This window comes from Mobula birostris, chromosome 3, assembly GCF_030028105.1.
Source record: "Mobula birostris isolate sMobBir1 chromosome 3, sMobBir1.hap1, whole genome shotgun sequence".
Taxonomy (NCBI): domain Eukaryota; kingdom Metazoa; phylum Chordata; class Chondrichthyes; order Myliobatiformes; family Myliobatidae; genus Mobula; species Mobula birostris.
In genome coordinates this window covers 67,336,282-67,408,370 of record NC_092372.1, presented here as the reverse complement: position 1 = coordinate 67,408,370, position 72,089 = coordinate 67,336,282, and the positions used below count along the sequence as shown (strand labels likewise).

Genomic DNA, 72,089 nt, shown 5'->3' with positions numbered 1-72,089 from the left:
GTTCCTGGATGTTAACATCTCAGAGGACTGAACCCATTCTAGTTTAATACACAGTATAATGGTTTGATTTGTATAAACAGTATGCAAAACAAGCGTTTCACCGTATCCAGGTAAATGTGGCCTAGGCAAAATTCTCTTTATAACTATAGTGGTTGAGATTTATGTTAAGTAATTGCTAGTTTCATACATAATTGACTTTAAATAATATCATATATAAAAGGATCATAGATCAAATGATGCTCTTATATGGATTCCAACCTGAAAACATCAGCAGATTCTTTCGCACTACAGAAACTGCTTGATCTACTGAATTCCTTCAGCAGAGTATTTGTTGCTCCAGATTATAGCATCTGCAGTCTCTTATGTCTCCAGGAATTGATGTTTCTTTGCCCAAAGGTTAAACTCAGGTTTTGGACCACAGGAGACCCAAAGGGCAAATGAATAGGGATTAAGTTTACAGAGGTATTCTGATCACCTTCACTAAAGTGAGATTGCCATGCCTTCCTGCTCTGTTCTGCATTTGATCTCACTTCAGTAGCATTTCTTTCTGAACTTATATATTTACAAAATTGAAACTGTACTGATTTGAAATTTATATGCACTATTTGTCACAGAGTAAATGGATTATGTACAAGGGAACTACATACTGAGAAATATATGAGCAAAGGTTTTGGAAGTTTTAATGAGTTTTACAATAACCTGAATATTTTAAAGTATTTTACTGAAACTTTAGCTTCTTAAAGCATTTTTAAAATAAAGGAGGGTTCATTTTTCATGCATTGAAAATAAAACAGATCAAGCTTATTCAAACAAGAGAAAATCTGTAGATGTTGGAAATTCAAGCAACACACACAAAATGCTGGAGGAACTTAGCAGGCCAGACAGTATCTATGGAAAAAAGTATAGTCAATATTTTGGAGCTGAGACCCTTCAGTCAGGACTGGTGAAGGGTTTTGGCCCGAAACATCGACTGTACTCTGTTCTATAGATGCTGCCAGGCTCGCTAAATTTCTCCAACATTTTGTGTGTGTTACATCAAGCATATTTCTAGTCTTCATCTACACTCATTCACTGTAATAGAAAACTAAAAAACTGAAAAATTATCAGTCAATAATTCTGACATATAACTCCAAGTATGATAAGTAACATTTTGATTGCACCAATACTAATAAAACTGTAAACTTTCCCTCACTAAAATAATTCTATTTTGAATACACTCTGGCTTTTTTATCTGTTGTGATACTGCGGTAAAACTACAATGTTGAAATTCTACAGTCTAAACTTTATTGTCACTGTGTCCCATTGTACACAGCGGTACTTTATGCTACAGATAAGGATATTGTCAATTATCCGAAGTTGCTGTCTTGAAGTTAATTTCTTCACCCGAGTGTCCCATCATCCTCTGCAAAAATGGATCATCCTCCATGTTGAAAATGTCCCCGTCAGTTAACGAACGGCTTAATTGTAAAGCAACAAGCTCATTCAAATCCAGGATGTAAGTGGATACAATATTTTATGTAAATACATCTTATCCTTTTGCTCTTTTGGGTTCCTATATTAACTTTGTGGAGCATGATTCAGGTAAGAAATTGAGAGATCAGGGACCTTGCTATCTCTATGATTGCTATCAAGACCACTCCATTTTGCAAATGTGCGTCTGTAAAATGGCCAAAGAATGTGCTATGAGCATAGGAATTTCTCAAGAGTGACGGAAATGCACTCTCAGAAGGATATTGAATTGATAAATGTATTATTCTGTCACTACAATTATCCCCCTAAAAGAAAGCAAACAACATTGTAAGAAAACTAAACTTCTCAGTCTTTACTGGAGCTTCAATATCCTTATCAGAGGATCATTTCAACTATTCTCGAATAGAGTTGCAGACAACTAGAGGTCTTTTAGACTTGGGCTGATAGAGCTATTATAAGATTACTGGATTGTCCATGGCAGATTTTGTAGAATTGGCAAGTAAGTCCATTTGAAAAGTGATATTGCAGCTTTAATCTGATTTGTTCATACTGGGCAGGGAATGATTTAACTCATTGCTTTACTTTAGCACATGACCCTGATATAACCTGAAAGAGAAGCACTAAGTAGCCATCCCATTTCTGCCACTGCAAATACCAAGATATGTTCTTACTATTGTTTCTAACATTGCTTGACATCTAAATTCACTTTGAATTATTGGTAAATTGATTTTGTTTTTGTTAGAAACTTGCTAAGGAAAAGCATGGGTTCTTTGCATTTATCTAAAAGACAACTTGGATAATTTGACCTGGTTTAATATCCCTGAAATGTTTTTCAGAGCATACTGTCTGCAAATATTTCCTTTGCAAAGCTCCTGTTGATATTTGTATCTTATTACTTTTCTCATATAAGATTGACTGATAGATTCTAACAAAAAATCAGATTCCAGTATATTTTATTGAACAGAATTGAATATTGCAGGTACTAGTTCAATCGTTTTCATCACAGTGGAAACAATAAAGATCCAGCGCTCTTCAACTTAGACATGTATCAAAGAGCACCATGTATTGTGAAGTGAGGAAATAGGTAATTAAAGGAAAATTGTAAGATATTACCTTCAAGCCTGTATGAGTTGATAAGTCTATTTTCTTTTTGCTTCATATGTTTTTAGCTAAGAGATATTTACCAAAAGAAAATTACTGTGGGTGTAGTGGATTTCTGCATCCAAAAGCAATACTGTAACAATCTGTTTGTTTTATTTTGTCAGTTTAATAATAAAATGCCTGGAGTGTTGCCACAAGATATAAAAATGACTACAATTGCTATACATGTGTGGTAACACAGCCCAAACAGCTTTTTAAGTGAAGGACGATAAAGTATATGTTATTTGTTTGTTTTTACTTTGATTAAAATAAAAAATGATCATAAACTCTCAAAATTATCCTCTCGAAGATCAGGATTTTTAAAAATATTTTGGCACCACCGTTGATGCACCTTTATTAAACACAAGTCCTAATGTTGACAAAACAAGTTTAGAATTCATTTTATCAAACTATCTTTTGAAGAAGAAGCAGCAATATTTCCTTGGGCTTTCATACATACCTGCAGACATCCTACTAATAATCACCTTTGCTGCATGGTCAGATATAACCCTTACTTTGCCAGACTACAAGAGATTTAATATTGATTTTTGATATTCTGCCTAAATTACAAGATTCGCTCTCCCCTTTTATCCAGAAAATGGTAAACGATATTATGAACCGAAATAAGAGAAATAATCAGATTTCTGGGAAGATTTTACTGCTTTGGAGGCTAGCAGTGAACGATGCGTGCTTTTATGGAGATGGACGATGAAAAGCAAAATAATATCTCCCAACTCTGATTGTTCAAATGTATTCTACAATACAGAAAGCTGCAAGCAGGCTGGAGCAGGCATAGGGCAGGAAGGTTAAGTAGAGAAGAAGGCACAATACTTCAGATTGGCAGCAGACTGCAGCAAGAATAATCTAATCAAAACTAAATTCAATTATCTATTCCCAGGGCAGGCTCCTGAGGCTGCTGCACTGAATACTAGGATAGCTCCTCCTAGACATTTTTCCTAGTCAAAGTTGCTTGATGAATGCAGATGAAATTTGAAATATGAAAATCCAAAATAATTTATGAAAGATGTCAGAATTTTGGACTGCTGGTAGTGTAATTTCCTCAGAGACAAGGCAGACAGGCTCATTGCTTCCAGTTTTAAAGCAGGCCCTGGTCTTCCAATAGATGGATCAAACCTTCTAAAATGCTGTTTCAGACAAATTACAGCTCATTACAAACAGCCTTGCACCATGCCATTATGTCACAGGAAATCTTTTTTCATTTGCACAAATTTGCCTGGAATTCTTTTATTTATTTGAGTATCCATTATCAGATCCTAAATTGAATTACTCACAATTATTTTCTAGAAGGCGGATGTTTGTGTACATTCAATAAGTGGGCACAGTGCAACTGGACTGGTCTTTTTAAACAGTGGTACTCACATTAAACACATACATTTTTATTAATTCCTAAGAGATATATAGTGGATAAAATATAACTCTTTAGATAACAAACAAAATATGTTTTTATAAGGAATATTTCAGTTCTAAGAGAGGATAAAATCCAATGATAAGCTAAAATGACATTACATACAAAATATAACTAACATATGTATACTTTGCTTTATATTATATATTAGTCACAATATACAAATCTTTCCCAATAAGAGTGCTGTATATATTCATATTTAGATTCATACGAGAAAATGTCATTAAATTAATTGTTTATATTCAGGGTATATCGTAATACTGAACACGTACAATGAACATTGACTATAATTTAACTTAACACTAATGAGAAGAATGCTATTCCGAACTACATGGCCTCTCTAAGTGGGGGTTCAAATGTACAAATAGGATGTTTTTGTATCTTCTCAGCAACCCACTACTGCAGGAAACTGTGTAATAGCACTTAAATAAATAGAAGCACTGGGTAAGGGATTATTGCTTGTATTATGCTATTGTAGACGTAGTTGCCCCATGGTCTGACATAACTGCATGAATGTGGGACAAGACAAATGCAATGTATGGCTGTGGGATAGTATTGAAACATGACCCCATATCTGAGGGTTGAAAGTTATGGATCTATTGATTGCTCCTGGAGTTTTGAAGTGTGGCTGCCAAGGTCTGCCTGCTGGTAGCTGGCTGGTGTGTCTGTCTGCCTGTTGGGTATCAAAGTGCATGAATGGAACCACAGGCAGCTTTTCTTCAGACATCCATGAAGTTGTGCTTTCTTTTATAATAACTGACCACAGAAAAAGAAAAGTGGCCCCATCAGGATAGAAAAAAGGAGTCATAGAAAAGATTTGACTGACAAAGCTATACGAACTTATCGAGAAATTGTGCCAGTGCTGGTATTTTAAATTCACTCCAATGGTTAATGCATTTTAGACGTCGCCTTCCCCAAAATAGGTTTTTTTTTAACTTTGCACTAGAGAATGAAATATAGCAATTCACAAAGAAAACTACATTGATAAGTATAAAGCATTTTTTAGTGTTATTGTGTCTGCTTTGTCTGGTCAAGTAACAGAACAATTGTAAAAGGAGCAGCATTTTATGCTGAAGCTTCATTTTCTCCTTGTGTGCAATTGAAACAAATGCAGAAAACTCCATCGAAAAATGGACATGCAATTTCCACCAAAAGCTCGCAGAACAACTTTCAACTTATAAGTGCAAATCTGAGCGTTGAATTAAAATAAATGTTCTGATAACCTATTTCCAAAATGCATATAAATATACGAATAATTGACTTTGTTATCACACTTATGCTCTGAGGTTTACAGTCTCCATAGGTAGATTGATTATTAAGTTCTATATTACAAAGCTCTGCTAATGCATACCCAATAAATTAATTTAAAAGAGAATAGATACCAATTTCAAAAAATGGATTAACAGGGTAAGGGAGTGACGATGGACTAAGTGGAGAAATACACTAAGGCAGCAAGGAAGCTACTGAATAGTCTGTTCCAGTGCTGTAGGATTTTTAGACTGATAAAAAGTCAGGTCAAGGAAAATTTGTAACCCTTATTCTAATTCCTTTCTGTAGACCCAGTTGTTACAGATACAATAGAATTGGAAATGTACATTTTGAAAGCAGAAAAAGCTCTTTGTCCAAACAAGTTATTTCTTAACATTGATCCCAAATTTGGTTTCTTGTGACCTTGTTATGACAAAATTTTTTTCAAGGCACAATTCCTATTAAATAATTGGAAATTCAGATTTCAAGGATATTCTTCTCACAAAGTAGGAGATTTTGCAAGATAATTAACTAATTCAATACTGGCAGGCTTGACTTGCGGTGCTCATGATGTTAGATTCTGTGCGATCTGTTGAAGGTACAGCTTAGAACAGGTGCTGGCTCTCTGCTCAAGTGACTCGGTTCGTTTCTAACTTTTTGTGTGGGGTTTTCACTTTCTCCCTCCGACTGTACGGTTTTCCCTGGATGCTCAGTTTTCCTCTCAAATACCAAAGACGGGAGGATTTGTCAGATAACTAGCCATTTTAAATTCCCCCTAGCATGTAGGTGATTGGCAGAATCTGGCGGGAGTTAATGACAATCTGGGGAGAATAAATGGAAATAATAAAGGCTTTCTATAAATGGTACATGGCAGTCAGCATGGTCTAAGTGGTCTGATTCTGTGCGGGATGACTCTCTCTAATTAGACTTAAAGACCCTTCTTGGCATCAAACCTTGTGCTTACTTCTTTAAACTTCTCAGCTGAGTTTTCATTTAAAATACATGTTCATGCCCATTACTGTATTTGTCCTGTGATTTAGAATATTATTTGTTCACTTAATAATAATATTCTAACAAAGAGAGAGACGTGATGAGTCTTGATCAATAAACAAATGTTGCACTACCAGTGACAACACATGGCACCATCTCTGCTGCAGGGTCTGGGATTTGTATGACAGCAGATGGTCTCCTTATTGTAACTGCAAACCGGATTCAGACGGCTGTAAATTACGTCACTGCACATTAAAAAAGCACACCAAAGCCTAACTTCAAATCATTGGTGTTTCCATAAGTTTGAGGAAATTTAATGTTATACATGTTTTTCATAGTTTTTCAAATAAGTCAATTAATTATTCAATTGAAAATGAAGAGGGAGTGTGAATGTGTCTCCCACTTCCACAAATTCTGTAGTAGAGTACCCCATGTTTGGGAAACATACAGGCGTCAGCACTCGTGAAGTGCATTGGGACAGCCTCATCCTGGGAGAATGATTTTTTTTAAATTTCATGATTAAACTTTATTCATAATGTAAAAGATAGTGGATTCCAGTTATTTGGGACGCATCCAGTACATTTTGGCCCAATTAAGCAACTGCTTTTATTAGCTGAAGTTTGTTAAAAAGGTATAAAAAGGACAAATTACCATGTAACTAAGTAACAAATTATGTATTTAAATGAAATACAGAATAAATTAGAAAACTGCACTTTAATACTACTGTACTATGAAACTGTATTAGCTCCTAATAGGTATTGACGGAGGATTTCTTCCAGTGTACACTGCTGTGCTCTTTCGTTTTGGGGATTTTTCTGTTGTCCCTTACATAGTGCCTATTCTTCCCGCAGTTTATCTTGCTGATGTATCAAGCATGCAGTTGTAGATTTTGGCACTCTGGTCATCTCTACCAATCGACAATGAGTGCTGTTAGGCTGATGGCTTTTAATTTGGTACAGTAGGGTAATTTTTTTCGGCTAATGTCAAATCTTTTTCACATCTTGGCAAGGGTCTAAATTTTTTTTAAGTCAAGTAAAAAAACAAAATCGGCCCAAATGGATAACATAACACAAGCACATGCAAGTGACACTATTTAAAATCTGCTCGTTCTAAGCACAGTGTGGTGTCTACCGACCACACAAGATGCTAGTTAGATACTGTTTGGCAACATTGTCCCGTCCCAATTAAGCAACATATTGTCCCAAATAAACAGAAGGAATCCCAGGTGTTCTCTTGATAAATTTTTGTTCTTTAAGATTTGTCCTAAATAACCAGCTGCCACAATTAACTGATGGCCCATTTGACCAGAATCCACTGTATATACAAAGGAAGAAACAGTGCAAAAAACGTTTACACTCATGGTCACTAATATCAGCTGTGAAAATTTACAATAAAGAAAGAACAAACAAACATGGCACAATGCTGCTCAGGTAATGCTTCAGGGTTATATGCCCTTTTCATTGTTCAAGGGACTTCACTGCCCAACTCTGTCCCTGTATGTGCAGCAGGGGAAGGTCCCTATACTGTTGTCCTTCTGCCTAGAGACTTACCATTAGCTGCACCAAGTTTCAGTGCATCAGCATGTACTCTCGCAGCCTGGACTCTGTCACCTGGCAGCATTCCCAGACAGACATCTTGCTGTGGTGAAAGGCCAACGAATTTCAGACACAGCAAGGGGCATCTCCCACTGAGATGACGATCTCCCCTCAGCTCCTGATTGCTGTCTCGGTGTGTGCCCACAGATTTGGGAAACCCTTGCATCCATCTCTACACCCTCTGTGCAAATATCATGTCTCCTTCACTTCAGCCGTTCCAAGGGCAGGATTCATTGTGGAAGATATGTTGTCTACATAGGATGGATCTGACTCTGAGGGCCCCTTTCACCACCAGCCTTATTGGTGAGGCATTCAGCCAGATGGTTTGGACTGTTTGCTCAGGGAACCAACCCGCCAAATCCAAAGTGTCCTTATCCCACAGTATCCGCAGTACATTCCATGTAAACCACTGCCTGACGAACTGATGTTTACTTGGAAGTACTCTTCCACAAAGGGCAGGCCGTATGACAACACCCAATTGACTGGGACACCGCATGGTAACAGGTCCAGACCTACCTTCTGCAAGTAAAGGGACAAGTGGAACCATAGCACGTAATAACATTCGGTGCCCTCACACTGCCTGATACAGTCACACACAAAGATGGACATAGAGACATAGAATATAGAAAATATAGAAAACCTACAGCATAATACAGGCCCTTCAGCCCACAAAGCTGTGCTGAACATGTCCTTACCTGAGAAATTACCTAGGATTACCCATAGCCCTCTATTTTTCTGAACTCCATGTACCTGTCCAGGAGTCTCTTAAAAGACCCTATGATAACCACTTCCACTACCATTGCCGGCAACCCATTCTACGTACTCACCACTCTCTGCGTAAAAAACTTACCCCTGACATCTCCTCTGTACCTACTTCCAAGCACCTTAAAACTGTGCTGTCTTGTGCTAGCCATTTCAGCCCTGGGAAAAAGCCTCTGACTATCCACACGATCAATGCCTCTCATCATCTTATACACCTCTATAAGGTCACCTCTCATCCTCTGTCGCTCCAAGGAAAAAAGGCCAAGTTCACTCAACCTGTTCTCATAAGGCATGCTCCCCAATCCAGGCAATCCTTGTAAATCTCCTCTGCACCCTTTCAATGGTTTCCACATCCTTCCTGTAGTGAGATGACCAGAACTGAGCACAGTACTCCAAGTGGGGTCTGACCAGGGTCCTATATAGCTGCAACGTTACCTCCCAGCTCCTAAACCCAATCCCACGATGCACCGTATGCTTTCCTAACCACAGAGTCTACCTGCACAGCAGCTTTGAGTGTCCTATGGACTCAGACCCCAAGATCCCTCTGATCTTCCACACTGCCGAGAGTCTTATCATTTATACTATATTCTGCCATCATATTTGACCTACCAAAATGAACAACCTCACACTTATCTGGGTTGAACTCCATCTGCCACCTCTCAGCCCAGTTTTGCATCCTATCAATGTCCCGCTGTAACCTCTAACAGCCCTCCACACTATCCACAACACCCCCAACCTTTGTGTCATCAGCAAATTTACTAACCTATCCCTCCACTTCCTCATCCAGGTCGTTTATAAAAATCACAAAGACTAGGGGTCCCAGAACAGATCCCTGAGGCACACCACTGGTCACCAAGCTCCATGCAGAATATGACCCGTCTACAACCGCACTTTGCCTTCTGTGGGAAAGCCAGTTCTGGATCTACAAAGCAATGTCCCCTTGGATCCCATGCCTCATTACTTTCTCAATAAGTCTTGCAAAGGGTACCTTGTCAAATGCCTTGCTGAAATCCATATACCCTACATCAATGTGCTTAGTCACATCCTCAAAAAATTCAGTCAGGCTTGTAAGGCATGACCTGCCTTTAACGAAGCCATGCTGACTATTCCTTATCATATTATGCCTCTCCAAATGTTCATAAATCCTGCCTCTCAGGAACTTCTCCATCAACTTACCAACCACTGAAGTAAGACTCACTGGTCTATAATTTCCTGGAATGATATGCATTTTCAGATACATAAAAGCTCCTAATTCACTTCCAAACACTAAAATTTATAAATCTGAGGTAAGTTAGGCATATGTGGCAAGTTGGAGCATCTTTAATATGAGGGATAGAAGGATACCGACGGTAATGTCCTGATAATGTGACTAATGGAAGACTGTCTGAAGTTTGTTTATGTTTGGGAAAAGCAAGAAGTTTTCATTCTTTTTTTATTTTTGTGGAAAGCACAGGCATACACAGATAAACTCTTTAGGACATGATAGCAGAGTATTCTGCCAGTGGAGGTATGATCCAGTGATTTGAATGGATAATCTAAAGATATGACACCAAAACCCACCATGGCAGCAGGGAAGTGAAATTCAATTCATTAGATAACTGTAATAAAAGGTAATATCAGTAATGGCAACCATGAAGTAGCTAAGTTGCTGCAAAAGTGGATTGAGTTTGCTCATTTTTCTTAAGAAGGGAGTCTGCTGTTCTTGAGTAACACACACAAGATGCTGGAGGAACTCAGCAAGTTAGGCAGTATCAATGAAAAGAAATGAGCAGTTGACATTTTGGGCCGAGACCCTCTTCTTGAGTATGCTTTTCTTGCCTGACTAGGCCTACAAGGGACTATGAGTTACATAAATAGGTTAAATATTAACCAGTATCTGAAATGGACCAACTATCACACAGTTCAAGGGCATTTTGGAATCAGTAATAAACAGTGGTCTCATCAGCGATGCCCCCATGTTGTGAAAAGCTAATAAGATAAACCTTATTAATTTTGCTAATTCTCTGGTTATGGAGATCAACAGATCTTTTTATGACTTGGGATTAATCAAACAATAAGGAAACTGTCCCAAAAGACAGCCTTTTACAGTTCTTTCAGACTGACAAAACAAACAGAAACAGTTCTGCAACCTTCTCCCTACAATCACTACAAAGCAAACTTATGAAATCCATACGTTGCATTAATGGCTGAGAGGGCTCAGCAGGTCAGGCAGCATCCACGAAAGGAAATGGACAGTCAGTGTGCCTCCGTGCATTTGCAATCACAGTTCTTTTATTTTTTATTCAGTAATTTGCTCTTAAATCAAAATATCACACGTTTGATTCCACTGTGTAAATCTCTTAGCCTTTTTTTCTGGATTTGCTGGACCACCATATAAGGAAAAAAATTCAATTTCATGGCTAACTTCCAATTGTCCAATTGTTACAAAATAATTCCGAATAAAATATTGAAGTCTAGACACCTGATCTCCTCTCTTGGCTTAAGGGAGTTGTACATAAATTAAAGGTCCTTGTAGGATACAAGAAAATATTTGAAAATCCTAATAAAGAGTGCTCAATTTTTCCAATTATTGCAGTTGTTAAAAATTAATTACCGTATTTATTGGTTGAAGCTTTCAGTAAGGAAGACAGGGATTTGTGCTTGAACGATTGCTTACTTTGTTTACATCTAGATGATGGGCTCAACGGCTCTGGACTTTTGAAGAGGCATGACCCTAAGTGCACTCTATAATCCTATTTATAAATCTTTTAACCACTCAGTGGTATTTGCTGTCATAAGGTAACCAACTTTGACAGAAATAAGAAGAAAAGTCAATATGCATTTTGTTCAAGAAAGATACAATCTGATTTTCCTTAGTTTTGTGAATAACCTGTTTCAAGGGTTCCTGTTATACTCTATTAAACTAATATATAGCTACTAATTAAATATTGTAGCTAGTAGCTTTTTGATGAAGCTTTTTATGCCTTCAAATACTTAGTTTAATAACATCAATATGTAATATGCCAGATAAGCCTTGCTGAAATGTAATTCAGTCTCTATTTAAGAGTTTATCAGGATTGTTTTACATTCTAAACTCAGCAGAGAGTTTCATAATCTTGGACAGCTTCTAATCTTTTTCTCCTTTAAGATATGGTTTTGAAAAGAAGTCATGTTACCTTTGAAATGTTCAGTCAAGTGTGACATGCAGCTGAAGTCAGCCTTAATAAAAATTGAAGTGTAGTGTTTTAGTATAAAATGCAAATAACATGGAAAGTTTGTTTTAAAAATATCTCAAACAGTTAGTTGGATTCCACATTTGAAATTAGTGAAAGGAGTGAAATTGTCTACTAGTTCCGACATGTTTTGAGAAATGTATATATTTGGAATACTTGGGCCCAGAATTTTTAAAATCCCATGTGATCCTGGAGAAGGAGAGAGGAGAGAATGGATGTTGAATCTTTGATAGCTTGTCCATATTTGAATTTTTAGTACATGCTCACCTGACCATGTGATTTGGTGCAATTGAAATATACTGCAGCAGGAAAAAGCAGAATGTTGAAGATTTGATTTGCAAAAAAAATTATTACCAAAACTTCATATAAATTAATAGATCGGATATATTATTTGAACCTGTCAATAATTTAGTAGAAAAAAGAGAAAAGTGGAGTATTGTTAAATGTAGAGAGAGTGGGAGATGTTGGTGTTGAGAGGATGTTGGGTATCTTTGTATGCAGCATTCAGGAAGGCAAATGTTATGTGGGTCTTTTGTTATCAGAGGATCTGAGTGCAAGGGTAGGGATATCTTACTCCAAGTATATTTGTTTTTGGTACGATCACACATACAGAACTGTGTACAGTTTGTCCTCCTCCCCTTAATAAAATATACCAGCCAAAGAGGGAGCGGTGCAGTGAAGATTCACCAGACTAATTCCTGGGATGGCAGTTTTATCAAATGATGAGAAACCATTGATGTTTTAAAAAAATTTTGAAGAATGAGATATGACCTGTTTGAAATAAACCAAATTATTAGAGGGTAGATACATTGACTTTGTTTCTTCTGGCTGAGGAGTTTAGAACTAGAGGTCCTAAAATAAGGTGTAGGCCATTTTGTATCGAAGTAAAGAGAAATTTCTTCACTCAGTCAATCTTTGGACTTCTCTGCCCTGGATTTAGAAGGAAATATGGATATGGGGAGATGGAGAGAAAATTGTACTGAGGTAGAAGATTAACCATGATCTGGTTAAGTAGTTCAAAAGGCCAGGAGCATAGTGTAGCTCCTATTTTTGATATTATTTTGCTTAAAAGTGATTCTCTGACAGTAAAAGTGATTCTTTGAGTATGAGAAAATGGAGTACCAAATTTCAGAGTCATCTAATCTTGGAAATTTACAGTAGAAGAAGAGCCTGTGTTGAAGTCAGCTCCAAACAATTCCCAGCTCTCAGAACTTGGTCCATAACTTCAAAATTAATGGCTCTTTGTGAATGCATTGAGGGTTTCAGTCTCCACCACTCTTTCAAGCAGTTTGGTTTGAATTCCTCCCAGCCCCTGGGTTACTATGCTCTCTGCCAAAAAAATCTAGGCCCTGCCAATTCACTTCATCTAGAAACATGTTCAAGTTGCTGTTTTTTTTCCTAGAAACAGGAAGAGTGGGTCTAGTTCAGTCTCACCTAACCCTCCATCACTTTAAAATTGCTGTCTGTGATCTACGACAACTGCATTCATGAGGCTAGGTAGAGAGGACCTATCATGTTCCACTGCATCCCACAGTTTGGTGGCAGAGATCAGACAAATGGAGTTCCATATTATGTTAAAGCTATCAGAATAAAGATATCTTTTCTCTCCCTGTCAGTTACTTTATACAATTAATGTATAAAATCTTGGTTTTCCAGATTAATAAGACTTACCATATTGCTTTAACATGGAGCAATTTTCATGTAAACACAGATAGATACATCTACAGGGTCTAATTCATTTTTTAATATAATCTGCAATGGAGCTGTCAGGAAAATGACGGGTCAATTACTATTCCCCTGTGCTGTAAATAACTATGGATTTACATAAAATGTTTCAAAGAAAAACACATAGTCTCTAGTTTTACCAAGATAAAAGTCCAGCATCAACTGTTGCCTAGTAATAAAATCAACATTATGCAGTATGTAGACCTCATGAAATATATAATTAAATGGAAAAAGTAGTAGAAAATAATCAATAAATTCTTAGCAGTGTTGTACTTAGGTAGCAATAGGAGATGAAGGCATATGTGTTGAGCTCCCAAGTGCTGAAAGCACATAATATCATTGCAATATGTTTTAACATATTATTAATCCAAACAGCAGTACTCTGTTTTAACATAAAATGTGAACAAGCTCCATAATACTCCACCTGATTTTCTCTCCCTAATGGTTTTCTTCATATTCTACTGTAATAAGGTTGCATAATTTTTGATTCAGTGGGATTTATACTGGTGTAAGAAAGTAAAAGCTAATTAAATCATGAGCCAAAAGAGAAGTAAGTGTTTTAATTATCTCATGTTTTGCTGCACGCTTTGCATGGGGGCTATGGTAGAGTAGTGGTTAGTGCAAAGCTATTACATCAGAGTTCAGAGTTCAATTCCGCTGGCAAGATGTTTGCCTGTCCTTCCTGTGAACACTCCCACATTCCAAAGACACACCGGTTAGTAAGTTATTCAGTCATTGTAAATTGTCCTGTGATTAGGCTAAGATAAAACAGGTGAGTTCCTGGGCAGCACGGCTCAAAGGGCTAGAAGGGCCTGTTTCACATTGTCTCAAAATAAAGAATATAAATAAATTAAGACCTGTGTCATAAACAGAAGGCTAAAACAGGTGAATTACTTCTACAGGTAAGTATGTTATTTTTCAGTCTTTTCATAGGTATTAATCAGAAATTCATTCTTTTTATAGTTTTCCTTTATCGTGATCATTTAAAAATCTATTCATCTACTTCAAAGGGGTCTAGTTATACTGAAGTTACATATTTATTCCATTAGAATCTTCACCACGGTTATATTATACATTATAGTACCATAAACCAATCCAGCACAAAATTAGCTTTTACTCAAATAAACCTTTTGATATTGCAAGACTGATCTAAATCTAAGACTGAACTTAAGTTAGACCAGTAAAACAACACCTTTCTGCAACTAGTTATAAGTAGTGACTTGTTGCAACAATGGCAGAGGTGGTTAAATTTTGGAATCATTATAATCATTACGGTTAATCAAAAGAGACACCATTCTTTTAAAAACTAAAGTAGACTTAGTCCTACTGTTCAATTATTCGTGGAATATTTCAATTGACTCCACCACGTATCAAGCTCATTGTCAAAAAATGTCCAACAAATATAAAATATTTTTAAAAGATATGCTTTGTGCATGTCAAATATAATTTATGAGCTTTATGCATTTCTGAGAATTTATTCAACACTATTTGATAGAAACAAAAATCTTCATCAAAAGTGTCTTGACAGGTAATCATGCAAAATTGCAGGGTATCTTTCAAGCCAATAATTGATGGTTAAGGTCTAGCTGTTCATTTTGCTAAGAAAATCCTTCAGTTTTTGTTTGATTACCTTAGTCAACATTTGTCTTGAATCACCTTTAATTGCATTCTTAAACAGACATTTTCCCAACTTAAATGAATTACTTAGCCAGTTTTTCTTTGTTTCCCTCTCTATTTTACTTCTCAGTAATTGTTCCATTGATACTTAGAGATACTTCAGAACTTAAAACTCCTCCAAGGTTTGTTTTAATTTGCTTTTTTTGAGTCACATCAGTTTTATGAATTTTAATCCTAAACGTAACATGTTCTCAATCAAATATTTTAATGGAAAGATACTTAACTTGAACATTAATAGAGATCATCAACCTTTCTACATCCAGCAGAACACTGGTCACAAACAACTACTAAATTAATGTTGAGTGATAAGAATTTATTCTAGATGTTGATAATTAAAATTGGAATATTTGCACTGATATAAATCCATTGCTATTTCAGTAGTCAACTATAGATCTTTTACATTCTTCCTTTCTCCACAATACACAGATGCATACACTTTTCAAAGTTCTTGAGTAAAACAAGAAGCATTTCAAGAAGCATACGAGTAAGCATACCTAAATAATAAATCTCAGATATTGAGTCAGTAGGCTCTTGACTGAGGTGCTATAAATTAATGTGGGTTGAATGTCCTAACACATAGCAAATCACTTATCCAGAAATATTTTAGTTATGCATTGTTCAAGGAATCCCATGGTTTGGAATGGATCTCAACGTCACTGTCTAAGGCATTGAGAACGATAGAGGTTAAGACTTATTGCAGAATTTCTGAGGTTCATTGTGCATTTTACGATTTTTCTTCCATTAATACAGTTATATGCATATGGAAATAACATAAATTTTAAAAATAATTTACCTCTGACAAACTAAGCCATGTCCTGATTACATGGGCAATGCTGAAACTGTAATTGCAGTGATTCTGGTTTCATACTGGATGAGTCACATCAATTATAGTACAGAAGAGGTCAAACTAAGTACCATTGATCTGTCAAAGAAGTCATATGTAATGATGCAATTGCTTATTTTTAAATATTTGTACATTAACTACAACTGAGACTGAAAGGGTTTGCTGATTTCACCGTATGGTGAAAAACACTGCGAATGGGGTTTAGTTGCCATCAGAGCTCCAGGTACCATTACTAGGGACAAATTCAAATGCATGATCCCCGTATACATAGAGCTTCTATTTTCTTTCATTCTTTCATTCCAGTCTTGCCACGGCCGTGACAAGCGCCTTGGCCCCATGCTGGGTTCTCAGGCAGCTGGAGGGCAGATCGTGCACTTGGGTAGCTGAGGGAGGAACAGTATGTCTTAGCTTCCCCTTTCACCCCAGTTACTTCCTCCCCACCACTATTCCTGTAACAGACGGCTGGTGGCTCAATGCATAAAGATCATTAACTAACAACTGAGCACCTTCCCTTTCTGTTTAAACCCTATGTAGTTGAGTAAGAGGCTTTGACTCAGCCCAGCCCAAGTAGTATGCAACCATTATAAGGGGCTGTATTGGGCTTTATCCGGCAAGGGCTCAGGTTTGCCCTGGGCTTCATCAATCATTAGAACAGATCAGATCCCCTTCATACAATCACGCCTCATTAATCGCATCAAGGAGTGTTAAAAAAAAAGGCTCTGTAGCTCAGGATGCCTCTACACTTCTCAATGCTTCATTGCTTGACGTTTCAGGCAATAAAAAGGTCCATAAAAAACAAATGGCAATGAATAAATTAAAATAAATTAAAATACAATGTCAAGATTTAACAATTTTATAATTTCAGTGGTAAATAACAAGTAATAAAGCATGCTTTTCATTATTGGCTTATTTCTACCCTCTGGCATATTCATTTTGATAATTTTCTTGAAGGTTGGAGTAAGTTATAAAGTAAGTACTCATCAATACTGAGACGCAGGTAATTTTAAATACTGCCATAATGTTCGCTATAAACCAGATTAGTGTCTCGTGTTTTTTTTTCCCCCAACTATAATCCAACGTTGTTTTTTAAAAGGTAATTACAATGTGTTGTCGGAAATCAAATAAATCGGCAGTTCTTGTTCCAATGACACAGTGAAACCACGGGTGAGGGAAGAGAGCGAGCTGATCGGAAGAGCAAGAAGCATACAGGTGGCCTACCTTTCAATGCTCTTTGTTCCTGTTGCAATCAGTCACAGCGACCCACGGACCCAACTTTAAATTGCATTGTGGGTGTGATGATACATGTACATTAATTTCAATCACCTTGAACACTCCCTTTAAGAAAACCCAGTTTTCTCCACTAAGCTGATACTTAGCTTTATTCCAACATGAATAAACTCGCGAATTTTGATGATCTAAAAACAGTTTATTTCCAGCAATAGGAATGATTTGCATATCTGTCAAAGAAGCCTGTGTTCGAACTTTTTGGTAAAATATTGCGCAAATTTAAAGGGTAAAGATAGGGAACTGGGTCTCCATTTAAACGTTTTTAATAACGATTGTTTTCTGTGCAACAAGCTCCCACCAAATCCTGGAGGAATTAAAGATCTGATTAACATTATATTTTCCACCAGACCGAATAGAGCAATAAAGCAAAATGCGCGGAAATGGGACTTCACCCATCAATTAGATATCTATTAGCAGCCTATGCAGTCTTCGCCACAGGAAATGTCACTTCACAGGAACATCCACTGCTTTCACTTTCTCGTCAAATTAAACAATTTTTCATGGTTCGAAATGTAGCCCAAATAAATCTTTTGTTTTTAGCTCGGCACCTGTTTACACCACCCTCCCAAAAACACACCAACAATGCCCTATGACCAGGTTCCCCAATGCACCTGCGCAACAGCTTTGCCTCTAATATACCGTGCAATATACCATGCACATTTTTATTAATAATATGTAAAAGCTAATTACTTTACCGTTTTCAAATGCAGCTTGTTTGCTCCGATATTGAGTATTCCCTAATACAGCTCAGTTTTCATCGTTTATTGTTTACGTATATCTAATTGCAAGCATATAATTCACAACAACTTTGAGGATTGGGGCCGGAATAGAACTGCGAAGGAAGTGCTGAAGCCTTCTAATACATAAGCAGAATTTTCATTATTTTGCTGGCTAACATATTAATTAAATTACAACATTGAATGATCGTTAAATATGAACAACTCATCTGATACCCATCACTTGCAGACTACGCTTACCTAAGGCGTGGGTTGTTTGAAAAGCGAAATACTTTGGTCTAGTTATCTCAGTCAAGCTTCAAAGGAGAAAAGAAGCTAAGCTCAAATGGTTGCTAAAGTCCTTCAACCCTTTGATGAGCAAACGTTACTTTTTCAACTTTAATTTTGACAATAACGTCTTCAGGCAAATGAGGCACCAAAGATACTCACCTTTTGTTTGGCGCTTTCATTGAATGTCTTCCCCCCCCCCCCTCCATATAGCTAAAAACTAGTAGTTTTCGCACAAAAAAAACAACAACAGACGGAGATCATTTATCATCAATGATGGTTTGGCAGTATGACAACTGTGTCTCTGCTTTACAGTGACAAAGACGGAATCTGCTATAAACTAAGTAAAAATGAAGGAACTTGCGAAGCAGAAAAGTTTGTGGATAAAGAAAGTACTGTTGCTCTATTCAAGGCTGTGAATTGAAATGGATATTTACAAATCAAACCAGCTGAACACTCCGGTCAATGCATAAAAGCTGCAAAGCAGCGTAGATGGACATGCACTGTGGCTAATATTATAATTTTCATAATGCTCTTTTATGTTGTGTTAGACTCCTCCGGTGAGGAGCCCGCAGAGCTGGTCAAAGAGTCTTTGAGAGTGAGCAGAGCCGGGCAGCTCGGAGCTGCGAACCCCCCGCCGGAATGAGTGGCACTGCGTGGCTCAGCCAGGGCCGCTCTTCCTCCGCCTGCAGCACCTCAGCGGCGGCAGCGGCCTCCTACTTAAAATGCGCATTTCCAATAGAAAATCACTGCCGCACCATGCACCACAACCCTGTCCCCTCTTCCCTATTCTGCCTTTCCTCTGCATTTTGGAAAACTCTTCGCCCTTTTTTCTCGTTGTTATCTATTCTCCTGCATTTTTCTCCTCTTAACGATCACTTTTTTTTGGCTGTTGTGCCCTACTCCTGCTTCAAGTATGACTCTAATCTGGTTACTCAAACCTAATTAGTCTAATTTGCATTCACTCGTATTTCAGATCATTGTATTTCAAAACGTATTATCATTTAAAATCGAAAATTATTTAAAATTGTTTCACTCGCTTTCGTATTTTAATTCTTTCGCGGGTCAGTTTTCATTTTATAATTCTTGGGTTAATTTCTCGTATCTCTTCGCATCTTTCCCATGCCGTTTTGTTGACTGTTTTAAACACTTTCCTCCTGTAACAACTTCCGTATTCTATTTTCCGTCTCCGTGCGTCTTTTCGTGTTTTCTTTTCAGAACATTCTATATTACGCCCCGTTTATCCACTGGGCACGTTCCACCTCACTTCTAGTTTCTCCTTACAGGCAACACACTAGAATCACATCAAATCAATACTTTTCATAATCAGTTAACGTGTCTCGAGATCCTTCCCACAGGAAACAAAGTACAATTCTCAGAAAGTAAAGATCCTCACATGTTTTATGATTCGATTTTTTTGTTTGTTGATAAGAGTTTCACTTTTCACACTTGTTCGATTAAGCATTTCTCTTCTCAACTGCGTGTTAAACGTACAATAATGCAAACCTGAAGCTCGAGTTACATTCATTGATACTGTGTTGCTATAGGTTGCCATTATCTGTGGCACCGTGGAAATCGTTTCAAACTCTGTAAAAGATAACCCTTTTATTCTAATTCATCACGTCCGGACAGTCTTTTGTTCTTCATCTTCTTGGAGATTTAAACACATATAAGATGGGACTGATTTGTTTTAAACGAAGCTCCCTAGAATGTGCAAACATTTCACATAATACTTCTAAGTTTCTAAAACGTTCGATTAGACCCAGTAAAACAAGAGAAAGATAGATGGATAGGTAGATAGCTAGAGAGAGAGAGAGAGAGAGAGAGAGAGCAAGAAAATGACTTCAACTCAGATAATTCAAATCTCTTCCTGAGGCCTGCACTGGGCACAAAGATATCCTACAAAAGAGTGTGTATATATGATTCAAGTATATCCATAATCAATGAAAGTGAAACCAAACTAAACTCTTGTTTTATTTGCCTGAAAGGGACTCCATTTATCATCTCACAAGACAGCTTCAATGATCTTTATCTGCTTTGCCCAGATTCTGACCCAAATTCAGCATTTTTATGGAAAATTGCAGTCAGTTTGATTGATGAAATCTAAAGGCGCCGAGAACGGCACCAAAGATCCCCAGCAGTGAAACTCCAACTGAGTGCATCAATGTTCGCATTGTTCCTGAAAAAAAAAAGTGGAAAACGGATAAAAAGTTAGCGATTATTGTTAAAATGCATAATTTTAAAAGGAGATAACAAACTTAATATTTGTGCTCACGTGTACACACAGGTGCATAAAACCAACGCATACTCCAAATACAATTCCACAGAAAAGCAATTGCACTATTTAACTGTTATATAAAATGCACTTCATTTTTTAGTATTATAATTCTTTAAGGGAAACGTGAATTAATGGCAAAATACATAGATTTAGTTTTGTGTAAGTACTGCTTCTCAAAAGGTACATATAAAAGCTAACGCGACATCAAAAGGGTAACCATAACAATTAAGTTTAATGTTTATTTATCAAGTATAGACTGTTTCATAAATCATGATTGGCCAAGAGGTGTGCATTATTACACCATATATCAGATGCTATTGAGAGTGATTCATTTATTGATGCTGGATGCTCCGGGCTCTGTGAACTCCGAGTTGGGCCTTACTGATCTGTCTACTTGGTTAAACCAACCCAGTATCCACCAATCATACACAGGAAAATTCGTCTCATTGATATTCTGAATAATATATTTAAACTACGGAATATAACACTTGCCGACTGGGCTACTATTCAAACGCTGAATCAGCACGTTTATAAAGTACTGTAATTTTTTTTGTTTTTGTTTTCAATGAGTGAGCTTCCTAAAAGAACTTCTTGCATACTTTAGAAAATGTTATGCCAAAGTTAATTAGAATACTTCTATTTAGCTTTAGTCAATTGTGAAACAAAACGCACCATGCAAATTTAAACTGAGAATCTGGAACAAAACAGTATTCAGACTGTAAATCAAGCAAATGCTCCATTCCTCAAGCGGATGATCCATAGATCAGCGGGAATGTAAACGTGCACGAAATAGTTTGATATATTGCTGCAGAATATTGACACCTGCCTAATTATTCTAATCCTCCTTTTATTAATAATGGAAACGTGGCTCCCAGACATGATGGTAAAGTGATGTAAAGAGGTTGATGAATGTAATCCTACTGAGGATGGGGTTAGAGAGGGGCGTGTGGAGATTGCCTCTTGTCGCAGTACCAAAGGGGTTTCTATAAATCTTCTTTTAAGTTTTAACCAGTTCGGCCTTAGACTCCTTCGGGCGGGGAGGGTTGGTGCCGAGTGGAAAAAAAGTGTGCTGGTGTGCCAATGTTCAGGAACAGCTGCTACTAAATACAGACAAGCTCTTGTCAATTAAGGCTTTGACAAGCAGGTCCACACAGCCCTGGGGCGTTTAGCAGCCAGCACTGTGCAGCCCCTACAATTAGTATCAATTTTTACAGGGACCTTGGGGGCACAAATGCACTGCCAAGTAAGAAACAAAACAACAGGCAACGCCAAAGCTAGATGCAGCCGGAAATTTGGGTGATGTTGTGCAGATGATTACGAGACCATTTGCGAATGCCTTCTCTCCGGAGCTCATATGCACAGCCTTTTTCTGTACATGTCCTCCCTCATTTTATCTGCCAGGCTACAAGGCTAGAACACGCACCAAGTCCCAAAGGAGAAGAATGAAGACATTATTTATCATCTATGAGCAAAAGTTCGTCCCTTCCAGTGTCCTTTTGTGACCAGTGTCACCTCCAGCAGCTGGTGGCTTGAAACGCTCCCATGGTCCTGGCCTTTGGCCCGAGAGGATTGGACAAGGGACGTTGCTCCAAGGAGCACAAATGGGCTGCCTCAGGTCAGAGAGGCCAAGCTTCCAGCAGGACTACAAATACACCAGAAACCGAACGAAACAAAACCCAGAGGAACAAGGAGGCCTGGGGATCATTAGCGAAGGTGTTTGTTTAACTAATTAGGAAACTGGTATTCGGGGGAAAGTGACTTGTTAGACACGATACCGCTGAGGCAAGGCGAGATTCAGAATGCAGGAGGACAGGCAACATCACAACTCTGACTAGGTGACCCCGTGAAGTTCAAGAACAGAACAAACAGCACATGCCAAAGGGAACAGCAGTCAACTGGAAAGCAACAAAGCACATGACATTGAAAAAAATGATTCAGTATTAAATATGGGAAAGTTTAGGGAGAGGGGCAAGGGGTCAAGAAAAGTCAACAAGAGAGCAGGTTTAATGAATGAAGGAATTTAATATCAAAAATACATAAATCTTCAAGTAAGGGCAGAGACATAATGAACACAAAAAAGGACGAGTGTTCAAGTCAACACTGATTTAATAATGGTACGAAAACGGATTGCTCCGTCTTGTTAACATGTGATGTAAAAACTTAACAAGGGATAAAAGCTCTGAGTAGTTTGAAGAATGACAACACACAAAGACCTATCCGTGAATTATGTTTTATACTTGTTAGAAAATAAATACGAACAGCTACTCCTGATAGAATACAGCGCTTGCAAGGCATTCTTTCGTAAGAATATAAATTATTTAGAGATACGCAACAAATGATACAAAATCACCAAATGCCAAGAAAAAAAACTGAGCAGCTTAGCAAGTTGTTTAATTGATGACAAAGAGCATACCTGATCGACTCACACACATTAACAGTAACACTTTGCCAGACACTTGTGTGCATATCGCAGAACACACCTGTCCTTTTGTAATATATCTCTGTGCATATCCCTTCGTGTGTTTTAGAAGGAGGTTGCTAGTTTTGACGGTTTTGTTAAGAGATTTGGATTTACCATCGACTGTACGTGAATCGAGTTCAAGTTCCGCGAACAGGTCCAAATATATCTGATTTAGTCAGTTGTAACATGGCATTATTGCACTATCTGTCTGCATACACCTGCTGATGCCGACTGAGGGTCAAGATTGGCTACGACCTCCATGTTTGAATAAACGAATCTTTATTTCTCAGTGTATCGGAACACTATCTCAGATTTAGCACTGGGTATTCCGGTTTCCCGTGTAATTCTGGGTGCAATGTCTGTTAAATACAGAAAATTACAGATTAGATCATTTGGGTGGCATGTTGCACAGTGTGCTGAGGTCAGTGGCAGTCAGTCCATCCATTAGGAGACAATAATTGCCTCAGGTCTGACAGAATGTCGTACACTTCTGCAGGCACCATCAATCTCTATCCAGTTATCCTATTGTGTATAGCTCGCTAATCCGGGTCATCAATTCAACATTTTACTTATATTTTGTCCAGATCACCAATAACAATGCAAGTATTTGTCCACGCCGCGTCAATTCTTCCCTTTATTTTTATCTGAGCATCAACCCTGGTCCTCGATTCTTTTCCTGCGCTGTATATATTTATGTCAGTTTTATTTACTCTCAATTGCTTTTGCCTTACATAATCCTTTTCATTTTAGTTTCGAGCGCGTTTCATGCGCTTTCTCCCGTTTCAGCTCGCTCATATTTATTGCGCCCCTTTCCCTCGTTCTCCTTGCTGTTTCCACTGTTTTTAATTGGATTGGGGCTCATAACTTTTCATACCACCGATTCCACACAGTCGCATCTCACTCTATGCTTTGCTCCGTCCCACTCCCAGTCTCCACTTTTCCAACCACCCTGTCTCCTTCGTTCCCGGGTTTCATATTTCTTCATAGAAACACAATTATTAGAAAAATCCTTTCCTTTCTGACAATTTAATAGGACAAACTAATCATCTGCATGACATTCCCCATTCATCTACTCAGGAGCAGAAAACAAAGAATGTTTTTTCCTTAAGCTTCCACTTCCCAGTCTATTTTAGGACCAATTTTAGGGTCAACAACTGTATACAATACCGCCCTTATGTGCCTGACTGATCGTGTTTATGAAACTAATATTTCCTATGTATTAATAGGAGTTTGTGCTCTTCTAGAACGTGATCTAACTGCGACCAAACTGCGACCAAACAAAGATGCACTGTTCACTCATCCAACAATTTGTCAGATACACTTATGTAATGTATAGCTTATTTACAACAAATGTAGTTTTACAGTAAAGTTCCGTGTCTGCGACATGCTCAAACTGTTTATAGTGTGATGATGGACTGTTAGTCAAACAGCTCAATTTAGCGGTGGTTTGAAGCAATTCTTGAAGCATTTTTCCGAAGGGAATCGCCACAACAAAATTATTCCAACGGGACTTCACCTCAAGGAACTCTCCAATAACGTCAATCCTGGCAACAGTCGATTACGGGATAATTTTTTAATATATATGCAATAAATGTTCAATTTGTTACAATGAATGACAGAAAATAATACCGGCAAATTTTAATATACATCCATTACTGACAAATGATCTACACGCATGGTATATTTAAGTTTGATTAATTTATTTGGAGATTATTTTTGATAAAGCAATAAGTATTACGATGAGCCTGACATTTGCTCTTCACTGGGGGTATACAGATGAATATATCTCATTAAAGTAAGATGATGAAGTTGTTTAAATGTTATTAATAATTAATAGATTGCAATTAATTTTCCACATTGTTGTGCTAAAAAAGACTAATCAATGTTTTATTGGAACGGACCAAACCCCAGCATAACGCATAGAAATTGACAATGAACGTTTCCATTCACAACGCATTCTGTTTTAAGGTACTTCAACATATAATGCAAACACTTTTCATTATATTTATCAAAGATTCCGGCCTTTTCCGATGCACTCGAGCAATACACAGATGTTCAAATAACAGTCTAGAGGATGAATGAGGGGTGGGATGGCGAGAACAGTAAAGGAACCGGAGAGGTTACCTCCAGATCTGGATAATACTGCATTCCTCTGAGATATAGGTACAGTACCTCCAGATCTGGATAGTACTGCATTCCTCTGAGATATAGGTACTGTACCTCCAGATCTGGATAGTACCGCGTTCCTCTGAAATATAGGTACAGTACCTCCAGATCTGGATAATACTGCATTCCTCTGAAATATAGGTTACTCCCATGAGGTAAAAATCAATTGGTATATGAACAGGGGATGCCTGGAAAAAGAGAGACCACGACTGCTGAATATTCTCTGCGTCAGATATTATACGTATTCTATCATTCTTGTAGCACACATAACACGGAAGGTTTATTTCTGTTACACAGAAGTCGGCAGTTGTTTCTCAAATACACAAGATATTCTCCAGATGCTGAAAATCCCGAGCAAATGGTATATAATTTAACAAAGGGAATGGAGATTTTGTATTTGGAGATATAAAGCGTTCAATCTCTATACAGGTATTTGCTTCTTAATAGACAACAGGTCGATTCCAGCCTTCGCGCTGCTGTTATACTTTTTAATTGCCGGCGAGTTGACATTAAAAGTGAAAATTAACATTTTCTCCTCTTGCGGTCTTGCGAAATGCAGCTAACACACGCAGAGACCTTTGATCAAAGGACTGAAATATTCCTTCTTTTTCTCCAAGTGGTGATGGACCACAATGTACTTGGAGTTTCTGTCACTTATCCACGGACTGGGTTCCCACCTTCAGCCTCTCCTTTTTACACGTTTAAAGTACAAGGGAGTGGAGGAATACGGGGGGAAAGAGTGGAATAGTGATGTCGAGGCCGATACTGATTCACAACAATCTTATTAAGTGGCGAAGGAGGCTCGAAAAGCCAATGAGTCGACTCCAGTAACTCTTTTTTTAATGTTCTCTCTTCCTGTGTATTGTCAATTTTCACCAAAGCCGTGTCGTTCCAAACGAAATTACAATTTATTAATAGAAGGGCATCATCGTAGCACAGTTTGGCCTTGCGCCTTTTTTTCTTGCCCCTCTACTGTTTACTAAAATGCAATATAATTCTGCTTGTTCCGTTTATTTTAACGTCGTGTCCTCTTTTACTGTTTCTGGCGTCTTGCAATAGATGGCTGACGCATGGATTTATATTTAAGACTCGTTCCGACAAATAATCATTGACTTAAAGCGTTAACCTCTCTCTCTCTCTCTCTCTCTCGCTCTCTCTCTCTCCCTCCCTCCCTCCCTCTTTCCCTCTCTCCCCGCAGATACTGCCTGGCCTGCTGAACGTTTCCAGTATTTTCTGCTTTTGTTTTAGAATTCCAGCAGCTGCTGTATTTGATTTGCCTTTCCGCCCCACGGCGTCTGCAGTTGGTTGATTGTAGATCACTTAATCGCATTGTTAACGCAGCAGACTGAGGCAGAAAAACTTTAGGACCAATTTTCTATAAGATTTCAACTTTTATGAAATGGTTCCACTTTGAACTGTTTCCCGTTATCACAGAAATCCAATGAATGACGCTTTGAAGTTAGTTTATCCTTCAGACAAAACCAACTATTTAAAATGAAATGAAACGTGTGTGTGTAGAACTTGAATTTTATATCTTCTTTCCCTTACTGATTTATAATTTTTTTGCAGTTAATATTGAATTTTAGATAACTAAATTCAGTGAACAATTCTGGACACTTATGTGCTCCAGGATTTTAGGATCAGCACACGCTTTGCAGCCAAAACATTGTTATTATTTCGGTTTGTAGATAGTTTTAATTCCGTAATTTAGTCCAAGAGGTCAATCTAAAGGAAATTGAGGAACGGCAGGCCCGGAGTGCAAACGCGTTATATCTTCATCCAAACTGTGAAACTCCTCCCTGCACTAATACTAACCCAAGGGAATCCAGTCACATTACCGAACACACGCAGAGACCATACAAAATGACTTTGTCCACAATGGACAGATCTCACCGCCATCCACTTGGCGTTCTCTTTATCCCCTCATGAACACCGTGGTGCATCATCCTTTTTGCAACAGCAACGAAGATTAAATTCTAATGAAATTTAATGGCCATCGTGCGGCTAGACTAGACAACGTATACATGTCTAGAACTTAAATGCCAAAATAAAGTCGCAGGGAAAGCCCGTGGCAAATGAAAATAAATAAGAAAGCGAAAGAAATCCAAGAAGGGTAGTAATCCGGAAATATTTTAATGTTCAGCACCGGGACGTCGTAATTCTGCAGTTGCTGTAATGCTACGCACGAACAACTACTACAAGTGGAAATATCTTCCTGAATTTCTTAGTTCAGTAAAATATTTTCTGGGACGTTAATTGATTATGTTTAAAAAGGAGGAAAATATATCAATCCGCTGCGATCCCATTAAACTGTATAATTCGATTAACATTAAGAAGACATGTTTGTATTAAACTTTGTCTATCTTGACACTTCCAATGGAGTTGCTGCTCTTTTTTTTACTGCCACTGTATTCAACTACAAAGGAAACGTATTCATAAGAATGTTCCCTTTCCCCCTTGTTTTCTCCTTTCTCTATTTTCTCGTTTGTATTCTTCGGTTCCCTTTCTTTGCTCTGTTTGCTTTGGTGAACTTTTCTTTACGGCTGAGAAAAGAATCGGAGCCTTTTATTTTTCGATTTCATCTGAATTCTTATTTTTTTTTGTAGCTTTAATTCTTGCATTTACTTGCATTGACTTCTCTGTCAGTCGTGTCGGGTTGCATTCTTTTGTCTCCTCCCACATATTCTATAGGAAATTCTTCAGAAAACGCCTAGTACCCAGTGATGAATCAGCTTTAAAATAGAGCAAATGAAACGAATACTGAGGAAGCTGGTTTCCTTAGTAATTGGTCTTGTTTTGGTGAAAATGCATATATTTCGTTTATTGTTGGTGCATCATAACAGCGGGGGTTGGAAATGGTGATTATGGAAGAAAAGACAATTTAGGTTAATATTTGTTTATACGAAAACATGCTCCGGTTAAGTATTTTTTTAAAAAAGAAACAATAGTAAATATAGAAGGATGTGTTCGGACAGTTAAATGACAAAAACATTGTTAATCTATATAAGTTGTTACAAATGTGCACTTATAAAGCATTTGTGGAAGTATATTCTACATGGAATGGCGACAGCGTTCCATTCGCGATTTACATCATACTAAAATTTTCAATCTTATGCTCAAAAAAAGCAAAGTACGCAAAGCCCAGTTTCCTTAAAAATATAGTGTACAACTTGACAGTTTAAAATTACAGTAGGATGGCGGATTTGGTGAGCAAAAAAAATCTTACAAAATCCACAAAACTTGATTGTTTGAATATCATATACTGCAATTGCAGTATTTTACCAATTACACAAATTCAGCCTGATTTCTCACGGTCTAAATCCACACTAGCACAAACGTAGCAATAGATTTTAGCTCTAAGTAGTTCTTATTATTTAGCTTTACCAAAGGATATTATATTTTTTGCTATGTTTTCTCGCATTTGACGTTTGACTTTATTGTTTTCAAGGTGATAAATAACAGCAATCTGGCGCCAGAGTAGGATTTCATTTTTTGAGCAGGGAAATAAATTGATTCTGATTTTGTAAGATTACAGAGAACCCTATACTGTAATTTTAATCAAAATACGCAGAAGAAATATTCTGCAGTCCTTTTCGACATTGCTGTGTTTGTAGACGCATAATAACTCATAAGGAAAGACTGGTTCAGGTTAGATAATAAAAAGTAATGCACTCGGAATTAAACCCCTCCCCCATCTCTCTTTAAAAGCGCCGTGCACAACATGTACATTTCACTCTTCCAAATGATGCATTCTGTTCTGTCTAGGAATGTGCACTTACATACAAATAACTGTCCAATGTGAAATATTTATTTCTAACCTAAAAAAAGCTGAACATTATTCTGTAACCATCTTCTTCAAAGCAATTAGATAGAAAACATACACTTCTGTTGAAAAATTGCCAAGTAAGATGCATTAGAAAAGTTATTGCTGTCTATCTATATATATATTTAAAGATATCCTTAAAATGCATTCGCCTTCACAGGGAAGCTTTTGTGTTCATATTAGTTATTAACAAGGCTATTAACAAACTGTTGTAATCTGAGCTCACAAAAGCAGTTTTATAGAGTTTTCCTTTAAAAATTAAAGATACAAGCGAAACATTTTTAAGTTAATTTCGGCTTTTGAGTGTCAGGTACATGTAGCAGTAATCATTTCAGTACCTTAATGACTACATCACACCGGACAGGCAAAGAAAAGTATTTAATTATTATATTTAAACAGAAGTTCGAGATTTAAACACCAATATAAAATATAATCAATTCTTTACGATTTTAACGGTTTATTATACCTCTTAAAACACTATAAGTTAATGTAAAGACAGTATAAGGTGTTGTATATTTTCGGATACAGCACGCAAAGCAGATAATTTATATTCTGCGTTAGGCATCCACATCGACACAAGTATTAAGGCCACAAACACTACGATAAACAATTCTTACATTTCAGCCGTTCCAGATTTTAAAAATGTTATTCAAAAACGGGGAGCGTCAGTTAAGCTTGAAATACCAGTACTTACAGATTGAACTGCGAACGACAATATTCAAAATTATTTTTTCTCTCCATGCAGAATATGTAACATATTTCTGTTACAATCCACACATAAGCAAATGTGGGATTTTTGCATCATAGCGCACCATTTTATACATGATGAGCCATCAGTAATAGGATTATTAAACAAAAAAACAGTCTCAGGCGCTGGCGTTAACCTTTTAAAATGGCTAATTAGGTTTTGAACTGAAAAATTAGATTCTACATTGCTTACCATTTTTGTTGATGGTTAAGCTGTTTCCAGTCACAATGCATATTAAAACAAAATCTGCCCATTGTTCTGAAATAACATGCAACGTTGCATTGTAAACATAAGCAATTTTCCATTGCATTTGATTTTTTTTAGAATTAAGTTGGGATTATTAACCAACTCTGTGAGCTAATATTATATATGGATAAACTAATTATAGTCCAAAGCTGCCTGTGTCAATTACTTGAATAGACAGATTCACGGCGCCCTCCTGTGGACACGATCTCTTTTATTGCGCTGGAGCAGCATTTTATCTTTGAAATTTATAAGGAATCAGTTGACCTGGTCATGATTTTAATGCCATTTCCTCAAGTCTGCACTGTAAAATGTAGACGTTCAGTATAAGTCCTTCCTTCCGCTTTTATGGCAAACATGTCTTACGACACCAGAAGTGCGATTGGAATTTATTTCAGGAACAAATCATGAAATAATTTATTTTAGGGCTGTGACTAAGTTTCATATTATTTCACGTTATTATTTATTGTTGTTAAGCTACAAAACAGAGTTGTTTATTCCGCGCGACCGATTGCTTAACTGTACGCAATAGCTTAATTTTATTTACTTGCTTCTACTTTTAATTCAAACAATTTAAATTTTGTTTTGGTCAGACGAACTTGGGTATAGCAGAAATGTAACCAACATCGGAAAATACAGACATTATTATTCAGAATCAGATTTATTATCACCGGCATGTGTCGTGAAATTTGTTAACTTAGCAACAGCAGTTCAATACAATAACTGAATAAATTACAGTATATATATTGAATAGATAAAAATTAGTGAAAAATAGAAATATATTTTAAAAGTGAGATAGTGTTCACAGGTCCAATGTCCATTTAGGAAGCGGATGGCAGAGGGGAAAAAGCTGTTCCTGTATCACTGAGAGTGTGCCTTCAGGCTTCTGTATCTCCTACCTGATGCTAACAGTGAGAAAAGGACATGCCCTGGGCGCTGGAGGTCTTTAATAACAGATGCTGCCTTTCTGAGACATTGCTTCTTGAAGATGCCCTGGGTACTTTGTAGGCTGGTACCCAAGATGAAGCCGACTGAGTTTACGACCCTCCGCAGCTTGTTCGGTCTGCAGTTTACAATTATTAATTGTATCTCGGGACTTATTTAAATTTCGAGTTCGATAGTGCAGAACTCCCACACGGTAGAGGTTGAGTAGGCGATATTCAATAGTATTATTGACATTTGCTTAAGGTTCCTAAATATCGGATATATTTCGATATATTTTAAATGTTTTCCCCCCAATAAAAAGTCAAAACCTAAGAGAGTTTAACTAGTTTCTACCTTGGTGATACGTCAGCCGAAGGAAAGATATTCTGGGGGCGGCGGACCGGAGGCTCCCTCTGGACAGCTCAGCATTCATTCTGACCTGACCTCAACCTTAAACCTACCTCACACCAAATGGAGCGAACTGCTGAGGCAGAACTGCGGGCCCTGGGTAATTTTCGGCGGCAGGGCTCAGCATGTCTCTCGACAGAACTTTCGCGGTGGTTTCGTCCTGTTGCCCAAGGGAACTACGAACCCGAGCCCAAACATCTTCATTAACGCCGTGATAAAAGCAATATAGGAGGCCGAAACGGCTCGACGTGTTTTATTCTTAATCTCTCAGGTCGAGTGTCGGGTCACCGCCTTATAGAGTAACTCAGCAACCTCCACTACATGACTTACGCTTAACATGAATTTCATATGTTCAAATAAAACCACTGCTGTTTGAATGGAACAAAGAAGGGTTTGAATTGAACAAAGCGGAATTAAGAACAACATATACCAGAAACACTTAGCAGGTCAGGCAGCATCTGTGGAAAGAGGAAAAGCGTCAATGTTTAAACCCCTGGTCAGAATTCGCGATTCAGTGTTTATAACATCAGCCTCAAATGAGGAACAACTTTTCTTCAAGGAAAAAAAAACCTCTCAATTATGCTCCCTCCACTTGACCCTGTGAATGTGAATAACCAGTTCTAAAGGGCTCACATGCAAGAACATGAATTCGGACTCTCTGATGTTCTCCGCGCTCCGAGAGAATTCCTCTCGCAGAGGCAACTTCCTGCTCTTCCCCACTGGTAAATCTGGACACTGTATTTACGTCAAGTCACGGGGGGGGGGCTGTTCAGGTAATTGGATTAATTAAGTTAATTTAATGTATTAGAATAATTAATTGTTTTAAATGCACTGTCATCTTGTTCTTCACAATTCTCAAAATAATGATTTAATAATTTAGTACTTGCTCCCCTATCGTTAGTGAAAATCATAAATGTTTTTAACCGTTGCGGGCCTTTTGACAGCCTGGGGCTTGGTTTAAATTCAAGCGGGCCTGAATCTTTTGGTGGGAAGGTTCCGTGCTTCGCAGTCATAGCGGGTGAGGAGCAGGCTTCGGAGGCAGGTTGTCACTGCGTGTAATTGCAGGGAGGGGCACGGCGATCGTACACTGCTGACCGCTCCCGGAGACAGGCTGAAATTGTTCACTCTGCAGGAGCCATGTAACGCACGGGATGCATGTTTAGTACGTGATATTTATTTTTATATATTGGTTCTTCTCAGTGGCAGGTTACATATTAAACCTATTCTTGATTTGAAATTTCACACGACCTTATATAGCAGCGGTTGTTTTTCAGTTATTAGCCGCAGTGTTCATTTTATTTATAAATTAAACTTTCATTGTCTATGTTTGTGATTCTTAGGTTTTCTTTATACAGCGCCTGGCACTTCGTCACCAATGCAAAGCAGGTTCAATGGGAATTCATCTTGGAAGATATGACGGAGAGTCAACGCGATTTATGAAAAAAGAAATCGCATTTAGCAAACCTGTTCGAGATTATAGCTAGCAGGGTGAATAATGTTCAAAGTACTTAGACTTTCAGGAAGTATTTGATGAAATGTGACACAAGAGGTTATTACATAAAATTAGTGCTGATGGGATTATATTAGCATGGTTTGAAGGTTTGTTAATAGACATACAATCGAACGGGAATAATCTGTTCATTTTCTAGCAGGCCAACAACGGAGTAGTACAAGATCATTGCAAGGTGGGAAGATAGGTTTGGAGAAAGACTCGAAAGAGGCTATAAAAGGACATTGAGAGATTAAGTGGACAAGGGCAGAGTGGATGGAATATAGTGTGGTTAAACTTCCGATCGTTCACTTTGGAGTTAAAATAAGAAATTATTTGTTATATTGAAAGACGAGAAAACATTGGTATCCAGACAAGCTAGGTATTCTCGTACAAGGATCACTTGAATTTAGCTTGACTATAGCAACCAAATAGGAATGCCTTTATTAAAGTGGGATTGAAAAACATGACCCAAATATCTTACTGTAATTATAATGGACCTAATAAATATCACAAACATAGTACTGCACACAATATTTACGGATCAGTACATTTGACCAAGAGGAAATGTATCAAAGACTCACTAAGGTCTAAGATCTTTTCTGGGATGAAGGTTGGGGAGGAGAGAGGAAGGAGACCAGATCTTTGTTGCACAGAGTTTATAAGACTGGGAAGTGATCATCTTCTTCACACAGAGAGTGGTGAATCTGTGGAATTCTCTGCCACAGGAAACAGTTGAGGCCAGTTCATTGGCTATATTTAAGAGGGAGTTAGATATGGCCCTTGTGGCTACGGGGGTCAGGGGGTATGGAGGGAAGGCTGGGGCGGGGTTCTGAGTTGGAGGATCAGCCATGATCATAATAAATGGCGGTGCAGGCTCGAAGGGCTGAATAGCCTACTCCTGCACCTATTTTCTATGTTTCTATGTTTCTATACTGAAATCTGTAAAGGGCCTGAGAAGCTGTAAGAATGTTTCCTCAGGCCTTGGTGATTAGAAAGGTGAAGGATTTTAAGAGGATCCTTGGGAAATAGAAGATCGCCTCAATGGTTTGCATGGCTTATATTTTTTTTCTTTCTCTTGCACATAGAGTGTTGGTCTTTTATTTTTATTTTTATTCTTTTCTTTCTTTAAATTGGGTTAATTCAGGTTTCTTGCTTTGTGGCTACCTGTGAGTAAGCAAATCTTAAGGTTGTATAATTTATATATTATTTGATAATAAATGTACTGGAATAATGGAGTTCAGGAAGGAGAGGTGAGGGAAATTTTCTGAATAACAGAGAATGATTGAAGGGCTGAAAAGTCACTGCCCCTCCTATTTTTCTACATCCTTATTAAATTCAGTAATATTGTGATCAGGAAAAATTTCAATTCAAATTATGAACTTGTTTAGTTTGATGTATAACATTATATAGCATGACAAATAAGATACGTAATTACTTTTTCTGTACATTTTCACTTTCCAAAGCAATAGATTTATTCTGGAAAATGTATTTACTGGGCTATTGCAATGGAACATCCAATATCAAACAGCTTCTCATCTTCCCCTGCTCCCCAAGCTTCATGGCTATTTCCAAAAACCTGATTCAATATCCTGAAATATATAGACAAACTGTTTGAAACTTGGTACTCATAGCATCTCTATTGTTATTACACCAAGCATGATACCAATTTTAGAAGATATTGTGTCTGCCATTTCATTTCCCAGGAGACAATATTTCTTTTTCCAGGACAAAACACCATTGAATTTGCAATTAAGACACATAATAATAGAAATTTATTATACCTGCTAATTACATTAGCTGATATTTGGCGATGTAACTCATTTTAAATATAAAATATTCAATTGAAAATATTACAGATCATGTTCTTTGTTACATTATAATTACTTTCCCTGGATCTTCATGCCAATTTATTTGAAATATTCTCTTCTGCTCTGATAGTTGGTTCGTTGTATTCAGTGCAAGTCAGTTCTCCACATGCTTATGATTCTTAAAATTTAGAAATCTTTCACTATTGGCTTTGTACTCAAAATCACTTAATTGTTTGATTTTCACCAGAACTGTGTACTTAAAGCATATGTGTTATTGATTGTGTCATTGTTTGAAGTCTCATTTTTTAATTGTTTAATTAAATAGGGGAAGTATGTGAAAGTATTATTTCACTGGAATGCTAATTGTGTCAGGGAATATAGTTGAGAGGAATATTGGCCATCTCTAGTTCTAAATCCAGAGGCATATCAATACAGATTGTAGCTGGAGGGACTGCAGATTTAAGAAAAAGAGTCAGAAAGATCAGGCTGTATGTGAAAAGCTAGAAGAGATCAAGTAGACTGTGGCATCGGGAAAATTGGAGTAACTCAAGTATACGTAATAAATCCATTGTCTTAAAAATCATAGTTCTGAACTCAACATCCTTCTGTATTCTTTTCCCCAAGAACGAAACTTAATAAGTTCAATTTTTGCGATGATCTATAACAATAATTAAGGGCAAATATTTTATTTACACCTGCATTCTCTATCCATCAAAATGTTATTTTCAAGTTAAACACAAATTCAAAAAGACATCCAAAACTGATATGGACTCCAAAATTTGCCTGTGTGGGGCAAGTTCTAGATAAAGCACAGACATGGGTTAAAAGTGGTAGGTGACATCAGTGCCACAGAAGTGCCAGGGAATGTCAATTTTCAACAACAGTGAGTTTAATCATCTATTCTTGTCATTCAGTGGCATTACAGGCACCAAATTTGCTCAGTAATTTCTTTGATAAGAGTTGTAAATGCTTGCGTTTCATCTCAATGACAAACCTAAATATTTACTTCCTCTACCCCTTGCACACCATGAATACCATCTACAAAATGTGTTGCAATTACTCCTTGGTAAACTTCAGTAAGGCCACACTTGAAATATTGTGTGGAGCTCTGTCATCACACTACAGGAAGGATACGGAGGCTTTGGAGACGTTCACAAGGATGTTTGCTTGAATTGGAGTGTATTAACTGTAAGGAGAGTTTGGACAAAGTTGCAAACAACAGGAATTCTGCAGATGCTGGAAATTCAAGCAACACACATCAAAGTTGCTGGTGAACGCAGCAGGCCAGGCAGCATCTCTAGGAAGAGGTGCAGTCGACGTTTCAGGCCGAGACCCTTCGTCAGGACTAACTTCGTCAGGACCCTTTCTGTAGCTGTAATAGTATCCCTGACCAGTGATGCCACCCCTCCTCCCCTTTTTCCACCCTCTCTATCCCTTTTAAAGCACTGAAATCCAGGAATATTGAGAATCCATTCCTGCCCTGGTGCCAGCCAAGTCTCTGTAATGGTACCTTCAAAAACTTCTGGGCAAATACTTCCATGATCTAAACCCAATAATGATAAGGGACCGGCAATATATTTCCAAGTAAGGATTATGTGCAACTTGAGGGAGAAAATCAAGTATAGTCCTGTAGTCCTGATGAAGGGTCTCGGCCTGAAGTGTCGACTGCACCTCTTCCTAGAGATGCTGCCTGGCCTGCTGCGTTCACCAGCAACTTTGATGTGTGTTGTTTGGACAAAGTTGGATTGTTTCCTCTGAAGCATCGGAAGCTAAAGGGAAACAAGACAGAAATATATAAAATTATGAAAGGGATAGAAAGGATAGGCAGAGTGTTTGACTTTGGCCAATTCAAAAAGTGCCTGGAACATGCTGCCAGGATAGAGTGGTGGAATTGGATATGATAGTAGTGGTTAAAAGGCATGTGGACCGACATGAACAAACAGGGAATAAAGTGATACCGGCCATGCACAAGTAGATGGGATTAGTTTAATTTGGTGTCATGGTCAGTGCAGGCATGGTGGGGAAAGTTCCCGTGCTGTACTTGCTATGTTTTATGTTCTATGTACTGACCTAGACTACTCCAATGAAACCTCCCAGATCTATGGCCTCTATTACCCAAGAGCTCAAGGGCAGGAGGCATACTGGGACACCGACACTTCCAGATTCTCCCTCAAGTTGCACATAATCCTTACTTGGAAATATATTGCCGGTCCCTTATCATTATTGGGTTTAGATCATGGAAGTATTTGCCCAGAAGTTTTTGAAGGTACCATTACAGAGACTTGGCTGGCACCAGGGCAGGAATGGATTCTCAATATTCCTGGATTTCAGTGCTTTAAAAGGGATAGAGAGGGTGGAAAAAGGGGAGGAGGGGTGGTATTACTGGTCAGGGATACTATTACAGCTACAGAAAGGGTGGGTAATGTAGCAGGGTCCTCTTTTGAGTCAGTACGGGTGGAAGTCAGGAACAGGAAGGGAACAGTTACTCTATTGGGGGTATTCTATAGGCCCCCTGGTAGCAGCAGAGATACAGAGGAGCAGATTGGGAGGCAGATTTTGGAAAGGTGCAAAAATAACAGGGTTGTTATCATGAGTGACTTTAACTTCCCCAATATTGATTGGCACCTGATTAGTTCCAAGGGTTTAGATGGAGCAGAGTTTGTTAAGTGTGTCCAGGACGGATTCCTGTCACAGTATGTGGACAGGCCGACTGGGGGAAATGCCATACTAGATCTAGTACTAGGTAATGAACCAGGACAGGTCACAGATCTCTCAGTGGGTGAGCATCTGGGGGACAGTGACAACGGCTCCCTGGCATTTAGCATTATCATGGAAAAGTATAGAATCAGAGATGACAGGAAAATTTTTAATTGGGGGAGGGCAAATTATGAGGCCAAAAGGCTAGAACTTGCGGGTGTGAATTGGGATGATGTTTTTGCAGGGAATTGTACTATGGACATGTGGTCGATGTTTAGAGGTCTCGTGCAGGATGTTAGGGATAAATTTGTCCCGGTGAGGAAGATAAAGAATGGTAGGGTGAAGGAACCATGGGTGACAAGTGAGGTGGGAAATTTAGTCAGGTGGAAGAAGGCAGCATACATGAGGTTTAGGAAGCAAGGATCAGATGGGTCTATTTAGGAATATAGGGTAGCAAGAAAGGAGCTTAAGAAGGGGCTGAGAAAAGCAAGATGGGGGCTTGAGAAGGCCTTGGCAAGTAGCATAAAGGAAAACTCCAAGGCATTCTTCAATTATGTGAAGTACAAAAGGATAACAGGAGTGAAGGTAGGATCAATTAGGGATAAAGGTGGGAAGATGTGCCTGGAGGCTGTGGAAGTGAGCAAGGTCTTCAATGAATACTTCTCTTCGGTATTCACCAATGAGAGGGAACTTGATGATGGTGAGGACAATATGACTGACGTTGATGTTCTGGAGCATGTTGATATTAAAGGAGAGGAGGTGTTGGAGTTGTTAAAATACATTAGGACGGATAAGTCCCCGGGGCCTTACGGAATATTCCCCAGGCTGCTCCATGAGGTGAAGGAAGAGATTGCTGAGCCTCTGGCTAGGATCTTTATGTCCTCATTGTCCACGGGAATGGTACTGGAGGATTGGAGGGAGGCAAATGTTGTCCCCTTGTTCAAAAAGGGTAGTAGGGATAGTCCAGGTAATTATAGGCCAGTGAGCCTTACGTCTGTGATGGGAAAGCTGTTGGAAAAGATTCTTAGAGATAGGATCTGTGGGCATTTAGAGAATCATGGTCTGATCAGGGACAGTCAGCATGGCTTTGTGAAGGGCAGATCATGTCTAACAAGCCTGATAGAGTTCTTTGAGGAGGTGACCAGGCATATAGATGAGGGTAGTGCAGTGGATGTGATCTATATGGATTTTAGTAAGGCATTTGACAAGGTTCCACACGGTAGGCTTATTCAGAAAGTCAGAAGGCATGGGATCCAGGGAAGTTTGGCCAGGTGGATTCAGAATTGGTTTGGCTGCAGAAGGCAGAGGGTCGTGGTGGAGGGAGTACATTCAGATTGGAGGATTGTGACTAGTGGTGTCCCACAAGGATCTGTTCTGGGACCTCTACTTTTCGTTATTTTTATTAACAATCTGGATGTGGGGGTAGAAGGGTGGGTTGGCAAGTTTGCAGACGACACAAAGGTTGGTGGTGTTGTAGATAGTGTAGAGGATTGTCGAAGATTGCAGAGGGACATTGATAGGATGCAGAAGTGGGCTGAGAAGTGGCAGATGGATTTCAGCCCGGAGAAGTGTGAGGTGGTACACTTTGGAAGGACAAACTTCAAGGCAGAGTACAAAGTAAATGGCAGGATACTTGGTAGTGTGGAGGAGCAGAGGGATCTGGGGGTACCTGTCCACAGATCCCTGAAAGTTGCCTCACAGGTAGATAGGGTAGTTAAGAAAGCTTATGGGGTGTTAGCTTTCATGAATCGAGGGATAGAGTTTAAGAGTCGCGATGTAATGATGCAGCTCTATAAAACCCTGGTTAGGCCACACTTGGAGTACTGTGTCCAGTTCTGGTCACCTCACTATAGGAAGGATGTGGAAGCATTGGAAAGGGTACAGAGGAGATTTACCAGGATGCTGCCTGGTTTAGAGAGTATGCATTATAATCAGAGATTAAGGGAGCTAGGGCTTTACTCTTTGGAGAGAAGGAGGATGAGAGGAGACATGATAGGGGTGTACAAGATAATAAGAGGAATAGATAGAGTGGATAGCCACCACCTGTTCCCCAGGGCACCACTGCTCAATACAAGAGGACATGTCTTTAAGATAAGGGGTGGGAAGTTCAAGGGGATATTAGAGGAAGGTTTTTTACTCAGAGAGTGGTTGGTGCGTGGAATGCACTGCCTGAGTCAGTGGTGGAGGCAGATACACTCGTGAAGTTTAAGAGACTACTAGACAGGTATATGGAGGAATTTAAAGTAGGGGGTTATATGGGAGGCAGGGTTTGAGGGTTGGCATAACATTGTGGGCCGAAGGGCCTGTAATGTGCTGTACTATTATACATTCTATGTTCTATGTACCCTCACCAGAAAAAAATGCAGCAGATCAAGAATGTACCTCACCACCATCTTCTTTTACGCGAATGGCGCAAAATAAACCCTTCCGGCCTTTCAAATCACGCCACCTAGCAACCCACCTATGTAACCGTAGCCTAATGAGGAAAATTTACAATGACATATTAACCCTCCAGCTGGTATGTATTTGGGCCATGAGAAGAAACTGAAGCACCTGGAGGAAACCCACATGGTCACATGGGAAACATACGAACTCCTTACAGAGAGCAGCAGGAATTGGGTCCAGGTCACTGGTACTGTAAAGCGTTGTGCTAACCACTATGCTACCATGCTACCTCTATTATATTTCCGTAGTATTATATTTTATTTGCACAGTTTGTCTTCTTTTCAAAGTCAATGCGTATGTTCATGAGACGCATTCTGAAAAGTCCAAATTATACATTGTTTTTAATAGAATTTTGATACTTGTAAATATTACAGAAACAATTCATTGTTGAAATAACTTTAGCATTAAACAAGTGATTTATGCTAATTTTGTGGTTTATGCATGATTTTTAGAAACATATTTAATGTACCTTTTTCATGGTTCTATATGGTTAAAGTAGCATTTAAGTGTAGGTTGTGAGATTTGCCATACGTGAAATCTACTACAGAAGGAATTTATTAAGTGCATCATGCTATGCCACATAGTTTATAATGTAGTCAACACACATCAAAGTTGCTGGTGAATGCAGCAGGCCAGGCAGCACCTCTAGGAAGAGGTACAGTCAACGCTTCAGGCCAAGACCCTTCATCAGGACTAACTGAAGGAAGGGTGAGTAAGAGATTGAAAGTTGGAGGGGGAGGGGGAGATCCAAAATGAAAGGAGAAGACAGGAGGGGGAGGGATGGAGCCAAGAGCTGGACAGGTGATTAGCAAAAGGGATACGAGAGGATCATGGGACAGGAGGTCCAGGAAGAAAGACAAGGTGGGGGGGAACCCAGAGGATGGGCAAGGGGTATACTCAGAGGGACAGAGGGAGAAAAAGGAGAATGAGAGAAAGAATGTATGTATAAAAATAAATAACAGATGGGGTACGAGGGGGAGGTGGGGCATTAGCGGAAGTTAGAGAAGTCGATGTTCACGCCATCAGGTTGGAGGCTACCCAGACGGAATATAAGGTGTTGTTCATCCAACCTGAGTGTGGCTTCATCTTTACAGTAGAGGAGGCCATGGATAGACATGTCAGAATGGGACTGGGATGTGGAATTAAAATGTGTAGCCACTGGGAGATCCTGCTTTCTCTGGCGGACAGAGCGTAGGTGTTCAGCAAAGCGGTCTCCCAGTCTGCGTTGGGTCTCGCCAATATATAAAAGGCCACATCAGGAGCACCGGACGCAGTATATCACCCCAGCCGACTCACAGGTGAAGTGTTGCCTCACCTGGAAGGACTGTTTGGGGTCCTGAATGGTGGTAAGGGAGGAAGTGTAAGGGCATGTGTAGCACTTGTTCCACTTACAAGGATAAGTGCCAGGAGGGAGATCAGTGGGGAGGGATGGGGGGGACGAATGGACAAGGGAGTCGCGGTGGGAGCGATCCCTGCAGAAAGCAGAGGGGGGGGGGAGGGAAAGATGTGCTTAGTGGTGGGATCCTGTTGGAGGTGGCGGAAGTTACAGAGAATAATATGTTGGACCCGGAGGCTGGTGGGGTGGTAGGTGAGGACCAGGGGAACCCTATTCTTAGTGGGGTGGCGGGAGGATGGAGTGAGAGCAGATGTACGTGAAATGGGGGAGATGCGTTTAAGAGCAGAGTTGATAGTGGAGGAAGGGAAGCCCCTTTCTTTAAAAAAGGAGGACATCTCCCTCGTCCTAGAATGAAAAGCCTCATCCTGAGAGCAGATGCGGCGGAGACAGAGGAATGCGAGAAGGGGATGGCGTTTTTGCAAGAGGCAGGGTGAGAAGAGGAATAGTCCAGATAGCTGTGAGAGTCAGTAGGCTTATAGTAGACATCAGTGGATAAGCTGTCTCTAGAGACAGAGTCAGAAAGATCTAGAAAGGGGAGGGAGATGTCGGAAATGGACCAGGTAAACTTGAGGGCAGGGTGAAAGTTGGAGGCAAAGTTATTAAAGTCAACGAGTTCTGCATGCGTGCAGGAAGCAGCGCCAATGCAGTCATCGATGTAGCAAAGGAAAAGTGGGGGACAGATACCAGAATAGGCACGGAACATAGATTGTTCCACAAACCCAACAAAAAGGCAGGCATAGCTAGGAACCATATGGGTGCCCATAGCTACACCTTTAGTTTGGAGCAAGTGGGAGGAGCCAAAGGAGAAATTATTAAGAGTGAGGACTAATTCCGCTAGACGGAGCAGAGTGGTGGTAGAGGGGAACTGATTAGGTCTGGAATCCAAAAAGAAGCGTAGAGCTTTGAGACCTTCCTGATGGGGGATAGAAGTAATGTAGTATTATAATGTAGTATTGTAATTGAGAGGATCAGAAAGCAAATGTATTTATGTTTACCTAAATTTTAATAGCTGACTGTATATTAGTAAATAAATAGAAGTTCATTAATATTATAGATGCAGTAATTGTTATGGATTTTTTACTTTAAAAGAGGAAAAGCGGTATATCAGTTGTAGGTATCCTTTAAAGGTTGTGTACCCTGTGATAAGACCTTTGATATATTGTTATATCTACTACTACCACCATTAATTGGGTGTTGCTTGCCATCAAGACAGAAGATTTGGTTACCTATTCTTGGTGTATGCACTTCAACCATCAGGTTCCTGAACTGACATGGATAACTTCAATTACTGCTACTCTGAACTGATTCTACGACCTACAGACTTACTTTCAAGGATTCTCTACAACTCGTGTTCTGAGTATTATACTTTATTTGCACAGTTTGTCTCCTCCTGCACATTGGTTGCTTGTTAGTCTTTGCCAGTTTATGTATAATTTTTCATAAACTCTGTTATTCCTTTTTTACCTGTATATACCAGCAAGAAAATAAATCTCAAGGTAGTATATGATAACATATATGTACTTTGATAATAAATCTGATTTGAAATTTTAACTTTGAAATGCCAATATATACAAACCCATGCTTGCTACATCAGTTGTCAAGACAGCTGAGTTCTTCCCAGTTTCAGGAAGATACAGAGTTATGAGAAGGATAGTCAAAGGGTAAAGTGTGTATATTTTCTAATAAATTGCACCATCATTCATTCCAATTGCATGTAAGCCCTTGATGATTGTATGTGACTATTAGAATCCTTATCAACAGCTCTCTCCATGCAATAATGTGATCATGTAATTAAGTCATGCTTTAGGCTTGAGAGTGAAGTATCATACTCTTGAGTTTTTAAAACCAGCCCTATCAGTGAAGAGAAAAATATATTTATTGCATACTGCATTGTATATTGCAGCGTTCTGCCTTTCGTGGCATTATAAGGAATATTCACAAAATGCTTCAATTGGTTTTTGGAATCCATAACAGAGGCTGGGGAAGATGAAAGGATGTGTTTATAATCCTAGTCTGTAACACCCAGTAAATGAATGTTACAATATCTTCAAAGGTATTGAAATTGTGTGCACTATGCCATCTCCCATACTTGGAAGACAAATACTGACCAAGATTTTTTTTGTCATATCAGAAGACTGTAGAGAACAAGGCTATTACAATGGAATTGTGCTGTTTCTTTTGTAGTTGTCTATTTTAATAATTCTGGCACAATAAGTGTAAATATTGTGAAGGAATAAAAAAAAGAAAAATAGTCTTTGTAGGCATAGATCTAATAATCAATCTGACAGGTATAGTAGAGTTTAAAGTCACCTCCCTCATTTCATTTATTCACTATTATTCCACATCTGGTACAGGTGGTTTCTTTCAAAAATTGTAGGATCATCTTCACAATCAGTGGAAAAGTGACAAGTAGTTTTCTCCTTATAAACTGCAAATTCCAAAATTTCAATCCATTTCAATCTAAAGGTGGATTGTGGGATTTTTATGTTTACTAACTGGTTCAGTATTCCAATGGGTTCATTACCTTTCTTGATAACAAAGAAATATGAATGTTCCATGATGTCTGAGGCACCAGCCAGGAACAAAGGGGGGAAAAAAAGACTTGAAGTAAGTCTCCAGGCAACATGGTGAATATTTTAATAACACCACTGCATCTTCTTTGGCAGTCTTCATGGTAAGTCAGAGGATATGTCACTGTTTAACAATAAATTTAGTTCTGCCATATAAAGAATGAAATCAGGCCCATTAAGTCATAGAGGCTGAAAAAATATTTTTTTTTATCCAAAGCTATTCCTATTTTATAATCTATCTATTAAATTGAACTTCAGGCCTGCAAAAATACAATTATAAATAAATTTTTAGAAGAACATTCATGTTAAATTATGTGTGTGAAAAAAATCCATTAAAAATCAGCTTTTGAATACTTCTTACAGAATGTGATAGTAGTCTGCAATGCAATTGAGTTTCTAACTATAAATTTATATTATTCATAGGCTAGCTTTGTTAATTTTAATTAAGATATTAACATTATAGTGGGATGAATCCAATTGCAGTTGCATGTTCTGACCACCAGGTGGTATTTAGGTGCAAAGTGAGTTGGTATTGGTTGAGATTTTGCATTAGTCATGCTGATGAATTGGGAAAATGAGAGCAAATTCCAGGTTTCTATGTTTACTTGGCATGAAGTTCACAAAGTAACTGTTAATGATTCAGCTCACCATCTTTTATGTACTTGCAAATTAATTTCCCCCTTATGCAAAAAAAATGAAACAAAAACAGAAATGCTGAAAAAATTCAGTCTATAAAGCAACATGTATGGGAAAGAAAACAGTCTATGTTTCAAATCAGTAACCCTTCCTCAAAGGAGATGGATATTTCAAAACAGGATTGTTCTCATTTTGATGTTTAGGTTATGTCTGCTTCCACCCTAATCACATGAATATGTAGTGATCTTTATTTAATAAAAAATGTGCTTTTCATTTTGCTGGAATGCTCCTTGTGATACTTATTTAATGTGATTGGCTACTCAGTCAGCTTAATGGCATCCCAGTTGCAAGATGTTAGTGATCCCAAGACATGATTATAGTGGATACTGCTTAAAGGATGTACTTGCCACTAAGATGTCGAAATCTTTATGGGTAGCTTTCTTTAAGGTCTACCCCACCGTTATCTGACTATTAAATACAGAAGGTCACTAGTAGAATAAATTGAACTCTTGACTTCACAATCTACCTTGTTATGATCTTGCACCTTGTTTATCTGCACTGCACTTTCTCTGTAGATGTTGCACCTTATTCTGCATTGTTATTGTTTTACCCTGTTCTGCCTTAATGTACTGTGTAATGATCTGATCTGTATAAATCACATGCAAGACAAGCTTTACACTGAAATAGTAAGCCAATTCCAGTAAGTGTTGTTGTTTTGTCACTAACTACAAAAACAGGGCCCTTGTGTTCCTTATATGTTTCACAAATGTGAAGTACCAAGAACAATTTGCAGGGAAATTCACAGAAGATAGAAGATGGAATTTAGTCTAACCAATCCTTATCAACTACCCCCAACCCCCCACAATTTCTAATGATCTTATCAAGTGTATTTCTACAGAAATCTTTCGGTAAAGGTTGCATTCAAATCAATGACTATCCTTGCCCAATGCAAGTTTTTGACAACTCTTGGAATTTGTTCATAAATCTTTTGAAAAAGCCTAAAAACTTCAAATCCCCACAGAATGACTGGACGTCAACTCACAAACATGTTAAAATGTTTGAAATCTGTCCTCATATTATGAAGTAAAATGTCAGGACCAAACCAGAGTTATGATTAACAACTTGTTTCTGTGTAGTTTATTTAATGGAGCAAAATGTCCTAAGTCAATCCATAGCATAGAAATTATATCAAACAAACACTGGCACTGGGATATAAAATACTTAGTGAAAGAAAAAGGTTTAGTGAAGAGGTTACAACAGAGGTAGGTGGAACATTTTAGAAAGGGAATTCCAGAACAATGTCTTGAGTTGAAGTTTGAGCCCCAATGGTGGAGCAACTAAAATCAGAAATGTGCAGTATTTGTTACGGTAAAATCTTTTCTTTCAAACTACTTTAGAATTATTGAAATGTCAGTTTCTGACATTAAAAGGGGACTAATATTTTAATAATACAAATTGAATAATTAATTAAATCATAATTAGGTGACAACACATTGCAAAAAGTACAGTCACTGAAGCCTTTCAATTGTTGATGCAACTTATTCTTTATGTTCTTCACAGAGTAAAGTTGCCGCATTGGGCTAAGTTCCTCTTGTCCTCTGCTGTATCATTTTGTAAAGATTTAGGAAAATACAAAGATTTTGCTGTAAATAATTGGAAAATGAGCTAAAATCAAGTTAAGCTTAAAGAACGTTTTGTTTCCTAAATCTTGTGCCAAGAATGAGGATACTCTGACATATTCTAATCTAACTTCTGCTGAAGCATCCCAGCCCGAAGTGTCGTCCAGAGATGCTGTCTGACCTACTGAATTTCTCCAGCATTTTCTGTGTTTTGCCTTGGGTTTCCAGCATTTGCACATTTCCAGCCTCTCGTGTTTGATGTTCTAACATAATTGTTCTTGAATTTAGGAATTCAAAAGCAGTTTTGTGTGGCAGACCTGGGGAAAATGCAAAAATCCTTTCATGATTTACTTTTGACATTAAATGAATTGGCAACTTCATTTGAATGGGGCTGACTGGGCTGAATGAAGTTGGAGGATCTTTGTAATTCTCCACCCAGGAGATGTGTACAGGATAGATCGCCAGAGATATTTAAAGAGGTAGAACTTTTTTAAAAATATTAAGGATTTGAGAGATGCAGATAACTGACATGGGAGTTAAAGCCTGGCAGAAATGACAGGATAGGCCGAGTGACCCACTCATTCAACAGCGGAGAGCTCCAGTTTTGTAGAGATCGAAGCTCGGCGCCAGACGCGGTCGCCACGAGCCGGGAAACGGGTCTAGGTGTCGGGCGGTCAGGCCGCCCACGCGAGACCGGTGTAGCCCACCGGAATGGGGGAAATGTCGGCACCGAAACGCCGCAGGGCTGGCAGCTTTGTTTGGCGACCGCGCGCCTGCGCAGACGAAACTCCGTCCCCGAGTAGCGGGTACGGGCTTGGGCTGCTGCGAGCTCGGGGTGTGAGCGGTAGGGTCCGCACCGGAACCGGAACCGGAACCGGAACGGAAGCACTGCGCGTGTTCGCTCCTCTCTCTATCTATCGCATATAGTCCACTCCGCTCCGCTCGGCGCGAGCTGCAGGTAAGGACCCTGAGACCGGGTTGCTGGGGTAACGCTGCGTCAAAGGATGGAACTTTCTAGATCGGCTCTCCGGCGGGTTTGAGTCACAATCCCTTATGGTGAAGGCTGAAGCCAGTGGTAGTTCCCTTTCAGCCCCTTGTCACTGGAAAGTTCGAGGAGGTAGGCCGAGAGTCGTCGCCCTTACCGTGCACGGCACCCTTCATGTTGGCGAAGGCCTCGTGGGCCTCGTCAGTCTCAGGGTGGTGGGGCAGGGTAGGCTGCTGATTGATAGGGAGCACCGATCGAGGTAGGGAGATGTATGCAAGTTCAGGCCCACGCTCCTGTGCTGGGAATGGCGGCTGGAGAGATTGCCTTAAAGGAAGTGACTGTACAGATCGAGGAGCTGTTGGTTGTTATTTACAGTGTTCCCTCGATTCAGGAGATGTCCCAGAGGATTGGACAAATGCAACTGCGACCCTAGTATTCAAAAATGGGAGACGGACGGCAGGAAACCAAAAACATTTGTCATTAAGAGTGCCGGGAACCATTATTGAAGAATTAATTGCAGGGCGTTTTGAAATGCATAAGATAACCATAGTTAAATTAGTATTCTGAAAGAAACCGGTTTAACAAATTTACTAGATTTCTTTGAGGGTATAACAAATGAGGTAGATAAAGGAGAATTGATAGGTGTAGTGCTTTTGGGTTTCCAGAAGCATGGAGTACGACGATTCTTTAAAAGTTACTCTGCAAGATAAGAGTTCATGGGTTAAGGTGTAAAATGGTATAGATTTAGGATTGGCAGTAAGTAACTGGTGGAGTACTGCAGATACCCCCCCCCCCACAAAAAGTATTCACTCCCTTGGAAGTTTTAACGTTTTGCAGCATTGAATCACAGTGGATTTAATCAGAATCCTTTATTATCACCAAGTATGTGGACACATACAGGGAATTTGATGCCGGTTTCCCTGAGCTCTCGCTGTACAGAATCAAAAAGCAAACAAAACAATAGTGCAAATAATCCTGAGCTATATACAATGAAGTATACCTGTGTATATACAGGTGGACTTGTTTTATAATAGACTAAAATTCAAGTGTTCTTAAGACTTATGGCATACGGAAAGAAACTGTTCTTGTACCTATTTGTCCTGGCGTAGTGATCTAAAGCGCCTACCAGAAGGAAGGAGTTGGAACAGGTGATGTCCAGGGTGTGATGGGTCTACAATGATGCTGCTTGCTCGCTTCCTGACTCTAGATGCATATAAGTCCTGGATCGAGGGCAGCTTCACACCAATAATCCTTCCTGCAGTCCTGACGGTTCTTTGGAGTCTATTCTTGTCTTGTTTGGTAGCTGATCCAAACCAGACAGTGATGGACGAACAGAGAACAGACTGGATTATTCTTGAATAGAATTGGATCAGCAGCTCCTGAGGCAGGTTGTACTTCCTGAGTTGACATAGGAAATACAACCTCTGCTGAGCCTTATTGATAAGAGTGTCCGCGTTGGGTGTCCACTTCAGGTCCTGAGAGATTGTGACACCCACAAACCTGAAGGTCTCCACAGCAGACACAATACTGTTGAGTATAGTGAGTGGCGGGAGTATTGGGGGGCTCCTCCTGAAGTCCACTGTCATCCCCACAGTCTTGATTTGGCTTTTTTGACACTGATCAACAAAAAGAGACTTTTTCGTGTCAAAGTGCAAACAGGTCTCTACAAAATTATCTAAACTAATTACAAATGAAACACAAAATAATTGCATGAGTATTCGTCCCCTTAAAGTCATTGTTTAGTAGGTGCACCTTTGGCAGCAATTATAGCCTTGAGTCTGTCTGGATAGGTCTCTATATCAGCTTTGCACATCTGGACAGTGCATATTTCCCCGTTCTTCTTTACAAGACTGCTCAGGCTCTGTCAGATTGCAATGGGATTGCGAATGAACTGCCCTTTTCAAGTTCAGCCACAAATTCTCAGTTGGATTGTGATCTGGACTCTAACTTGGCCACTCCAGAACATTAACTTTGTTGTTTTTAAGCCATTCCTGTGTAGCTTTGGCATTAAGCTTGGGGTCATTGCCTTGCTGGAAAGCAGATCTTCTCCCAAGTCATAGTTCCCTTACAGACTGCATCAGGTTTTTCTCCAAGATTTCCCTGTATTTTGCATCATTCATTTACCTTCACAAGCTTTCCAGGGCCTGCTGCCGTGAAGCATCCCCACAGCATGATGCGGTCACCACCATAATTCACGGTAGGGTTGGTGTGTTTTTGATGATGTGCAGTGTTTGGTCTAATGGCCAAAAAGCACAATTTTGGTTTCGTCAGACCATAGAACCTTCTTCCACATGCCTTCTGGCAAACTCTAGGCAAGAGTTTATGTGAGAGTTTTTCAACTGTGGCTTTCTCTTTGAAGTTAGTATTGAACCCAAGCAGCTGATGCTATGATGTAGCAGTTCCATTATCATCTGTGATTAATGCATTTTCATCACTTGTATCATTCAGCCTATCTTATTCTTAACCCATTTCCATCCGTGTTTTTCTGGTTATTTATAGGACCAGAAGATACAGAAGCAGAATTAGGCTATTTGGCCCATTGAGTCTGCTCTGTCATTTCATCATGGCTGATCCAATTCCCTCTCAGTCCCAATCTCCTACTTTCTCCCCATATCCCTTCCTGCCCTGAATCAAGAATCTATCAATAACCCAAAATACCTAATGACTTGCCCTCCACAGCCACCTGTGGCAATGAATTCCACAGATTCACCACTCTGGCAAAAGAAATTCCTACTCATCTCCATTCTAAATGGACATTCCTCTATTCTGAGGCTGTGTCCCCTGGTCTTGGACTCCCTTACCGTACAAGACATCCTCTCCACACCTCTGCAGCTGAGAACATTTAATGTCTTAAGTTTTCTCAAAACTCAATTGAAGACATTGGGCCAAATGTTAACTGTTCCTATCTGACCTTTGTGTTTTTAGCACTTTGAATTTATCCCTGCTATACAGAGTTGTTTTATATCTTGGAACAAGAACAAGTAGAATTTTAAAATGACAGGGAATAAAATATTCTTCGTGAAGGGCGGTATTTTGTAATACACAAATATTGTATAGTAACCTCCACAAAGAACTTGCTGGTATAACATGAATCAGTAGCTATGAAAATCTGGTTTTACAACTGAGTGAATGGTGGGGCGTATGCATTTGTAATGACAATGGAATGTTCAGTAAATTCAAAATTAGTTCTTTGAAACTATCATTTGTTTACATTTAATTTAAAATAATAGAAAAGTTCAAACTATTCATGTTATGATGTTTAGTGCATTAATTATATGTGTGGTCTTTACCTTTAAATGTCTACTGTGGCTGTTAAGTAGAGAAATATGCTAGCCACGTAGTGTTGACAACATCCCAAGACAGCAGAAGATTGGGCGGTCGGGCTGTATTTTTTTAAATATGGTTGATTAATTAAGACTTTGTTTCTTTTCCAGCACTATTCTGATATGGCAGACTCAACTAGAAATGGCCCCCAGGGTGGTGTCTTGGTGAGTACAATAAAATGCATTGGTTAATGAGCGATTTCTGATATGACTGAGTAACCAGTTTTGTTTTGACTTTATTTTTATCTTTCATAAATGCTTTGCCTCCTATATTTGACTCTTTGAAGTAAAACAATAATGTATAATACAGTACTTGGTTTATATTCCATGAGAGGGACTTTGACATATGTGAGGACAAGCTAATATGCTAGAGCAAGTTGATATTAATAACATGGATGTTTTGGGACTTTTGGAAAAACATTAGGATAAGTGAGTCCCTGGGGCAGGATGGGCTATGTCCTAGGTTACTATGGAAAGTGAGGGAAAAGATCGTAGTGCCTTCGGTGATGATCTTTGCATCCTCTCTGGCAACGGGAATAATACCAGAAGATTACAGCATGGCAAATATTATTCCTTTGTTCAAGAAAGGTAATAAGGATAATCCTAGGAATTATAGACAGTGAGTCTTACATCAGTGGTGGGCAAACTGTTGGAGAGGATTCTTAGAGACAGGAATTAAAAGAGTAGTCAGCATTGCTTTGTGAGGGACAGGTCGTACTTCACAGGCCTGATTTTATTCTTTAAGGAAGAGACAAAACAAATTGAAGGTAGAGCGGTGGATGTGGTGTTTATGGATTTTAGTAAGGTATTTGACAAGGTTCCCCATTGGTAAGCCATTCAGAGAGCAGGATGCATGTGATCCAGAGAAATTTGGTTGTGTGGGTTCAGAATTGGCTTGCCCACCAGAGGCAAAGGCTGGTAGTAGATGAATGTATTATGCTTGGAGGTCTGTGACTATTGATGTTCTGCGGGGATCTGCCTGGGTCTCTTGCTCTTGGTGATTTTTATAAATGACTTGCATGAGGAAGTGGAAAGATGGGTTAGTAAGTTGTGGATAGTGTAGAGAGGGTTGTTGTAGGTTACAAAGGATGCACGGCTAGTTTGAGAAGTGGAAGATGGAGCTCAATCCAGAAAACTGAAGTGGTACACTTTGAAAGGTTGAATTTGAAGGCAGAGTGCAAGGTTAATGGCAGGATTCTTAGCAGTGCTGCAGAACAGATGGGAATGTTGGGGTCATTTGAGAGACTTGGGCACATGGATGAAAGAAAAATGGAGGGCTATTTAGGAAAAGAGGGTTAGACTGACCTTGGAGTAGGATTAAGGTCGCACAGTATCATGGGCTAAATGGTCTGTATTGTGTTTTGCTGTTGTATGCTCTTATCCGTCAAAGTTTAAAACTGATCACCTAAGCATGTCCACTGGTAGTTTAAGCTACACATACAAACTGCTGGAGGAACTCAGTCGGCTAGGCAGCATCTATGGAAAAGAGTACAATCAATGTTTCGGGCTGAGGCCCTTCATCAGGACTGCAGAAAAAAAGATGAGGAGTAAGAAGGGCGGAGAGGGGAGGCGAGGAAGAAACACAAGGTGATAGATGAAACTGGCATGGGGGAGGGGTGAAGTAAAGAGCTGGGAAGTTGATAGGTGAAAGAGATACAGGACTGTTGAAGTTTGAGAAATTCACGTTAGGAACTTTGGTACTAAAATCTGTGGGTTCAGCTAAAACAGCTGTGCTGCCTATGGTGTGTTTCCTTTGTTGAGTAGGGAGGTGATTTTTAAATATATTTATTTAGTGACGTTCTGTAAACATTGGCAGTAGTTACAAGTAACCTAGTTAACGAACAAACTGGAACTAGTTAACTGAAGCAGTGTATCGAAGAATCAGTGGGATAAGTAACCTGTGGTAATGATCATTTGTTTAGATTTAGCAGGTTGATTTTTAAAAAGGTAGTTAAAATAAGAATGTAGCTTATAAGTGGGAGTAAAGTTATTTTAATTTTACTTTTTACTCAATGGATGAAGATGAGTTCTTGAAGCACTGAGGTTATTACTGCATTAGACTCCAGCCAAGTTGCCCCTAATTGGTTCATGGTTCCTTCTTCCAAACTGATAATAAATAAAATAAATTGATTAGTCACTACTCTATATTCCTGAATCAATAGATGACAATTATACTTTAGGATGAAAATCCTTAATGAGATACCTTGTGGATTCCCATACTTAAATAGTTCAGTAATGCCTACTGTCAAATTAACAGAAGGAATATGCATTTGCTCTAAAACTTGGTAGATAACAAAACTATTGTTGAAAATATATTGATGCTTATGCTTGCGCAATCAAGTACCCATATCAAATCAGTTTTGTTCATTCTGTACGATCAAAAATATTTTTGAGTGCAAGAGGCAATGCAAGTAAATGCTTTATTTGGATTGATCTATTTAATGGTAATCCAAATTATTTAATCTCTTCCATTTGTTATTGATTTTCTGTTTATTAACACACCCATGATATTTTCGCTATTTGAGAGATTGTATTTTCAAATAGTTGCTACTTGCTAACTTCATTCATTCCTAAAGGGTCTGGGTTTAAGTTTTAGGCTCCATCGCATGGTACTATATTCCAAACTGAACTGTAAATATTGAAGAAATTAATTTTTTGTAATATGAGTGTATTGGTGCTTTAGCTAATCATGTTAGCCACTCATCACATGCAAGAACTATTTTTGTTAGAAATTAGCTTGTATGTCATTCTTTATTACTGTACAAGGGTACACTTATTACTAGAATTTTAGCGTATTTGTTAGTACTTCATGATTAAATTACAACTCTCTCCTCACATTTTCAGCAATTCATGATGGCTAACAAACTGGAGGCTGCCATGTGGCTTTCTCGACTTTTCACAATATACTGCTCTATCATGTTTATATTTCCCTTTATGGGGTAAGTGTCATTTATTACATTAATAGAATTAGCATCAAGTTGTATTGATATTGAAGAATGAGTTAAATACTAATCATGCTTTTATTTTTAAGATATTAATGCATTTTGATAAATGACACCATACACTATAGAATGTTAGCTTAGTGTTTTGTGGAATCATTTGCTGTGCTATATCAAATAATTATTTATAGGATAATAGAAAAAATAGAATCATACACATTTAGTTACTTACAGGATATTATTTGTTAATAGATGACTAGGTGGTGGTGGTTGGCATTTGTCCGTCTCAAAGGACAATTAGTGATGATAATTATCATCACAAACCTGGGCGGAAGATAATGAGATCATGAGATGCCCAGTCATCAAGATCCTCCTCTCAATCTCAACTGTGTAATCCAAAAGAAAGCTTGTGAACTAATACTTTTGGCACCAGCTTGGCTGCCAGAGCTGCCGGAAGGATGTTCAATGACATCCAGCAGCCTTAGGGGCTCCATTCCAGATTTGCTGTCTGTGTTTCCTCTATAGCCTTCATCTCTTCCAAGGCTGCACACAAGGCAGTGGGCTTATTTAGCCATAGCTGGGGTCTGGTTCACGAGCATCAGGGCGTGTCCACACACCGGTGGACCTGCATGCTACATGTGCAGGGGCTAGACCTCCTGTCTGTAGTTCACCCTGAGTCCAAAAGGAGTTTATTTTCTGTGTGTTGCCAGCGAGGAGGCACCACATGAGGCTTGCTGTTGGAGAGGCTATGTACTGGCAGGGAGAGACTTGCACAGTCAGCTCTCCTTTTCGCAAGACTGCTAGCAGCAGTGGAAGCTGAAAGTGAGAGTGATGAGCACTACCCACTACACTACCACACTGAACACATCACAACAACTATTTTGACACAAGATGACTAGGTACTTAGGGAAATAATGAAGTTAATTCAAAGTTGTAGAAACCAATAATTAGTTCATACTTGCAGCTTTGTGGATACGCATATATTTGAAAGGTGCCCCCACTTTATACTTTTTCATCCTTTTTATTCCCTGTTCTAACATGGATGCTAGTTTTTTATTTGATAGTGCATCTGTGAAATGCCTGTAGGGATCTAATGGAGTGATATATCAGGAAGACCCAAGTTATTGCCTTTTTCCCTGCTAACAGTGTGATCAATCCTGATTCTTTCCACTTTGTATTTACGACCTGAAAGATTCATGGTACTTTGTTTTACAGCTATTAGTTATAATTATGTGACCCCTTGCTTTATCAAGGCAAAGTACCCTCACCTGTCCTTGGTTTAGCTTGCCTGTTTAATTCTTCATCAATGTTTTTGTCACTTCCAAACATGCCTATTTTAGTGTTCCCCTTACCTTATACCTTGTACACTCTAATTTTGAACTCATCCAAAATTCTGCTGTGCAAATCTTAGTTTATTATGTCATATACCTCTATTATCCCTGTGGTGATTGATCTAACTTGGCTCAGTCTGCCATGACTTAATTTTAAAAGGTGAATTTTAAAATTACTTTGGGGCTTTACTGCTCCAAGTCTCTCCAACAGCATGGTAAGTTGCTTTTGTTTTACAAGGCTTCCACTCTTAAATATCTTTTGATGATAGGGATCACTGCCTCCTTGGATTGTAGAACTATATTGTCACTCTCAGTGCTGATAATGAAGGAATTGCTGATAATGAAGGAATTGCCAATGTTCTTATTATAATGCTTGTGTTTTGAACTGCAAAACATTGGGTTCCCGATTCACTAATTTATAGCGAGAAAGTTAAATTTTTGCCAATTAATGATGGGCACCACATCTGAATGAAGAAAAGGCTTTGGCAGTCCTGAGTTCTGTTCAATAATTCTTGGAGTGTGAATTTGTGTGTGTGTGTATGTATATATAGAATGGTGGGCACCATCACTATGGTCAGGCCAGCTTGAAGAAATGCACGGTATGAAGACTGTCACGGTTCAAGGAGCAATCTGCGATATTGATAACTGCCTGTAACACTATACCTATATCAAATTGATGTTGTCTTGAGCATAGGACCAAAAATTCTAAAGTTTTCTTTTTCACAGTAGTTCATAATTTGTGAAGCTTGCTTAAATTGTTGATATGCTAAAATATATTTATGGTTTTATGTTACAGGCTATATGAGGCTACTAGCTTTTACCAACGTGCTTTGCTGGCAAATGCTCTTACCAGTGCACTTCGGTTACATCAACGTTTACCTCACTTCCAACTGAGCCGTGTTTTTCTGAGTCAGGCCCTGCTAGAGGACAGCTGCCACTATCTCCTTTTCTCATTAATTTTTGTCAACTCCCATCCAGTTACTAGTATCCTTTAAATATTGGTTGCATTAAAGTGGAGTTAAAGCACTGTCATAAAAAAATACTTAAGTATGTTTAACTGGCCTTTCTATCTGTCAGTGAAGTTTAAGTTTCCAGTGGATTATACTTTCATACTTAAAAATGAATCTCCAAGAAGTTCATTTGTTATCTGCTGTTGTAAGTTGCAAGATCCCTGGATTAAGTTTGTGTGCATTGAAATGGGGGATTCCAGTACCGAATGTTTCGGAGGAGTGAGCATTGAGGACCAAGGTAGAACTGTTAGGAGGACCAGGAGTTGACAGTATTGTAGGTTGCTTTTTTTTTTCCTATTTGAGCTCCCACCGTAGTGATTGCACTTTTTTAAAAAAAATCTTTTCGAAAACTTCGTTCTAAAACTTCTTTCCTCAATGTCAAGATCCTAGATTCTTCCTCCTACATTTCTGGAGCAATATTCTTAGAAATTCCAAATAATTTTCTGGTGCATTTTTGGCTTTAAAATAAAATCAGTTAGGGATCATAAGCACAGGCCTTTTCGTCCATCTCGGTGAGTTTCACTCCCACTGAAAGTTTAATAATAAGCACTCCGTTTTCTAAATAGTATTACTTTACCACCTATCAGCTAAATAAATAGTGCTTTTGGTATTTCTATACACAAGTCAGCTAATAATTATAAATTTAAATAAAGACCAGATATGTCTGAAACAAAACAAAACATTGACAATTTATTCTCTCCAGTTTATTTTGGAAATTTTTGGGAGATTATGAAGTGGATAATTTGAGGGTTGAATGATTGGGGGGCGGGAGTCAAATTGTTACGAAATTGAAAAATATTTCTACATGTTCAGCTTCAATTGATGCATTTGACTACACACTGGAAAATTCAGCAGTATGCTATGGATTATCCAGGCACTTGTTTATTTAATTTTTTTTCATAGGGCAATGTGTGTAAAATGGTTCTGCAACAACAGAACAGGTGATCTTTGATCCTATAATGCTTTGCAATTCCCAAGAGATGAAAGATGATTTAAAGTTTCTTTAAGTTATTCTTGCAGTGGAGTTTCTGGGTATGTCATATCAGCAGTGCCAGTAATTTTAATTATGTAGGTCCATATAATATAAAATTTACTTTCTGAATATAGTGAATAATTTCTTCCTTAACTATTTCCTTCAGTGAGTATTTTTCCAGTTTTTCTATTTTCCCTGTTACATGCTACAGCGTATACAAAGAAAATTTTAGATGTAAGTATTGCTGTTTTAAGAGAACACCTCCGATGAAGAGTATACACACTTTGTTAATGTGAAACATGTTTTTCTGTTTCTTTTATATTACAAACTTCAAAAATTGTTTAAGTAGTTTTCCTTTTGCCAGAGTAAGATAAAAAGCTTTCTGACCTTGAGATAACTTTGACACCAGTCTCTAATCTAACTGACCTGAGTTGATCATTTCTAAGATGTAGCAGCTAAAGACAAGCTTTTATTTTAATTATGCCACTTTGGGGTTTTAAAGACTACAGGTGTGGTGAACCTCCAGCACAACACACGATGATAAGCACAACACTTCGTTGGTACGTGGCATGCAGTATCATGTCACTGGAATTTAGAAGAATGTGGGGCGATCTTATTGAAAGGACTAGATAGGGTGGATGTGGAGAGGATGTTTCCTATGATGGGGGTATCCAGAGCCAGAGGGTACAGCCTCAAAATTGAGGGGTGACTGTTTAGAACAGAGATAAGGAGAAATTTTTGTAGCCAGAGAGTAGTAAAATCTGTGGAATGTTCTACCACTGACTGTGGTGGAGGCCAAGTCCATGTGTGTGTTAAAGACGGAAGTTGATCATTTCCTGATTGGTCAGGGCATCAAGGGAAATGGCGAGAAGGCAGGCGTATGGGGTTGAGTGGGATCTGGGATCAGCCATGATGGAATGAAGGAGCAGACCTGATGGGCTGAATGTCCTAATTCTCCTCCTATGTCTTTGATACCATACATAGATTGTTTAAACCTCACCCATAATAAAAAGATACATAATGATTATCTTTACTGCCAAATGAAGCAGTGAATGATTTTTTTACAACCCTTGAGTGGTGAGATGCTGTCACAGGAAACATCTTGTACCTGCTTGGCACCAGCTAGATGATTATGAGGATGTGTGATGTTGGTTGATTCATTTTGAAATCCTCACCATCCTGGTGTACACATCAGTATTTAAATAGTAAACAAGTTCAATTGTCATTCAACCATACACATGCATGCAGCTTAATGGAACAGCATTCCTCTGGGGCCAAAGTGCAGAGTACAACCAGTCACACTCAGCACATAGTTCACACATAATCATGATAGCAGGAAAAAGCATGCAGTTACAAAGTATATTTTAAAAATAATAATATCACCCAAGTCCCTGAGTGTCATGTCCTATAGATTCACGGTGTGTGGATGTTAACCTGGAGTCATGTTTCTTCAAGGTGAGCTCGCAGCAGTTCCTCATATTGTGCAGTGCAGCCATTGAACGAACACTGGAGATTAAAAAGGTTAGGAGTGGCCAGCCTCCAATCCAATGACACACAGCCAGCTCCGGTGCTTCCTTCCCCAGCAGTCACAACAGGTGGCCCTGATGCATGAATGAGGCCCGGTCCATGCCACAACCGAAACAATGCAGCTACCTGCTGTCGGTCTCACCAATGGACCAATGAATTAGACACGCAGTATTCTACATTACCAGTGTCTTATGGGGTCTTGTGATCACCACAAAAATGTCCAAGGCAATCATTCTGGCCATTAAGTTGCACAGTGCATCCGTACACTGCTGATGCCTTCTTCCCTTGCTGGCTGAAGCAGGCTGCAACATGATGCGCAACAAGTCCAGCTCTATCGCTATCCAGCAAGTCACTAGTGGGGTAGACCTGCAGTTCGTGATGTTCATGATAACCAACAGTGACTTGCATTTGCAAAAAATGAGATAAAGACCCAGAGAGCCCACTGTGTCCGAGAGTGTCACCACCTTACTGGAGGCCATTTGGGCCAGTTAACATTGGCTTTGCTCTGCTTATACTTTTTTCTTCTTTCATTTGCGAGTGAACATTGGATATTCAGTGAGTGATAATAATGGTAATTACTGTATGTTGGTCTCTGAATATTCATGTAGCCAAAGAGAAGCTGGATATTAAAAAAATAGTAATTTAGTGCAGGAATGTTGAGAGTAAAGTGTTTTATTTTCCTTGATCTTTTAAGAATATGTATCAAAGCTAATAATTTCACATTAAAATGCATATGAAATACAATAACAATACTTTTAGAAATGAAGTTATTTTTCATTTGTCTTTCAAAAGATAAATACTTTTGAACGTTTTCTAAAATGCTTCATTTATTTTAATCACTCTGTTATAATTTTATTAATAGTAAAGCAATGAATGGAAGTAAATAAGAAACATGACTCAACTTTTTTCCGTTAAAGGCCAGAGTTACTACTAATTCATTAATCAATGATAATCTCTGCTAAAAATTATCATGGCATGCAATAGAAATTTTCTTTAGAGGATTATTGCTAATTCGGGCACATACACTCAAAAAAGTTTGCCACCACTGGTCTAAGACAGAGAAGTTTAAAAAGGGCCGCAGCAGCTAGTAACTGTTCCTGTTTCTTTCAGATCCTGGGTCCAGGCAGTTTGGCTTTTTTAAGGGCCATCGTAGATAAAATTTCAACTAATCAACAGAATATTTTGAAGTTTATTGCTTGCAACGAAATTTTTCTGATGCCGGCTACAGTCTTCATGTTGTTAAGGTAATATGTCATAAATGAGATTGTCCTTAATAAATGGTATGTTAAGTTTTAATTAAGCAATCTAGTTATTTGCATACATGAAAGTAATAATATGGAAGCATTGCAATTATTTTGCACTTTTTGCACTTTTTTTTAGTGGTCATGGAAGTTTGTTGCAGCCTTTCATTTACTACCGATTTCTTGCCCTCCGATACTCCTCTCACAGAAACCCCTACTGCCGGTATGTATTTTCAGTGTTTTGTTGGTGCGTTGTTTAGTAATCTTTATCTAACTTAAAATAAACCTAGTGTTTTACTACATTCCTACAATCTTAATTTCATTGAATGCATATTAGGTAGATTGTTCTGAACTGGTGCCAGTATTCTAAAATTGTTGCTTTGAAGAGAACAACATTTGTTCAGTTCATTTTGTGTTGGAAATAATTTATTTTCACTGTGCTGATTCTTATCCCTGAAGACATCATTAGCATGATTTTCTCGCACTATGGCCATTATCAATGGTTGAGTATCATCTATTCCTGCAGTCCTGATCATACATTATGTTGAATTTATTTGCAAATCACTTCCAATCTTTCTTCTCCAGTCCATAGCCCCTTTGCTAAAGGAAATAGTCCTGAAGAAGGGTCATGGCTTTTTCACTTACATGGATGCTGCCTGACCTGCTGAGTTCTTCCAGCATTTTGTGTATGTTGCTTTGGATTTCCAGCACCTGCAGGATCTCTTGTATTAATTATTTTTATTTACCACTGAAATTTGCATGGTTTTGTACACTTATCAAGCCTCATTTCAACCTTTTTTACTCAAACGAAAACAGCCAGTGATTTTCCAGAACACAGAATTAGGCCATTCATCCCCTCAAATCTGCTCCACTATTGAATCATGGTTGATTATATTATCCCCCTCAACTCCATTTTCCTGCTTTCTCCCCGATACTTTTGATAACCTTACTAATCAAGATCCTATCAACCTCCACTTTAAATATACCTAATGACTTGGCCTCCACAGCTGTCCGTGGCAATGAATTCCACAGATTCAACACCTCTGGCTAAATAAATTCCACCTCATCTCTAATGGGATATCCTTATATTCTGAGGCTATGCCCACTAGTCCTAGACTGACCCAATATAGAAAACATTCTCTCCACGTCCACTTTTTATTCCTTCTACCAAAATGCATGACCATGCACTTTCCTACTCTGTAATCCATCTGCCACTTCTGTGCCCATTCTTCTAATCTGTTGAAGTACTTCTGCAGACTCCTTGCTTCCTCAACACTATACGCTGTCCACCTATCCTTGTATTATCTGCGAACTTGGCCACAAAGCCGTCAATTCTATCACTGAAATAATGGACATATAACGTGAAAAGATACTGTCACAGCATCAATCCTTGCAATTTCTAACTCTACCCACAAGGATTCTACATCTTCCAATCCATGTCCCTTCTTTCTAAAGATTTTATTTCATTTTTACCAACAGAGCCACCCTACTCCCTCTGCCCACCTGCCTGCCGTCTGATGCAATGTGTATCCTTGTATATTAAGCTCCCAACTGTGATCTCCTTTCAGCCCTGATTCAGTGATGCCTGCAAGGTCATGCCTGCCAATTTCTGACTGCATTACAAGATCAGCTACCTTATTCTGTAGACTGCATGCATTCAAATATAACACATTCAGTCCTGTATTCATTATCCTTTTCAATTTTGCCTCCTTGTTACCTGAAGTTAAATTCTTATCCCTTTCAAAACTTTTTGCCCTTTTCTTTATTCTGGAAACCCTTGTCTGTTAATCCCTTGATGCATTTTCTGTCACTTTTACTTTATCCTCACTTTTTTCCAAACTGTTGAAACAAACCCCCCCCCCGCCCCAACCAACTATTTAGTTTTAAAGCCCTATCCACAGCTCTCGTTTACAATTCACCAGGACGCTGGACTCAGCGTGGTCAGCTGGAGCCCATCTCTTTAGAATAGTTCATCCTTCCTACAGCAACTACTCCTTCTCAGAGGGAACAACAATCTCAGACCTGTTAGGCAAGCTCTAGGGCTGCTGCTCCTCCTTCCCCGATACTGGTACCATTGTCTTGCGAATTCAAATCCATTTTTCTCACATCAGTCTCTGCGCCACACATTGAGCTTACTGATCCTATTAACGCTTTGTTAATTTGCACGTGGCACAGTCAGCAATCCAGAGATTATTATCTTTTGGTTCTTCGTTTTAATTTGGCTCCTAGCTACTCAATTCCCTCAGCAGAATTTTTTTCCTTGTTTTTCCTACGTCATTAGCACTCACATGGACTGAAAAACTGGATCTTTGCCTCCCACTCCAAATTCCTCTGCAGATCAGATGAGATATCCTGAGCCCAAACTCCAGACAGCACAGCCTTTGGGACTCTTGATCCTTAAGGCAGAGTATTGTGTCTGTTCCTTTGACTATACCATCCCATTACAGCTACATTTCTCTTCTCTGCCCCTCTTGAATGGTTCCCTGAACCATAGTGCCACAGTTGGTTGCTCATCCATCCACAGTTGATCCACTCTCATTCTTGCAGGGAGCAACAATCTATTGACAAGCTCAAGGATTGAGGCTCTTCCAGCACTACCTCTGGGATCCACCTACCTGCCTCACTTGAAGTCACACCCACTTGTCCATGGCCACAGACTGAATTTGAAGTATGTAATCCAATGGGTATGAATGCCTCTTGAAACAGTGTCCAAGCAACTTTCCCCCTTGAGCCAAAGCCTTGGTTCTCCATTCTAGTACTGCCCACTCCAACCACGGGCACTTTGCTTAAATCTCTTCTTTTACTGGCTGAGTTAAAACTCTCTTCCAATAAGACTTGTTGCTTTTAATTGCTCCTGCTCTGTCTCTCTGTTTGCCCTCCCACTCCCCTCCATATCTCTCTCCCGTCTCTCAGCACACAGAAGCACAGTGTAAATAGCAGAAGAATGTATCAGCTCACAAACTATCATATCTGGATGAGCCTACTATTCCTACTTTGGCTTTGTTGGTCACCACAGGATTCACAGACCAAATTGGTAGCAAGTCATCATTATTCTTGAAGGACTGCTTAAGAAGCTTTTAATGTGCTCCAACTTTGATCTTTTTTTTGCAATATACCTCAGCTAGCCAAATCAATCTCATTACAGGTCATCCAGTTCTTTATCAGTTTTGTCAGGCAGTATTAGTTGACCCAGGATGCATCTTCTCATCCAGCTAAAGTGTGCACTCCATTCAGTTGACAAATTCTCCTCTACATTGCCTCTTGCCCTTACCTATTACTAATCTAAGTCTTCTGAAAATGTAGTCTTTGTTTCAAAGTGCTTCCCTATAGATATTTGGTCAACTTAACCACTCAATTCACCGGAATTTGAACCAGGAATATTTTATTGCTACAGCAATATATTGATCATGAATGCTCACACAAAGTAGTTCAGAAATATCTCCTTCACTGCCTTTTGCTCTTTTAACATTTTCTGAACAACGTTGTGATAGTTGATATCTCTCACTTTAGAGTTCTTGTGTCTCCCTGTAATTTCCTTGCAGATTTTCTCCCTCATCTCCTTTGCAATATTTGAAGCCTGTAGAAAAATCAGGGTAATGATACTCTTATTGTTTTTTAACTTGAACCAGATGGAGTACTTGACCTGCAGGGACCTCCCTCCTTCTCCAGCAGCATAATCTGTTCTTTCATTGGTAGTGCCATCCATTTTTCCTTCCATCTTTTCCAAATGCCTTATAACTAGCAATATTTAATGCCCACTTCCAGCTTTTTAAAAGTAATGTCTCCATTATTATCACTGCATCATCTCTCTTCATTTCTAGCTAGCACATACTTTTATTTCAAAAGAGCATTGTCACTAACCCCATTTCCTAGACGGTATTTGTCCATAATGAGCATCACAATACGGATTATATGGTCATTGTCCTTTTGCAGTTTGTTGTCAGTTAGCTGTGCACGAATGACAGAGCACCAGTACTTGGCTGTAAAGAGTTCAGATCATGAAAAGATGGAAGTATTTTTTATTACCGAGGCATTCTATAATATCTCAGATTAGTGACTTTGATTCTTTTTCATCTAAATTCATCAGTTGCTTGATGCATTAAGGCATTTTTAATAATCTCTTTATTTTTAAAATTGAAATAGAACTCCTTTAAATTATCCTTCTGTATACCAGGATATTTATTTACTAAAGGTAGAAAACACACCTGCCCAAAAATATCCTGTGCTTGACAATTCTAATCAGTTTAAACCCCATTAAATAACACATTTAGTCATTAGCAAAGGGACCATTGTGCACGTTACAGAAACAGTATTTATTCAAAAATAAGATGCAAACTGATTTTCAGTTTGAGCTTGGGCGAATTGAATTGATAGCTGATTTCATTACAGCCTTCCACCAAGGATGGGGAAAACTGATTTTCAAAGATGGTGTGAATGGCTGTCCATGAGATCACAGCTGTAGTTTAACAATGTGGCAGCAAAGATTGCTAGTGAAACTAGTGTGGAAAAGCCTCCTCTGCTACAAACACACCTTGTATAAAAGGTGGCTATGGTCATGTGCGACCATTCCATTATCTCAAGGACACATGCAATTCCAACAGTTGACAAACTCAGCACTTATAAATATACTCATCCACCACCCTGTTTATTCACTGCTTGGAATATTGTGTCAAAGGCTGTTTTGTGTATTATCTACATTTATTGCAATAACGTGTCAAGGATCTTGGAGAATGACTTAAACCTATAGTCCCTACAACTTAGAAGGGCAACAGATGCATGGGATATCACCACCCACGTGCATCATTCCAAATCATATGCCATTCTGATTTAGAGATGTGTCACTGGTCCTTCATCTTTGTTGAATCTAAATCCTGAAGTTCCCTACAATACCATAGACTGCAGTGCTTCAAGGTAGTATCTCATTTCCCAGCTTGAATGCCTTTGAAAAGATTGTAGTAGTGCTGCCACACCATTATGCTCATTTCCTGTAAATGAATAATGTAGAATATTTAATTTCACCTTGTCGTTTCCAAATAACTTGGGGCGGGGGGGGGCAGGGGTAATTCTGGTAATTAAAATAAGAAAAGTTATCTTACATTTTTTTAGTGTGCCATCTTTTGATGATTGTATAATTTACGAATAATCTCTTCTGAAATGTTGTTAACAGTCTTATTTCTGTTTTGTATGCAGAACTCTCTTTTCAGAACTGAAATTGCTGTTGGAACATTTAATCATGAAACCCGCCTGTCCTGGATTTTTGCGAAACATGTGTCTTAACTGTATTTCTTTAGTAAGTCGATTGGCTCCCACCACAAATTGAAATGAAAACCACACATCTTCTATAAAAATAAGTAAATATGCTGAGCAACTGATTAATGTTACTGGCTGTCAGCCTAGACATACTCAAAATGCTTGTTTTTTAGAATCCCTTTCATATCAGATTGTACCTTTGAAACAAAATTTGTTAAACTGAATTTCAGTTTTTCGTTGAATTACTTAGTTGAAATGGTTGGTTAAGGTGTGGAGCAACTAAGATATTAGTGTGGGTTTTAATTTCAACTGATTTAATGATGGTGAAATCAAGATTTACTTTTAGTCAATATTGGGAAAATGGAAAAATAGCACTAAAAGTAATTGGTCTTGGTGGTGTAATTATTTGGATGTTCATGATCTTAGATTTTGTTGTCTATACCCAAGAAATTGTACATAAGTATATATATATATAGAGCTAGAGTGTCCAATTCATTGAGTAGCTGAATTACACATCAAACACTGCATCCTGAAGTGTTGTGTTAAATCAAGCACCAATAAAGAGCCATTGGTTGCCCACTTGCTCTCTTAAATGTCTGTTTCTCAATTGATCAGAATACCCAATGAATAGCCTTAACAGAATGATTTTTGAGATAGCACGAATTAATCAGATTACAGTTAAATGGAGGTAAATATTAATAACATGAACTTTACATTGTTCTGTGGTCTTGGCAGAAAAAAAAGTTTAATGCTCACTGGAATTTGAGCACTTCCAATCTTGAAAAGAGCACCTAAAATGTGTTTCACATTATCTCACATTAAAAAGGTTGACTTTATAGCAAGTTGATAATATTTAAATGGTGAATATTTAATGCATGTAACTTTTACCAGCAATTTGCACTGAACTTATGCATTCTAGTGGCAAACTTTAATCCTTTCCATCAGAATCTATTGGTGCAAGAAGTTCACAATAATGAAATACAAGCTAAATTAGCTAGGAAATATATAAAAAAATAAACTTTTTTAAGATGTATGTATAAAATTTCATACATAGTAAACTAAATATTTATGTAACCAGTTTCTCATTACAACCAATGCAGAACTGACTATGATGCTGTTAAGTAGTGTTGGTGTTTAGATTTCTGTTCTGTCAACCCAGCTGTAATGTGTATTGTAGGGAATTTTATTGACTGAAGTTCCTGTACCTAATAAAGCATAACATTGAAGTGGTTGCCTATTTCAACAAATCAGTCATTGTTGTCTTCCAGTTCACTTCACAGCTTTTGGTTGCCATATCTAGCATTTAATTTTCCTGCCCTATTTTGTTCAGGCTGCAGGTTTTTATGCCAAACTAAACTGACAATCTGTCTTACTGCAAATTAAAATATCCTTCCATGCAATATAAATATTTATTGTGCAATAATACAAACAGTTTCACTGGTATATTCTCAGTTTCAATATAAAACCCCCCAAAAAATTGCTAGATACCTGAAATAAATGGGGGAAAAAATTGCTGGGAATACTCCTTTGAAGATTGCTTGATCCAGCTGGACTCTCTTTTGGCCTTTTTCCCCTCTGGGTCAATTAATCATTAACTGTTGACATTGACGGTATGAATTTTTCCATGGCCTAAGTCACTCAGATCTACTCTCATGCAATTTCAGTACTCTGCTTATCTTGGAACAACCGCCACAATCTCATCAAACCTCTGACAAGCGAGGTGCTCCCTAGGCTTGTGACCTTTGCCTCACAAAGTCTGCTCTAAGTTAACATGCATCTGTGGAGGGAAATGAATAATCAATGTTTCGGGTTGAGACCATTCATCATGACTGGAAAAGAGGGGAGATAGCTATTGTTAAAAAAGTGTTGGGGTGTGTAAAGAGCTGGGAAGTATTAGGTAGATCCACGTGAAGTGATAGTAGGCAGTGGAGGAATGGTGAAGTGGGAACGAGGTAAGAAGATGGAATTGATAGGTAGAAATGACATAGGACTGAAGGAATCTGATGGAGGACAGTGGACCATGGAATAGAGAAAGGGTGGGTGAATGGCCACAGTGGGAGGAATGTGTGGGTGATGGGCAGATGGAGAGTGTGGGGAAGGGGAAGGGTGATTGGGGCCAGTAGGATTGGGAAAAAAAGGTGGTGGGGTAGAGGATGGTAGTTACTGGGATTTAGGGAACTCCATGTGAATGCTATCAGGTTGGAGATAACTAAGGTAGATTATAAGGTGCTGTTCCTCATCTGGGTCTAGCCTCAATTTGGCAGTGAAGGAGGCTGTGGACTGAACTTACCTTGGGAATAGGAGGTGGAATTAAAATGGTTGGACAGTGGGAGATCTCGGCTGTTCTAGTGGACAGAGCAAAGATGCTTGAGTGCAAAGGATCTCATGAAAAAGGGGACCTTTGTTACACTGGTATATTAGCAATCGGTCAATTTGCCTTTTGAGTGAGCCCACCGTATGATCATAATAAATGTTAGGTGTAGATACTCAAGGTGTTTTAGAGCAGCCATAATTTTTGCCATCCTGACAAAAGTTTTCAGTAGATTAGCAATCATACACAGTAGTTACAATAAATGAAAAATATCCTGTTTGAATTTTGAGCTTCACTTTACAGTTTACCCAGGAGAATTATAAGGAATTGTCCTAGCTAATGTTTCCCTTAACCACAATACTGATGCCTCATCCATATTCTTCAGCATCAGGCCATGTTTTATAAACTGATTTCCTTTATTAACTCAATTTATTGCTTCTGAACAAAATTCCAATTTTTAATCCTGTTTATTGGAGTGCATTTAACTTTTATCCCATAATCTATTTTAGGTTTTGCCAATACACCATGCAGTTGATACAATAAGCTTGTTTATTTGGTATTTGTGCATCCAGGATTCTCATGTAACAGGCAAAAGTTTCAGAGTATGAAGTAATTTCATAAAGTTATTTCAAGTTGATTTAAGTTTGGCATGCAAACTAAATGAAAAAATACAGTTTTACATTTATACATAAAGGTAGTGAAGTTGAGGCTGATTAGCAACAAGATTTTCTATGAAAGTTTGGCGCTTCATGTCATGGTGAGTAAAGACATTTTTACTGCATTTTACATTATAGTTTAGCATTTAAATATATAATTGCATTGTAAAGTATTATTAAAAAGTTTAAGGGAATGATAGTAAAGCAACTTAGATTGAATACTTATGAGTGAATCACTAATTTTTTTGAGCAATTGTCAAGCAGCTGGCACATTTATACAACTACAGTAGCACATCCTATTGTGGATGGATGCCAGAGTGTATGATAAAGTGTACTTGACAGGCCATTGTAGCACTCGCTCTGCATACTAATATATGCCTCCTCAGTGGTATACAAGTAGACTGGTACACATGTAGTCTTCAGTAGTTGCAGAATCTGCTGGTAGATCAAGCTTCCAAACTCTGTTGAGAACTCAGCATCATCAATGGGAAATTGACAAACAGCACACACAACAGCCATAGCCCCTAGAGGAAAAAAGCTGGCAAACATGTTCAACCATTTGGCTCAATGTAGGACTATATTTGAAGTAGACCAGCCAGTGCCTGATGTATTAAATTAAGCAAGCTGTTCATTGAGAACACAGGTACAAACCAACATTTATCAGCATTCTTTACGTGGATTAATTCTTCAAAAAGGCATATTTCATCCTGCAGATGTTTTCGCACACGAAGTTTATTCCCTAATACTATGAAAGTACTTTAATAGATTTAACATGTTATTTCAGTTTTTACCTCATTCATGTTCATATGTCCCTATCTGGAAAATGTTTAAAAGGTTACATGGAATTACTATGTAAGAATAATATTAATGAAGCAGCCTGCTTGAAGCCGTTGTGATGTCTGATGCATCTATCAGAAATATGGAAGTCTGTGTCAGAAAGACCACTTAATCTTTTGTGGTCTTTTGCAGTCAATGGCCAGTTCTTGAAAATGATTTGACAATCACATCAGCAGTCTGCAAGTTTATTAATGCTGCCCTGTATTTTTTTTCAGTATTCCTGAATGTAAACTGCATCTCTCTGATTTGGAGATAGCTACGTAATTTGGAATTGTACTTTTAATTGCTTGTATGATAGAAAGTGAAGGAATGACAAGAGTCATAAGGACCTCACTATGGGTTCTACTTCAGCCTTGGATCTAGAATATCAAATTCTCAAAAAGATAAGAGGATTCATCTGAACCAGATTGCAACTCAGCTGTCATTGACACCAGACGGTATGCTGCCTGAACTAATAAAAAAACAAGATCTTAATGTCTGTCGCATTTATGACAATGTCTCAGTATCTGTCCATTGATGTGATTAATATATAAACAATCAGCTTTTAGTTGCAGTATAAAGAGCGGCTTGCCAGGTGCTTGTCCTGCTTAGGTAAAATAGCTTCTGGGAAAAACACCAAGTAACTGTAAGTGTAAAGACAAAGTGGAATGCATATACAGAAGAGCACTATCAAAATAAATATGAGCTAATTTGCATTTCCTTCCACTGTAACTGAATTTGCAGTTGTGAAAATTTTGCATTTGTATAGGGCTTTTTGCAACTTAAACCATTTCTAATGTTGCCGTTGAAGTTCTTCATGAATGTAGTCATTTCTGTAATGTAATGAAATGCTCCTCTCCTACTGTTAAGGGCTGTTCTGTTTCCACATGGTCACCTTGCTTAGTCAGTGGGTTTTTTTTTGAAGATATAGGAGGTTCTTCTGGAGCTGCCACGTTCCCCTAGAGTCATAAAATCAGAGTTATATAGCACAGAAACAGGCCCTTTGGCCCAAATGTTTTGTGCTGATTAAGATTCCCATTGAAGCTTGTTCCATTTGCCTGCTTTTGGCCCATATCCTGCAAAACCTTTCCCATCCCTGTTCCTGTCCAAGTGCATTTGAAATGTTATTAATCATTCCTTATTCTACAGCCGGCGTGATTGTGATAGGAAAAAAAGAAGCCTCTCTATTCCCCAGCTATACAAGAAAGCCAAAGTTAGTGGGAAGATAGAGGATTGGGAAGCTTTTAAAAGCTTGCAGAAGGAAACTAAGAAGGTCATTAGGAAGGAAAAGATGAATTATGAAAGAAAGCTGGTGACTAATATCAAAGAAGATACTAAAAGTTTTTTTTAAGTATATAAAGGGTAAAAGAGAGTTGAGGGTAGATATAGGACCAATAGAAAATGATGCTGGAGATATTGTAATGAGAGACTCAGAGATGGCAGAGGAACTGAATGTGTATTTTGCATCAGTCTTCACAGTGGAAGACACCTGCAGTATACCAGACATTCAAGAGTGTCAGGGAAGTGAAGTATGTGCAGTGAAAATTATGACTGAGAAGGTGCTCAGGAAGCTTAATGGTCTCAGGGCGGATAAATCTCCTGGACCTGATGGATTGCACCCTCGGGCTCTGAAGGAAGTAGCTGGAGAGATTGCGGAGGTATTAACATTGATCTTTCAAGAATCGATAGATTCTGGCATTGTACTGGATGACCGGAAAACTGCAAATGTTACTCAACTATTTAAGAAGGGTGGGAGGCAGCAGAAAGGAAACTATAGACCTGTTAGCCTGACATCAGTGGTTGGGAAGTTGTTGGAATCGATTGTTAGTATGAGATTATGGAATACCTGGAGGCACATGACAAGATAGGCGAAAGCCAGCATGTTTTCCTAAAAGGAAAATCCTGCCTGACTAACCTACTGTAACGTTTTGAGGAAATTACAAGCAAGGTAGACAAAGGAGATGCAGTAGATGTGGTGTACTTGAATTTTCAGAAGGCCTTTGACAAGGTGCCACACATGAGGCTGCTTAGCAAGATAAGAGCCCATGGAATTACAGGGAAGTTACTAGCATGGGTGATCGGCAGAAAACAGAGAGTGGGAATAAAGGGATCCTATTCTGGCTGGCTGCCGGTTACCAGTGGAGTTCCACAGGGGTCGGTGTTGGGACAGCTGCTTTTTGTGATGTATGTCAATGATTTGGACTATGGGATTAATGGATTTGTGGCTAAATTTGCCATTGACACAAAGATAGGTGGAGGAGTGGGTAGTGTTGAAGAAACAGAAAGCCTGCAGAGAGACTTAGATAGTTTAGGGGAATGGGCAAAGAAGTGGCAAATGAAATACAATGTTGGAAAGTGTATGGTCATGTACCTTGGTGGAAGAAATAAAGGGGCAGACTATTATTTAGATGGGGAGAGAATTCAAAATGCAGAGATGCAAAGGGACTTGGGAGTCTTTGTGCAAGATACCGTAAAGGTTAACCTCCAGGTTGAGTCGGTGGTGAAGAAGGCAAATGCAATGTTGGCATTCATTCATTTCTAGAGGTATAGGATATAAGAGCAGGGATGTGATGTTGAGGCTCAATAAGGCACTCGTGAGATCACACTTGGAGTATTGTGTGAAGTTCTGGGCTCTTCAGTTTAGAAAGAATATACTGACATTGGAGAGGGCTTAGAGAAGATTCACGAGAATGATTCCAGAAATGAAAGGGTTACCGTATGAGGAACGTCTGGCAGCTCTTGGGCTGTATTCCCTGGAGTTCAGAATGAGGGGGGATCTCACAATAACATTTCAAATGTTAAAAGGTCTGAACAAATTAGATATGGCAAAGTTATTTTCCATGGTAGGGGAGTCTAGGACAAGAGGGTACGATTTTAGGATTGAAGGACGTCCACTTAGAACAGAATTGCAGAGAAATTACTTTAGTCAGAGGGTGGTAAATCTGTGGAATTTGTTGCCACGAGCAGCTATGGAGGCCAAGTCATTGGGTGCATTTAAGGCAGAGATAGATAAGTTCTTGATTAGCCAGGGCCTCAAAGGGTATGGGGAGAAGACAGGGGAGTGGGGATAACTGGAAGAATTGGATCAGCCCATGATTGAATGGCGGAGCAGACTCAATGGGCCGAATGGCCTACTTCTGCTCCTATGTCTTATGGTCTATGGGTCCTCTATTGCTAACATGTACAAGAAGCCATGTTTGTGAGAATTGGCATGTACTGTATGTACCCATTAAGTATTTATCTTAGGGTGGATATAGGCATTTGATTTTATTGGTGAATCTTCAATATGGGCCATATCAGTGTATTGATGATGTCATGAAAAATGTACATGACATTAATAATGTCATGGGGAAATCTCAAGCAGTGTCCCTGACACTGATAAAAGATTTGTGTGATGCTGAGGAAAACTAGCCTCTGGCACATTTCTGTTATAACTTGAGCACAGTGGTAACATATTGCTCTTTTAGCAATAGATTTACCAGTGAAACAAATCAGAAAAAGAAGATATAATGCTACCTCTAGTCGCTCGGGATTTGAAAATGCATTTGTGCTTTTAGGAACATCAGAGAGATAAATCAAAGTTTTTATTTAAAAGCAAGAATAATCAGCAACTTGAGAAGTTGCTTTGAACTA

At 38.7% G+C, this 72,089-nt stretch overlaps 1 protein-coding gene across 1 annotated transcript; it reads left to right on the top strand.

Moving 5' to 3' along the window:
- Positions 1-46,891: 46,891 nt before the first annotated feature.
- On the top strand, positions 46,892-65,904 carry tmem33 (transmembrane protein 33). The gene is made up of 8 exons (XM_072251856.1): positions 46,892-47,052; positions 50,514-50,567; positions 53,247-53,341; positions 55,469-55,656; positions 56,822-56,889; positions 59,293-59,426; positions 59,563-59,646; positions 64,614-65,904. Exons 2-8 carry the CDS (start codon positions 50,526-50,528, stop codon positions 64,741-64,743), a joined length of 741 nt encoding a protein of 246 aa, XP_072107957.1. The 5' UTR covers positions 46,892-47,052; positions 50,514-50,525; the 3' UTR covers positions 64,744-65,904.
- Positions 65,905-72,089: the final 6,185 nt, after the last annotated feature.

What these genes read in the sequence shown, in the direction of transcription:
- tmem33 (XM_072251856.1), top strand. Translation starts at nt 50,526, where the DNA reads ATGGCAGACTCAACTAGAAATGGCCCCCAGGGTGGTGTCTTG. An exon ending in GCCCCCAGGGTGGTGTCTTG is followed by an intron (nt 50,568 to 53,246) that starts GTGAGTACAATA and finishes TCACATTTTCAG; the next exon opens with CAATTCATGATGGCTAACAA. An exon ending in ACAGTCTTCATGTTGTTAAG is followed by an intron (nt 59,427 to 59,562) that starts GTAATATGTCAT and finishes ACTTTTTTTTAG; the next exon opens with TGGTCATGGAAGTTTGTTGC.